This window comes from Eucalyptus grandis, chromosome 5 (genome assembly GCF_016545825.1).
Source record: "Eucalyptus grandis isolate ANBG69807.140 chromosome 5, ASM1654582v1, whole genome shotgun sequence".
Lineage (NCBI taxonomy): Eukaryota > Viridiplantae > Streptophyta > Magnoliopsida > Myrtales > Myrtaceae > Eucalyptus > Eucalyptus grandis.
In genome coordinates this window covers 40,252,398-40,324,486 of record NC_052616.1, presented here as the reverse complement: position 1 = coordinate 40,324,486, position 72,089 = coordinate 40,252,398, and the positions used below count along the sequence as shown (strand labels likewise).

The window sequence follows — 72,089 nt, the reverse complement described above, 5'->3', positions numbered from 1 at the left end:
GGAAGGAACATGAGGCATTGTCTGAATGGACCATCTTGGATGAACAAAGGATGCCGGATCTTATCACTACCACCATAGCTCAAATCCACCAATTTAGTTAGGTTTGAGAGATCTGGTACCCACTGCAGCAAACTTGCTCCAAAGCTTAGGCTTATCAAACTAGTGGGAAGCTCAGGCAATACTACAAGTTCTCTGCAACGCCATAAACTCAATTTCTCTAGGCGAGGAGGTAGTTTGATAGTCACCAGAACATTTCTAATACAGGTCACTTGCAAGTTAAGGACTCTCAAAAGTGACAATTTCCCAATGTCTTCGGGAATTTCCCATTCCAGAAATGGGCAATCATTGCCATGTAGCTCTTCCAACTCTTTTAGAGCGAGAATACTCCTCGGTAGCTCACTTATCGAAGAATTTGAAATGTTGAGGACTTTTAATCTACTCAGGTCTCCAATAGATTCGGGTAACTGCAGACATCGTGTTCCCGAGACATCCAACTCAAGTAGCGATTTCAAGTTCCCAATGGAGATGGGAAGTTCCACTATCCTAGTATACGATAGTAAGAGAGACTTAAGATCCTTTAGATTCCCAATAGAACTAGGAAGCTCATCAATTTCTGTATATCGCAATTTAAGTACTGACAAGCACTTTTGGTTGCCAATGGAGTCAGGTAATCTTGTGATGGCTGTACACGAGAGATCCAACTCTACCAGTGATGCCACTCTCACAAATGATTCAGGCAGCTTCCTCAACCTTTTGCAATTGCCTAAATACAAGTACTTGAGATTCTCTAACCCTCCGATTCCTTCGGACAACTCTGTAAGACTTGTACACCCATCCGCATTAAAGTAAATCAGGCACTTAAGCTTTTCGAGGGAACCATCAACTTCAATCAGTCTTTTGCAATTTTTAAGGACCAATCGCTCTAAACTCAAATAATCAGAGAAGTTTGGACTCCTGGTCATGCTGTTGCAATTTGTGAGATTCAAGACTTTCAGCTTCTTGCTAACCTGTTACCATAGCTAAAAGAGTGTAAAGGGAACGTAATATGTGAATTTAGAGGCAGTAAAAAACTGTGTTGGAACTGAGTTGTAATTGTAGTGGCTCCTTTTCCCAACTAACCCAAGCAGACCCATTCATTTTAGTACTAAGACCTATCCAACCTGTACCGCATATCTCCACCTACATATCAGTACAACTTCTTCCTCGTCATATGGTAATTAATACAATCTAACTGTCAATTGTTTAGTTACAAGACCAGGTCAGTTTTACTTGTGGAAAAACTCGATCACTCATGACCCATTTTATTTAAGTGTTATTGCCTATATAATAACGGTATAGTCAATAGGAGTTAAACAATTTAACTAAGATAGAGATAAAGAAACAGCAAAGGATTGCACCTTAATTTGACTCCATCCGGTCCAGTTCTCTGTGATAGAACTAAAAGACAGGTCAAGAACTACAAGATTGCTTGGATGGAAGTTGATGGCGAAGAGCTCTAGAGGACACCTATGCCAGGACATGTATCTCAACTCTGAAAGCTGATTCTTGAAGTCTCCATCAAACTGTCCCCAACGCACTTTGAGGAACCTTATGTTTTGAAGCCTTGAAAACTCCTTGCTTGTATATATTCCTGGTGCATTTCCTTCTAAGCAGATTGCTTCAATGGCATCCTTTCTCTATCATTCAATGGTAATATAACATTAGAGTAAATGAAAAATGTCTTCATTCTCTCTCTCTCTCTCTCTCTCTCTCTCTCTCTCTCTCTCTCTCTCTCTCTCTAGATTAAAAAAGGGCTCCAAATTAATAAATGAACTACTGGGAATAGTACAGAATTCGAGAGTCGATTGTATTGTTTTACCTCTTCTGTTCTTATGATATTCACGGCCATCTCAGGATTCCACAACCTGCTCTGCTTTCTTGGATCTATCGGCCTCGTATCTCCACAAACAATTTTCCTTCCAAGATCTCTCAGTTGATCATGCATCCAGAATTTGTTGTCATCAGTTATGTTTATCAAAGACAAGTTCACAAGGACTGGAATCGAATAATCTGGCCTAAACCCACAATCTTTCCACATGTAGAATGCGTTCGTCTTGTCTTCATCTACAAAGAGACACGCAATGTCGAGAAAGATCTGTTGTTGTCGATGGTTGAGGGCATTGAAGCTAATCTTCAGCTTGTCCTGGACCTTCTCATGAGGTATTTCCCTCAGATCCTCCAGAACATCCATCCAAAAAGCTTTGTTTTGGTGACAAAGTAATGAGCCTATGACTTCAAGAGCCAAGGGAAGTCCTGCGGTTGTATAAACCACTTCTCTCGAAAGACTGACATAATCGTCTGGAGGAGCAATTCTTCCGAAAGAATGTCTACTGAAAAGCTTGAGCGATTGAACGTGATCCAACGGATTCACTTGGTACTCAAAAGTGTAATCGGCTTCTAAGATGCTTCGGTTCCTAGTTGTCATAATGATTCTGCTTCCTGAGCCAAAGGAAACGTGCTTGATAGCTAGTTTCTCAAGTTGTTCCTCATCATTCACGTCGTCGAGCACCATGAAGACTTTCCTGTTGGAAAGTCGCTGTGCAATCAGTTTGACCCCATCACCATCATCGATTCCATTGTGAAAGCCCGAACCAAACATGTTAGATAATATTTGTTTCTGTAAGGCTACAAAGCCAAAGCTGCTCGAAGATTCCTGGACATTTTCCAGGAAGCAGCAATGACTGAAGAGGGAATTTAGTTTGTTGAATACAACCTTAGCGAGAGTCGTTTTACCGATTCCGCCCATTCCATGGAGTAGTACAAAGCGCACGCCTTCTGAGTCCACATCCAACAACTTCACAACGGCTTCCACTCGCTCATCCATTCCTACTAAATGCTTAGTGACATGTTTGTCTTTTATCTTCAGCTTCGTCAAAATCTCTCGAACCACTGATTCAATAAAGTTCCAGTACCTGCCACGGTAGTGAGTCATCTCAGTCGAAATTGTAAATGATAACCTTGGGACACTCAGTAAGTGGCATTTTAAATTTAAATAACTTTCTAACCCTACAGTTAAGCTTACTGAATCAACAGTGCACCCCAAAGGAAGAGACATTTTAGGTGTTTTTAGAACCCGACTTCCTACAATTCTAGCAGATAATCATATGCTGAATATTATGAACCCTTTTTATGTACTTGCCCTGGAAATGGTAACACTTCCAACAGGCGATTGGGAAACTTGCTCCAGTGCCATCTAAGAATCTTTTAAAAGGAGAGAAGGTAACTTTTAAGGAGGTAATCCATAATTGACGAACACGATGACATATAAAATTAGATCTGTCAATGAAAGAATTAGAGGAAAAACACAAAAATTCAAAAGAAATACCCCTTGTCTTTATTAACCCATCTTCCCCGCTAAACTTACCAGAAGACAAATAGAAGTTTGACTGAATACATATCCGGCTCCTGCTCTATTTGGTTTGGGTGAAATCAAATGGTTGATTTTAGTTCTCAAAAAATGGTATTCATTCCATTTCAAACCCCTAAACGAGATCTCACACAAACTCGTACACAATGAATTCCAAAACAAAAGTTACGGAGTGATTTAGGACGCTACATACCCTTGCTTTTTCAATTCCCATCCTTTGATTTGGGCTACACTTTTCAGTGCTTCCTCCCACTGTCGCCTCTTCTGGCAGCCAAACCTTTCCTCATGCTCCTCCAAAGCGCCAACATACAATTGAGACTTAAGCTTAACATCGTGAGGCTCCACGTCATAGAAAATCGGCATAATCTCCTTTTCGGATGGTTTGGATTTCATGCACTCCACCATGTGCGCCAGCTCACGAAGGCACCATGCACTCGAAGCATAACCTTTAGAGAAGACGGGTACGTAGATCTTCGACTTTTCGATGGCCGTTGGCAATTCATCACCTATTCTTTTACCGACATGGAGCTCTTCCTCATCGAGGAAGACATGGATGTTTGCTTCTAGCATCATGCGATAAAGACAATCTATGAATCCCTGGCGAGTGTCCGGCCCTCTGAAACTCAAGAAGACCTTGTAATCAATTGCCGATGGCTCACCGTCACTCGTTCCAGCCTCCAAGCTCTTTCCCAAGTCCACTGTGCAGAGTATTTTTGCCTCGGAGTTTCCCCTCTCGAAGTCTGAAAGCCCCCGTCTCGTCGCCGACGACTCACCGCCACTCGTTCCAGCCTCTGAGCTCTTTTCCATGTCCATCATCCGGAGTCTTACTGCCTCAGAGTAGTTCCTCGTCAGTGAACGTCTCCGTTCCTCAAGTCTCTGTGGCTCCAGCCCAGTGAAATTCGATAAGACCTCGTAATCATTTGCCGACGACTCACCGTCATTCATTCCAGCCTCGCAGCTCTGTCCTGAGTCTATTAACCCGAACTCCGGGAAAAAAAACTCCCATCCCATCCCTGATGACTCACCGTCACTCGTTCCAGCCCCCGAGCTCTTTCCCGAGTCCATTGTCCCGACTAAGTCCGGTATCAATGCAAGCCCCCGTCTCCGATCTGGGGGTGGGTCTGCAAGTGCGAAGGTAGAAAGAATTGTTGAAGAAGGCGATGGAGGATGGAGGCGAGGGCGGCGAGGGACTGTGAATAGCCGATGAGGCGATCGAGAGAGAGCAGAGATCGAGAGGAAGAGGACCGTGCGACAAGGAGGAGGAGGAGGACGCGGCTAGGGGTTTCGGGTGTTCAAGTCTTGAGGCAAGCCTTACTCCACACTGAGTTTTATGGAAAGGTTTCTTTAGCCGGCCCTTTTTCTCTGAAAGGGTCTTTTTTGTTTTTTTCGGTTTTTTGGAAAGGACAAACGAGTTCGACAAGATCTGTTTGACCAAAAGTAGCTGTTTGAAAAGTTGGAAGTAGGATATGTTTTAGTACTTTTTTGTTAATATGTTACTCTTGTATTTAAGATCAAGAGATGGCATTTGTTTTTAGTTTGAAAGTGATTTAGATTGACGCGTTTGGTAACATTTCTATTTAAAAATTGTTTAAAACATAAACAAAAAAAATGTTTTTGTTTCGAACAATTTTTCAAAAAAACGTGTTTGGTAAATTTGTTCCGAGAATAAAAAATGAACATAAACACATTTGGTAAATCTGTATAATTTTTATTTCTTTTATTTTTATTTTATTTTTTTCTATTTTCTTTCTTATTTGTCTTATTTTCTTTTTCTTTTTCCTTTTTTTCATTTTTTTTTTCTTTCTTTTGGCCGGTCGCCGGCCTCGGCCATGGCCGACGACCGGCCGACGAGGGCTAGCGGCCTCACCCAAATCCGACGAGGTCGAGCTCACCCAACGGCCGGCGAGGCGGCGACGCTCCGGCGAGGTCGCCGGCCCTCGACGACCGGTTGCCTAAGCCCTGGGCCGAGGCCGGTGATCGGCCAAAGAAAAAAGAAAGAAAAAAAAAAAGAGAGAAGAAAAAGAAGAAGAAAAGAAAGTGTTTCTAAATTTTGTTCCAAAAATAAGAAACAACTTTTTTTTTGTTTATTATTTCTGTTCTAGATGTGTTTCTGGAAATAAAAAAATAATTTTGGAACAAAACGCACACAAACGCGTTTATGTTCCTTTTTGTTCCCAGGAACATAAAAACAAAAAGTTGTTTAAAAACAGAAAAAAGAAATGAAAATAAACGCAGCCGGTGTGGCAATGATGCTGTTAAGAGGACAAGCATTTTGGGCAAGAGTATTTTTTGTTTTTGATAGTACGCTCGATATATGAAAAGAAATGTTGTTGGCCTTATTTTTGTCTAATCCGTTGCTGTTAAAGAGTACATTCAATACTAGGTTACATGCGATTATTTATCTATAAAATTTTGTTATGTTTGATCACTACTTCAGTAAAATAGGTCTCAATGGAGGTTTACCGAAAAGAGGCCTAAATAAAGGCAATTTCGATCTACATCCCCATTCTTTGATAGGCATGTTCATGTCATTTGCATATCTCCCAATTTGTCTTTCTTTCGACTTTTATCGATATATTTATGATCATTAAGATAAGGCTTTGTCAACAATAACAAGCCAAGTTTCTTCAAAGGCATACATGAATATTCTTTCCTAACAACTTCGATAAAATTCCATTGTAAGAACGTCACTTTTCATTGCAAATACGAGCCATGAATGAATTTAACATTATCGTTCCTAAAAACGATTTTCTATTTCAACAAATCACAATCACTAGCCCTATTGTTGATGTCTCCTCCTCACAACACATCTGTTGTTTTCATCTCTGATCATGTGAGCTCGATCGATGTTAGACTGGAAGGAAAATGTGGTAGAGCAAACCATAGAGGAGAAGTTATTGGAGGGAAGAATTGTGGATTGAATTTAGAAATCATCTGCTTTTGCTCCTTAACACTAGAATGGTCAAAGCCTCCTTAACATTGGAATTGCTCAGTGCCAGATCACTACATAGATGTCCAACCCATGCCACTTTTTCCATAGGGTTTAGCTTTAGGTGTCAAATTGAGTCTTCATCTCGATTCCTTTCTCGCTTTCTTTCTTGGATTGCTTTATGACTTCTTGCTTTTATGGTTCTAGAATTTTGCTCAAGGGAGGATCTAGTGAATATGTCAAAAGTGAAGATAGCCAATTTATCTACTTCTAGGAAGCAAATCTTTCAATAGTCAAATTATGAGCAATATTCTAGTGGTCAATTCCTATGTCATCCATCTGGCTTTCAAGCTACACCAAACACAAGCTCTTTAGAGTTTTCAATTTCAATTCTCACATGATTTTTCACTTCCTCCCCTCTTTCTGATTTCTAATTGAGCGGATTCGACGTTTTCACATGCACAAGCAGTGGTGCACCTGCCAAGACCCCAAGATCCAAATCGTTGTTGGCATCAACCTCAACCCAACCATCTTTGCTCCAATATCAATCCAAGCATTATGAGAAGTCTAATGTTAAGAAAAAAAGTTGTTTGAAGCCCTAATTTGTTTTTCATTTTAGAGCACACGCTGACTACTAATTTTAGTAATCCAATTCAACTCCACTTTATCATTTAATGCTTCACATCATCGCTTAATGGTTCAAATGAAAGGACTAGGTTGAATATTTATCAATAATTCAGGAACTATATTGGAACAAATTGAAAATTAAAAAATAAGGCCTATATACTATGTCAAAGTTCATAAACCATTTATGTTATTTTCCTTTTGTATTCACCAAATTTACTTTGGATTTTATTATCGTCAGTCATAATAATCATCTCCATGAAGAAAATTTTTAAATGAAATCATACTGATTTGTCATGGAAAGTGACTTATTTCACGAGGAATTGGATATTAGATCAAGTTGCAAATAGAAAGACCAAAAACATTGAAAAGACAGCACTGACAAATGCTTTGAGAATGTCTAGCACCTCCAATTTTCACAATTTTGATGGAGTACTTTTATCGAACAGTTTGATGGGAATCTTGAGAGGACCATCTTTAGGAGCCAAAGCATGACCGGTGAAAATACACGAGCTCTATAGGAAAGACACATTAGAAACTTCAAGCCAAGTTTCGGACAAAATTGAACACACCCAAATGAAAAGCAAGTGGACGGAGAGGCTGAGGAGGAGGAGGAAGAGGAACTCTTGGAGACGGAGAGAGATGAAAGTAAGAAGGCGCGGAAGAGGAAGGTGAAGGAGGCTTTTGTGGAAGTGCACAAGAGGAGAAGTTGAACGTTTGAGAGAGATGAGAAGAAAATGATCTCTTTTTTAAAAAGAGGAAATCATTTTTCCCTATTTGACTATGCTTTTCTTATTGACTAAAGCTATCTTCCTTGACTAATTTATATTTGTGCATCAAACACTGAAAAATCTGAAAGAAAATAAAAATTGGAAGGTTAATTTCTTTTGCGAAATAAACAAAACCTTAAACTGTTTTTTATTATAAAATTAGGAGTTACTCAAAATCAACTTGATTCTTCTCCAGCTCAACTAATTGACACACTTCAAGTTTAAAAATATTCAAATCGAGTAACTCAAAACCTAACAAACTACTTGAACTTTCATATATCGTAATTACATATAGGCATTGTTAAATGCTATGAACAGTTAAAGAGTACTGTTTTTAGATTTCATCTTATGTAAGATTTTGGGTTCAAGCTTGAGCATAGATTGATCTCGTACAATATTCACCAAGTAGAAGAGTCAAGCCAAACTGAGCTTGAACATAGCGTATATGTTTTCAGTTCGAACCTGTAGCATCATCTTTTCGAAAGTTCATCATAGCAAGAGCAGGAGCTAATCAACTCCAGAACTAGAAGTTCAATTGCTGAAGATGATGCTGACCAAGATATCCATAATGACATATGTCGGAGTCAACTAAATAACATATACCCTATGGTCAAACGAAATTCTAGTAACTTTATTGCGTGCTACCACGCATCCAATACGATCAAGAGATCTCGTCCACACTCCGCTAGGTCCTAAAGCAACCCACTCGTTACGAAGCACGTGTAAGACATAAATCTTCATCACAACATGAGAAGTTGCAGGAGCAAATCTCACCTGAAGTAGGCAGGATTGTGCTTGGCCTCTTTCCTAGTGGGCACCGAGCCTCTCCAAAATTCCAAGAAGCCGTACAAAGTGCAAATGCAACAAAAGGGATTGGAGCGACGGGACCAAGAAATCTAAACATAAATAAAAGCACATTAACTCGAAAAAGATCTACAAAAGCCAAACCACTTGGTTGTGTCTCGACTTTTCTCTCCAAGTGAGAGCGGTGTAGCTGTAAAGATAAAACAAAAACTGCAAGTGAGATTATAGGGACACCCCCACTATAGCGAAATGAGTTCATTTTAAAGAAGGAAAAAGGCTTGACCAATCACTGGGAAAAAGAAAAGGAGGGATTTATTGACTAGGATATATTAGAAGAGATTCAAAGGGAAATTCCCAATCCTGTGTCTTTCCTCCACTAAAACAAACCGGACAACATGAGCTGAAAATCGCCCCTCCAATTCCCTTCCTTCTTCTACGAATCTCTCCAACCAAAGGGCTGTGTACTTGATGACATGATTGAAGATTGCTACCCCAGAATCTTGACACATCGGACCAAAGAAGAACCTTGATCATGAACTCATTCTTCGGCCGATCATGCTTCAGCGTTCTGCATTTTCTAACTATGTGCTGCAGAAATGTGATATTGCAACACAAATTCTAGAGGAAACTACGAGACTCTATGCAACATGCATCACACATGACCCACAATGCACATCCGCACACACCCGCCCACCTGAGTGTTTCCAATTTTAAACCAAAAATCAAACCAAACTGAAAATGCACTAAAACTCGGTTCGATTTTTTGGTTTGGTTCTGACACCCTCACCCGAGTGTTCCCAATTCCGCAGCTCTTGGGGTGTGCATGCAAACGTTTCTGTTTCTCTTGGTTTTGTTCTTTTGTTCCCGGAACAAAAAAAGAACAGAAACCTGTTTCTAACGCCACATTGTTTTTTTGTTCCCAGGAATAAAAACTTAGCCGGGAATGGTTTGGGAACGAAAAAGAAGCAAAAAAGTTGCTTCTTGTTCCCGAACAATTGCTAGAAACAAGCTAATTTTCTTTTTTAATTTTCTTTTCTTGCCGCGACCACCATGAACCGCACGGAGCCACCGCCCGCCGCCGCCGCCGCCCGCGCCGCCGGTCGCCGCCGCCGGTCGCCGGACGCCTCCGCCGCCGGTCGCCGCCGCCCGGTCGCCGGACGCCTCCGCCGCGGTCGCCGGTCGCCGCCGGTCGCCGGACGCCTCCGCCGCCGGCCGCGGACGCCTCCGCCGCCGGACGCCTCCGCCGCCGGCCGCCGGACGCCTCCGCCGCCGGCCGCGGACGCCTCCGCCCGCCGCCGGACGCCTCCCGCCGCCGCGGCCGCCCGGTCGCCTCCGGGCGCCGCGCCGCCGTCGCCGCTGGGCGCTCGCCGGGCGCTGGCGCCGCCCGATCGCCTGGTTCTTGCCGGCGCGGCCGTCTCCGGCCTCCGTCGCCGCCCCGGCCGCCCGATCTCCGACCTCCGGTCGCCGCTGCCGCCCGCCGTCGCCGCCGCTCCGTCCGCCGGTCGCCGTCGCCGGCCCGCCGACCACCGCTGCCCCGCACGACCGCCGGCGGTGACGGCCCGGCGGTCGGCGGTCGTGCGGCGGCGGTGGCTGGCAGGCCGGCGACGGCGACCGGCGGCGGAGGCGGCGGCATTCCGTCGGCAAGATTAAAAATGAATAAATACAAAAAGAAATTGTTGCGTTATCAAACGCATTTCTATTCTTTTTCTATTCCCGAGTAGAAATTTTGTGTCGTTATCAAACGGGTTCTTTTACTCAGAAATTGTTCCCCGGAGCGAAATAGAAAGAACCATTTACGAAAAAAAAAACTCTTCCCCGGAACAGAAACGTTTGCATGCGCTACCTTGGTAGCCACCAAATGTGGACCAGGAAAATATAGATCGTCGGTATCATGTGCACACTAGTTAGAGCACCGCTATTACTTTTTGTGGTGAAATTGTCTGCATACTATATGCGCCCCTTGGTATCATTTCTCATTGAGCATGCGGTAGCACAGAAGGAGAGTGGTGGGTTCTATTTGCAGTTCTTTAAACAAGTAAAAGCTGATCAAGCAATCCTCTTCTTTTGAGTGATTTTGCAACCTCATCTCCGGAAGCCTTCCTTCTCATAACAGTTGGGCGAGTCTCCCTCTTGAACCATTTTGGTAGTGAGGCCTGATTGACATCTCTCCGCTGGTTCGACCGATGGAGCACTTATATCAGTACTGATATTAATAATTTGCCCGATTTCAAGGGGGTTTTGATGATCACATTCTCTGCGAGGAGGAAGCAGAAAATCGTCATTCTCGGACAGTTGCATAGATACACTTGAGAAGCATGAATTAATTCGGCACTGGAACTAAGGAAGATTGTACCATAACGGGATAAGCTAGAGGGACAGAAGTTCGATTATGACAGCTTCTAATGACAACACCGTTATAATCTTCCCAGTAGCCCCTAATTTTTAACTTATCATCATCTTGTTAAATATTGAATACACTGACCTTTTGTTGGCATGTTAGATCATATGTCAACACCGCATGCTTTAACTGTCAAATGAAATGATACGTCTTCTTGTGTCTTTTACCAAGTGATGTGGGAGCATCATAAAAAAAATATTTATGCATATGGTTAATTCACATCATTAGACGAATGACTTTCTTTCCTACATCCTTTGTTCAATTAATAAATCAAGGGAGCGTTCAGTTATGCAGGGCCACTACCATTTTGCCAATACCACATTATCAGCATTAGCCAACTGCATAATGGAGAAAATGTGATAAATTTGAAGTTAGATTTGTCTTTTACCTTGAGCTTCATCAAAATCTCTTGCGTCACCAAATGAATGAATTTCCAGTGCCTGTCACATTAGTGAATCATCTAAGTTGAAATTGCAAAAGATAACCTCAACACAATTGACAAGAGATCACAATCAACATGGCCAGTACCATAAATGGCGTGGTTGATGCTGTCACCAAAAATAGTTTTCAAAACACACTTAGCCTCTGTTCGTTTCGCGGAAAATAATTTTCGAGAAAATGTTTTCCGAATTTTCCGGCATTCGTTTCATGGAAAATGAATTACTTGGGGAAAATATTTTCCATGAAAGGAAAAAAGTCTTCTAAATTAAGGGAAAATGTTTTCCACTTTTCAAAAATGAAAAACATTTTCCTCACTTGATCTCTCTTATCTACACCTCTACAAATCCTAACTTCCTCTCCCCTTTCTTTTTCTTCTTTTCTTTTTTTGTTCGAATTATTTTTAATTTCCTTTTATTTTCTATTTCTTTCCTTTTTCTTTTTTTTTTCTTTTTTTCTTTGTTTCCTATTTTCTTCTTTCTTGGCTAGCCGTCGACCATTGCCAGGCAAACTCGAGCTTGTCAATCTCAAGCTCACGCTCTGCACTCTTGCTTATCATTTTCTATTTATTTATTCTACCATGAGTTGTACATTACTCAAGTAAAGGGCTCTATATGCTTTGCTTATTTTTTCTTGTTTATTAGAACACAAAAGACGTAGGGGGAGAATAGGCCACTCAACTGGAAGATTCTCATGAGAGCTACACATGCTTTGCTTCTTTTCTCTTTTGCTTCTTTTTAAAATACACATGAGCATTTTTTTAGAGTAGATGAGCATTTAGCGACAAGGAGGGAATAAAGATATGAATTAAGTTTGCCTATATTTAAATGCAAGTTCATATTTGATGGATTTATAGGTCAATAAGTAATGCATGCCTATGTGGTGAAGTCTTAGAAAATATTTTCCAAAACATTTTAAGGTTTTAATTGAATATCGAAAAATATTTTCCGAAACATTTTCAGGTTTTAGCCGAACACCAGAAAATATTGTCATTTTCCTAGAAAATGACTTATGGGAAAATATTTCCCGAAAATGGCCAATTTTACGCGAAACGAACGGACCCTTATTCAATCAATTTCAAACGACCTAAACGAGATCTTATCCAAGTTAAAACAAAAGTTAATCGAGTGATTTAGGAAACCAACATCCCCTTCCTTCTTCAACTCCCATCCTTTAATTTGGGCAACAAATCTAAAGGCATCCTTCCACTCTCTTGTTGTTTGCTGGCCAAACTTCTCCTCATGCTTCGCCATAGCCTCAACATACAGTTGAGACTCAAGCTTAACATCACAAGGCTTCACATCATAGAAAATCAGCAAAATCTCCTCGGATAATTTTGATTTCTTGCACTTCACCATGTGTGCAAGTTCACCAAGACACCACTAACTCATAGCATAACCTTTAGAAATTTGGGTACAAAGATCTTTGATTTTTCGATAGCAATCTGCAGCTCATCTTCTATTTTTTTACCGACAGGGAGTTCTATCTCGTCGAAGAAAACACAAATGTTCTCATCTCGCAAATCATGGCAAAATCAATTTGTAAATCCTTGACGAGTGTCCTTCCCCCCTAAAATTTAAAAGGATTTCATAGTCATTCCCCGACGACACGCCACCCCTCTTTCCAGCCCTCAAGCTCCTTCCCATTCCTAGCGCCACGGAGTCTTTTCGCCTGAGGCAGTAATTTTGTTTAGCCATTTTACGGATTCCACTCATTCCCTGGATTTGCACAAAAAGTGCTGGGACGTGCTGGTCCGACAACATACATCGCAATCGCCCGAGAGTTTCCTCTCCCAAAGCACCTGACCAATGAAATGCACGTTCGTGAAAATGAACGACATTCCCCGACCATAAAAACGATCGACTCCTCCGGCTCTTAGATTCTCAGAGCATCTTGCATGTCACCATTGTAACGGACTCTTCCTTCTCTCGAGTGGTTCGTCGTAGCAGGCGGACTACTCGAAATTTTCAAATTCCGGTGACGATTATCAAGGGACCCTAAGCACATCCCATATGCTCAAGACGTCCAATAAGGTTGGGCCCAATGAACAGGGAAACATGCAAATCGATAGGCCCAATAGGCCTTTTGTTGCTTTTATATCGTTCTCGTGAGAAGGTTAGGCAGTACTTCGAGTTTGCTGCGACGCCTTGAACGCAGATTTCTCTAGGCGAGGATGTAAATGCAATCTTAAGTTCAATGAAAGTACCGTCCCATGGTAAAGTTTGTACGAAATTAGAATTTAAAACTGACAATAGACGGATCCGTTCCGAGGGGAAGGTACAAGGTTATTAACGAGCCGCCATTAGTCCTCTCAGAAGTCACATGATTCAGCTCTGTTCGGCCACCCCCCACCACCAGTTGCCCATTACCAAATTAATTTAAAACAACGTGGAAGTCATTTTCTCTATTTGACTACGCTTTTCCTTATTGATTGAAAGTATTTTCCTTGACTAATTTAATTTTTGTGCACCAAACACTAAAATATCTGGAAAAATAAAGTAAAATTGGGAGGTTTATTTCTTCCTTGAAACAAACGGAGCCGTAAGTTATTTTTTAATATAAAATCAGAGGTTACTCGAAATTAACTTGATCCTTCTCAAGTTCAACTAATTAACATGCTTCAAGTTTAAAAATATTCTAATGGAGTAGCTCGAAAACCTAACAAATTAATTGAACTTTTACATATCGAATTACTTATAGGCATCATTGAACGCTATGAACAATTAAAGAGTACTGTTTTTAGATTTGATTTTATGTAAGATTTGGGGCTCGAGCTCAGATTGATCTCATAGGAAAATTCACCCAGTAGAAGAGTCGAGCCAAACCAAGCTTAACAATAGCATATATGTTTTCAATTCGAATCTGTAGCACCATCTTTTCCAAAGTTCATACCAAGGGCAGGAGCTAATCAACTCCAGAACTAAAAGTTCAATTGCTGAAGATGATGCTGAGCAAGATATCCATAATGACATAAGGCAGAGTCAGCTAAATAATATATCCTATGGTCGAGCAAAATTCGAGTAACTTTGTCGCGTGCTACCACACACGCAATACGATCAGGAATCTCGGCCTTACTCCACTAGGTCCTAAAGCAACCCACTCGTCACGAAGCTCGTACGAGGCATAAATCTTCATCACAACGTGAGAAGTTGCAGGAGCAGATCTCACCTGAAGTAGGCAGGATTGTGTTTGGCCTCTTTCCTAGTGGGCACCGAGCCTCTCCGAAATTCCAAGAGACCGCACAAAGTGCAAATGCAACAAAAGGGATGGGAGGGATGGGACCGAGAAGTCAGAACGTAAACAAAAGCGCATTAATGCCAAAACGAAATGCAAAAGTCAAACCACTTGGTTGTGTCTCAACTTTCCCACCAAGTGAGAGCGGTGTAGCTGTAAAGATGAAACAAAAACTGCAAGCGAGATGATAGGGACACCACCACTGTAGCTGGATGCGTTCATTTGAAAGAAGGAAAAGAAATTGATCAATCACTGGGAAAAGAAAAGGATGGATTAACAGTATTGACTAGGACATATCAGAAGGGATTCAGAGGGAAATTTCCAATCCTTTCTCTTTCCTCCACTAAAACAAACCAGACAACATGAGCTGAAAATCACCCCCTCCAATTCCCTTACTTTTTCTCCGAATCTCTCCAACCAAAGGGTTGTGTACTTGATGACATGATTGAAGACTGCCACCCAGAATCTTGACACATCGGAGCTGACAAGAACCAAAATCATGCAATCGTTCTCCGCAGTGGTCTGCATTTTCTAACTACGTGCTGCAGAAATGTAATGAAAAAGAAACACATTCTAAAGGAAACTTCAAGACCATTCTCTATGCAAGCATAGGTGCACATGCATCAGTCATGATCCACACTGCACATCCGCACATCCGCACCCACCCACGCACAGAGAGAGAGAGAGAGAGAGAAAGTTTTCCCCTGAGCACTGATAACACGATCATGATCCTAAATTTCCTGATGAAATACCAGGAATGCATGTCTGCATTTGAGCATTAGACTAATCACATATTGGCATAAAATCTAACCAAGGCCAGTAACCAAAAGGAGAAAGAAAATGGAGCGAGAAGGTTCCTTCTAATTCTCACTCTTCTCTAATGTCCAATTCCCTGTTTAGCTATTTTTGGGCAGGACAAAGACCATCATATTGGATAGGCAAACATAATCTCTCAGCTTATAGCGACGAATCCAGCTGAGTAATGATAACAGGCAGCAATAAAACCACAGGTGTGTGTGTGATCTGCAGAGCCCTTGACACAATCTACGACTGCAAGAGTATTTGCCTTCTACTTAAGATTCATATGCAAAGTAAGCACCTGCATATGAGAGGGGGGGGGGGGGAGAACATTATTTCAAGTAAAGCAAACAAACAAGAAATCATCAGTAACTCCTCAAAAGATGCATGATGACAGTCAGTACCATTGTCATGTAACACTGTATGGGATATCACAACCATCATATAACTATGTTAACTGGAACAATACAAAATGCTACAAAACTCAATGGACAAGAATCAAAGAGATCTCATCAATGTTATTGCAGTAAGCTAGCCACCCTAAGCATGTATTACCTATTTATTTCAAGACCCACCGTCCCATACCTATTATATTACAATGCCCTGGCCGAGCCATCAAAATACCCAAAAACAATCGACCAACTTCAAGTGCTTTCTGCTGGGGTAAGATGCCCCAATTGTCCTCTTAGGTTATTTACGGTCTTTGCATTCCACCAAAACCTGCTGTGATCAGCGGGTTTGCTCTCATTCCTTCTACCATCAGTATCCTTTCTTTCTGACTGAACTTCCTGAACATCGGAGGAACCAGGATTCTCCGTCAAGAATTGCTCCCAGAAGACATCGTTAACCCCTGCTGGCACATTAGGAGCTGTGGCTACAGCTTGTTCTTTAGAGGAAACTGGCTCAGAAGCAACGGTCAAAGCTGGCTCGGAAGCAATGGTCAAAGCTGGCTCGGAAGTAGTAACCACGGCAGGCTCAAAAACAGTAGCAGCAGTGGGCTCAGAATTCATGTCAATTGTGGGTGATCTAGGCCGTGCATCAATATTAAACTGAATGCAGGATATAGCAGGGCTATCAGCACAACTAGTAGTCTCATCGAAGTCTAGGGTTGAGTTGCGCTGACCAAAGTTTTCACAATCATGCGCAATGTATTCCCAGATTGTGAGCGATGATTCCAATTGTTCATATAAATCCAATATCGATGGTAAGGATGAAGCTCCATCAATGTTTTCTCTTGTCAAAGTTTGGGGAGTCCCAGCATGATTGTCTTCACCATGTCCCTCATCATGGTAGTAACCAATTCGAGGCAATCTCCTCTTCTTATCATTAAACTCCGACTCAATCAACATATTAAGGGCAAGACCAGGTTTCTGCAGAACATTACCCAAGTTAGACACCATATTCTTCTGTCGATCTTCCATTTTCAAAAGCCGTGCCTTCAAATTCTGCATCTGCACTTCAAAGCCTTTCCTCTCTTCTTCATGCACCTGTAGCTCCAACTGAAGAGATTCCTTGTCGCCTTTAAGCCTTTCTACCTCTTCCTTCAGTCCTTGTCTCTCTGCATCAGTTAAAGGAGAAGAACTTCCCTGATTTTGGAGATTCTGAAGGGAATGGCTGTGGACTGGTTTCCGCCGATGGATGTTCTTCAGAAGCTGCGGCTGACCTCTTACGAAATCGTCGTTCGCAAATTCCCATCGTTCTGGGTCAATTTTCCTAAAACCCTGTCCAAAAGTGAAATGTACATTTATCGCAAGTTATACGTTTGCATGATCACTTCCTAGAAAGCCAAATCACATCAGAAGACAGAGAGCAAGCAGAAGCGCAAGTAGAAAGGTCTCAGCTCACATATGTGTTTAGCTGTCTAATAAAGCTGGAAAAATTGTTGTGCTTGAAGTATTTCGGCAGCAAATCCCGTGCAAACTCTGGTGGATTCCACACAACAAAGCTCTTGCTGCTTTGACTCCACGAAACCACCGGGTCGGTGGAGGCAGCATCGACCATCTCGTACGTCTTCAACAGGAAAGGCGGCAGAGAATTCGAGCCACTCGGCGATTCGTCCATCTCAAAATTCGCCAACACTCTCTCGAAATCAGAACTACCCAACAATCAAAGCTTCCAAACAAAACCCCCACCTTCTGCTCTTCCACCCAAACTCTCAATCAATCACACTATCATGCACAAGAACACAAACCCGACAACGAATCCGCACCTGGGAATCTCTAATTTAACTTTCAATCGGAAAACCCCCAGATAAACGCCACTCCAAGGGACCACATCGCCGTCAAGCAAAACAAAATGAAATGCTCAAATTCCCAAACAACCAAAACCCCACAACAAATCAGCTTGAAGGAGCCCCAAACATTGCCCCCTTCTCCTAAAATACCAGCACCGCCACCAATCGCAAACGAATGGAGCCGACGATGCCACGCGCAAAGCGAAACCCCAGATTCAATGCGAGCGAGACCCTTTCTCGAAGCACACGCAATTACGTCAAAGATTGGATCAGGGTCTTCCAAGAAAACTCAGAAACACCCCCCTCCCGTCCGAAGCTCCTGGAAAGAACACCCCTTTCGCGAAACCCACAAGAAATTGCAGCCACAGAAACTCCCAACAGTACCCCTGTATTCACGTACACACACACACACCCTGTTTAACGATACATCGAAGGAATACACGCGGAAGAAACAGTTCTTTTTCTGTTATCGGTTGAAAAATCAAACCCTTTCGACATGGGTCGATGAAGTCACGGCGAGGTGCCCACAATTCAACCGAAAAAAAAAGAAAAGATTTTGACAAGAACCCATTTCTTTAAAAGCGAAAAGGAAAACGACGGGGCAAAAGACTTGCCGCAAAAGCAAAGAGAAAAACCATCATCAGCTCCAAGAAATCGAAATTCTTGAACAGGGCAAAGGGGACCTTTCACATCCGCAGATGTTTCTTCACGCCCACGGACGGAGAAACAACGGCGAAGCTGCGGAGAGACGATGTGGGGAGGAGAGAGAAGATGGTGGAGAATCGACTGAGTGCGCGTCCGCTCGTTTTTTTTTTTTTTTTTAAATTAATTAATTTATTTATTTATTTATTTCTTCTTTGGACGTTTTCCCCCTTTTTTAAAAATTTGATAATCTTGGGATTCTGTTTTATTTATGGAACAAACCGGGCGTAGATTTCTTCTACCTTTTCTGGGGTTTCTTTTCAAGGAGAGCAATCAATTTGTAGACGATTTTGGGTGAGCGTACTTAGGGAGGCTTTGGTGTACACCTCAACGGCATAGTAATTAATAACAAAGGAAATTTTTTAGAGAGTGCCGTACTTTAAATATATTTAGATAAAAAAAATTTGTGTAGCTTTGTGAATTGCTAATTAGGCATACTTAAGAAAAGATTGTGTAGGAAATTGCCAAAAAACCGCTCATTTACAAATTTTATTTTACACTCGATTGCTTACGGTATTTGTTTTTTCTCACTCAAGATGTGAATCTAAAATTATCACCTTTACGCATGTTCTCATGATAATGTTCTTTTTAGTTTACTAGAAGGCACACTTCAAGGATTTAAATAGAGGTGAGTGTTAAATCTCCAAACCGGCATGGACCGATTGGTTCAAGGTCGGTTTTAGGGGAAGCTTGTTCGGTTCCCCACTTCACGAACCTAGATTCAACCTTGGACCAATTTTGATTCTTGCTTTCAAGGTTGGAATTGCATGGTTCTACCTAGGAATCGCTTCAACTTGTCCCATTTTCATGTTAAACCAATTTTGAATCTTCTTATAGAAAAAATAAAAATAAAAAACCTTTCCATTAATCAAGAAATAAACAAGGGTAATAAATAATGACATAATCACTTGGCCAAGAAATACTTTGTGGAAATGGTGCAATTTTTTATGTTTTATTATAAGAATTTTTTTCCCAAAATATAAGATAGAACCGTTTTCGAGTAAAATTGGCTTAGTTTGTTTTCTGATTTTGATATTTTGAAATTGAGCATCACATGATTAGTTTTCGGTTCTAAGCAAGGAATCAATCCACCTTAAAACCAATGACCTTAAGTAAGATAATAAGCATGTGCAGATGGAAGCAAAACCGGATGGAAATTAGTGAAGTGCTTTAAGGATTGCAAGTATGGCATAATTACCGCAATAGAGAATTACCAACTTCTTAAGGTCAAAACTGAGGGAGGTCAATTTATTTATTTTTTAACTTATGACACATCATTGAAAAAGCCAACTAGCGATTGACAATGGAGTCGCCATATATTTATCGAACGTGAATTGATCATCTGTACTCGATCTCAAGCCACAACCTTAAAGTAATCGACAAAATCTCATCAGATGGAGATCAAGATAAAAACAAAGAGGCATTGACTAATCTGCCTTGCTTCGTCACGTCGGCCAATATAAATTATTGAGGGGTATGATTTTGTTGTGTATATCCTGTTTTGATTGTGATGTTTAGGTGGGATTGAAGCAGACAGAGCCATCCTATTTACATTATTATGTTCCTCTCCTTGTCAAAGCGATAAAAAGAAAAAAGAAAAAAGAAAAAAGTTCATAAAAAGGAAATCGGTTTTCTATGGTTCACGTAATTATAAAATTTCTAAATATTGATTTTGCATTATTCATCACCATCACCATCACCATCATGATGATCTATACCATTAGATAAAAATGAACAGATTTTTTTTTTTTTTTTACTTTTCAAGAAAGATTAATATCGCAAAAAAATTTAAATTATGCTCACTATGATGTTACAAATCTTAAACCTTCCCATTGTAAAGCAAGTATCCCAAACTTTTTTTTTTGTGTTATAAAAAATCTAAAAGATATATATTAGTGTGGCAAATATACTTTGAATGTAATTGAAACATAAGATATGTATGGATTTTTTGTGACATCAAAAAAATTTCGGGTAAAATTAGAGGTATTTATTTCACAATTGATATAATTTGAGATTTTTGTGATATTTATCCTTTCAAGAGTGTAAATTATATTTCTCTATATTGGGTCAATAATTTATTTTTATTCTTTACCAAAAAAAATTAAATTTTTATTAGTTAATAATTGAATGGACATAGTGATGGTGGAACGCTCACCGAAAGGTGTTAGCCGTGGTTAACATCTGTACGATAATAATCACGACTAATTGAATAAAAAAGAGGATGGAGATAGAACATAAAGATGTTCGTCCGACATGAGGATTCTTAAGAGTACTTTACCCTCTAGGGGAGTGTGACGTATGCGCTTATGTGTCGCGGAGTTTTGGCGCTAGTGCGCTTGATTTTTGACCAAGAAAGATGACAGCAATCATAATAATAATAATAATAATAAGTGAACGTATTTTTTCAACATGCTCTCTACACGTGGAGTGGAAGAAGCTGCTGCTCTGCTTTTGTTCATGGCAAGGCTCCGAAAACCTCTCGAGAAATGCTTTTCAGAGGGGAATTATTCTATGTTTAGTCCTCCCATGAGGCTGCTCAAGGCTTGCTGTTCCATGCTTATTCTGTTGCTTGGTAGGTCCTCTTGATGAAGGCGAATCATGGTGCATAATGAGATTGCTTTGAACGCTGCTGGCAGGTGCAGACCTCTTCCTAAGACCAAGCATGGTGTTTGGCAATGCGGTTTTCCACCTGAGATAACTTCTTCACCTTTCTGGAGATCGGCCTGTTCATTTTTTTTTTTTGGTAACCAAGGACTTCACCACGGACCCCCTGTGCCTTGGGTTTCGATATTTGTGAGCTCCTAAGGGCTGGGCCCCTTTTATCTTAGAGGAAGCCAAGAACTCCGCTAGGGCCTTCCTTCAATCAGGTGCGGGTTCCAGCTGCGAAACTGCGATAAGGGAGGACTTTCAACCAACTAATTCACCCTGGAATGGATTCGGAGTATGTTCATTGGTTGCCTGTGAAATAGATAAAATAGTGGTTTTCTTATTCCACATAAGAAAGTTGGAAGTATATGAACCACTATATAAATATAGATGTTTGTGAGCTAAATCCCATAATACCCGCATGTGAGTGCACGAGTACTTGGCATGCTCGCAAATGATAATTAGCACTAATTCTCATTTGTTATTATTTTTGTTTCGTGCGGTTTTTGCTAATCTTTATTAGTCATGTCATAATATTTAATACAACCTTTCCAATTGTTTTATACGAGAGTTCCTAAAAAATGTATTAGAATTGTTATTTTGGTATTCTTAATCGATATTTTTTGTGGGGGCAAATAATCTCTTAAAAAGACTGTCATTACCCCTCAAAATCTGATTACATTTCTTTTCAATCTGAAGCAATTCTTCCCAAAACTACCTTGCTGCTATAACTGCCTGAAATGCTCCAGTAATTTTGCCATGGCTGAGGGCATGGGTCCAAGCAGATACCCATTAGGATCAGGATGGCTATCTGAAAGGGTCTGCTGATCATAATTTACCCAGCTGAGACTCGTTATCTAAATGATTGCAGCAAATTAGTGGAAGGGTTCCAACATGTGAAGGCGGTGGATGTTGATACCAAGGTTGTCCCCTTAACATTGAGGGAGAGAGGGAGGGGAGGGAGGGAGAGAGGGGGAGAGCGGTTGTCATTGTCAACATAGAGAGCAGCAACTGCAAAGAGGAATGGCAACGGCTTCCGATCTCTCTCCAGGTCACATCAATTCAACAGAGAGAGCAGCAACTGCCAAGAGTAATGGCAACAGCTTTCGATCTCTCTCAGATCACATCAATGACTATATTTAGGAGTGTCGACAATCAAACCGGATTGAAAATTTCGAATTTTTCAATCTGATTCTTATTCAGTTTTTTCTTTCATTAAAAATCGAAACTTTTTTATCCGGTTCAATTAACCAAATCAAATTAATAAAATCTTTTAAAAAATTTCATTTTATTTATTCTTTTATTCTTTTATTTTCAATTTACGTATTTTTCTTCTTCATTGCCGTCGCCGAGGCTACGGTGGCGCCCAATGATCGGCTTGGAAAAGGCCGAGCTCGTTCGACGCCGACGAGCACGAGCCTCACTAGATCCGCCCACTTGGGGGTGGGGGTGGGGCTCAAGCCTCACTGGAGGTTGCTAGATGTCAATGAGGCTCTAGTGACCTCGCGTCGACATCTGGTGACCTTTGGCGAGGCTCAAGCCTTGCCTAGCTCAGCAAATCTAGCGAGACTTGAGTTCGTTGGCACCAAGCGAGCTTAACCTCCTTAGTAGGCTAAGGTTAGCGAGGCTTGACCTCGCCGAAAATGAGAGGTCGAGCCTCACGGAGTATCATCGGCATGTGGCGAGGATTTAGCTTTGCTCGACCGGTCGATGACTGCCACCATGGCTAGTGATTGGACAATGAAGAAGAAAAAGAAATAAAAGGAAAAATAAAGAAAAATGATAAAAATAATTTAAAATTTGATTTTTAAAAAAAATAAAAAAATTTATTGAGACAAATGCATGTAGGAAAAAAAAAAGAAAGAAAAGTAAAAATCGAACTGAACTAAAATGAGATTTCAGTTCAAATTGAATTTCGATTCGGTTTGATTTTTTCTTTTGAAAAATCAAATCGAACTGAATCATTTACACCCTTAGCTATATCACCATAATTAAAATGTATTACCGACTAAACGACTCGGGTGCACAAATTGAAAAGTTTAATCATTCACGCCCACCTAAAATTAGTCGAACGAAGCGACCTCCTTCTGACACATGAACAGTACATAAGGAGAAAGGACCGTCACGGGAGTTGTACGATTATCTGTCGGCACGCAATGAACAATAGATCCAAGAGAAATTATGAACAGAAAAGTGGCTTGACCCATTTAGAAAATATTTTGGACTCGATACAAGATGGAATTTTCATAGGAGGATCTTGCATATGCAAATCATTGATAGGACTCACATCGAAAATAATGTAATAACTAGGAAGAGGACCCGACTGTTGGAGCAAACGATGAAGAAATATTAGCAAAAATAAATATATATTATATGTATATTTACAGAAGTTAATGAATTATTATTCTAGTCTAAAGTCTTGTGTCATCTTTGCTTTCTAATTTTAGAATTGTCATAGTATTGTGTACCTGTTATGCTAATATTCTTTTATGGGTTGAGAAAATACCATGTGCATAAAGAATTAAACATATTACGGCCATGGTATTTTATTTGGTGAGATACTGGGGGCAAAAAGGCATTATTTAATGTGACAGTGTACATACATTATTAAGTTAAAGTATCATTTTGTCTCATTTTTTTCAAGTTAATAACCGAAATTAGGGACGCTATTGTCATCTTAAGCGTTGAACCTATACTTTTAACGGTCGGTAACCTTCTTTATATACCTACATACAACTGTCTATTGGTAAACCTCTCTATATATTTTGAAGATGACAAGATATTTTATGTAATTAATATGTGTATTTGAGTGTGCAAACAAAATATCCTCTAAATACACAAATTCATATGTAGATGATGTCAAAAATAGGAATTCTATGCTTGTGAAGAGCTTTCTGGTGAATAAGCGAGTAGGATTGTTAAGATACTAGAATGGACAAAATGGACAGAGAATAATTTGGATACTATAAATACGCCAGTGATATGCTTGGAATGACTTTTATGTGGCAGGTGACTAAATTGGGATTTTGCAAAATCGCCAAGTCTAAATGTTCCGCCTAATCAAAGAAGTTCATGTTACTAATGAGAGGGACCATATTTCACATACCTGGAATGAAATCGTTTAGATTTTAATTCAATTTTTTAATATAGTATTAATTGTCCTAAAGGGAAAGATGAGAGATTTATGCAATACACTATAATTATTTCATTTTTTTTTTTTAATTTGGAAGGTATATTATTCATTTATAACTTGTCAATCAGCTTAATTATAGTAAATTAGGATTATTTTTTTATCCATAGTTATACACGCGATCAATGGATTTACTCTAATTTATGTATGTGTTTTTTTTATTTCCTTTTATTTATTTATTTATTTATTTATTTGTAAAAGTTTGAAGTTGAAGTCAAAAGTCATGATCATGTTTAACATGAGTGTGGGCATCCCTTCAGATTTTCATACGAGCTACTCTTACCACATTTGTAAAAACCACGATCATTTCTATCATAATGTCTTTATAATATAAAATTTACTATTCTGAGGAGAGCTCTTACTTAAAACCTTTGCTTTAATGAGCTTGGGATGTCGAATCATTTTTAACCATGGCTTTTAATTATCTCGGAAAATGGGATCCATAAGCATTTTATATTTAATTGGGCATTAAAAGACTATGCACCATAAAAAAGTGCCCTGCCTATCATTCCTCTCCATGCTATTCTTTTGCATCGCAATATACTTATAATAGTGCTTAAATCATATCAATTGTCAATATCATTGAAGTAATCAAATTAAAGGACATGACATTGATTTATGTTTTTTTCTTTTTTCCTGTTTTGGTCGCAATATTGCTTTATGTTAGAATGCGGCTTCCTTGATAAAAAATGATTAATATCCTGAAAAATCTCAAATTAGTACATATATGATACATTTACCCAAAACTAATTTTTTGATTATGAAAAACCCTAAACTGGTACATTTATGACAAATTTATCCCAAATTACCACAAAAAACTCCCAAACTAGTATCCTTGTGACAAATTTACTAAAAACTAATTTGTTTGATTCCCAAAAACCCAAAACTAGTACATTTGTGATAAATATACCTTTCGTTAAATTGGATTAATTCCAACAAAAAGTACAAAACTTGTATAACCGTGATAAACGGAGGATAAAATTTCAAATCGGTACACTAATAAACCATCACGTGTCATCCAACTTAGTAATTTGATAATAAAATTTAATAGAAATTAATATAAGGTAAATTTGTTATAAGTGTACCGGTTTGAGGTAAATTTGTTAAATGGTTAACACTCTAAAAAACCCAAAACTGGTAGACATGTGACAAATTTACCAAAAACTATTTTTTTTACCACAAAAAACCCCAAGCGGTATATCTTTGACAAATTTACCCCAAACTGGTAAACTTGTGACAAATTTACCCTTTATTAGTTTTTGTTAAATTTTACTGTAAAATTATTAAGTTAAATGACGCGTGACAATTGGTAGTATATCAATTTGAGATTTTACGCTCCATTTGTCATCATTACAATTTTGTGATTTTTTGGTGGTATTAATCTAATTTAGCAGACGATATATTAGTTACAAATTTACCGATTCGAGTTTTTGTGGTTGAATAAATTAGTTTATGGTAAATTTGTCATAAATGTACTAGTTTAGGGTTTTTTTTATAGTCAGTCGGGGTAAATTTGTCACATGATACCGGGCCAGTTTGGGGTTTCTCATGGTTAAAAAAATAGTTTGAGATAAATTTGTCACAAGTGTACCAGTTTGGGGTTTTTCAAGATATTAACCATTTGATAAAGGTATACCAGCTTGGGGTTTTTGGTGGTCAAAAAGTTCATTTGGAGTAAATTTGTTACAAGTATACCAGTTTGAGCTTTTTGAGGGTATTAACCCTAATGAAAATAAATTAATTCAGTAGCCCAAACATTTCCAACCTATGATGACTTTGAGAGGAATATGAAGTCACACACAAATTCAATTTTGAAGAGCTGTTAAGTAAGTTATATTGTACATTCGATCTATTGTTAAGTAAGAATTCTATTGTAAATTGAACTTAAATCAATTGCCCAGTTTCCTTTGTTATAGGAAAATTTAATGGACAAAATAATGAACCACGTTGAATGCTCAAGAAAATTGCACGAATCGCATGCTAAAATAGATATAAAAATAATTCTACTTTATTGTTTACGGACTATACCTTAATGGAAAATTTTAATCGGTATCACAACTTTACGTGCTAAACATAACATAGTCATCTTGGTTTTCATAGACATTGCAATATTAATCGGTATCTAAATCATGGTTAAGATAATTATATCCACAACGATAAATAACCTTACTATTGTTTTAGCCATCTTACAGAAGATGACAGCTGGAAAAGATTATCCCACAACTGCTCATACTGAATTTGACACTCACATCCAAGTATAAGTTCATGCATTTCTCTCTATTATCTCTACACTAACCGATATCACAACTTCACTTGTTTGCTATTGTCTTAGATTACTTTCTCTTTGATTATGGCAGTAAGACAGACAAGAGGGCATCAAAGAAGTGAGATGAAACAAATTGAAAATGAGAATCGGAGATCTATTGCATTTTCAAAGCGTAGATCTAGTATCTACAAAAAGCAAGCGAGCTTGTGACCCTCTATGGGGCGGAGGAGGGATTTGTAGTATTCTCTCCTTCCGGAAAACCCTTTTCTTTTGCTAATCCATCCATCGATATAGTCGCCAATAAATTCCTCAGCAAAACCCTCCGCCCGATGATAGGTCTCGTGCTTTGGTGGAGTCCTATCGTCAAGTCCAGTTTAATGAGCTCAACCAGCCGCATGAGGAGCTCATTAATCAAATCGAAGCTGAGAAGGCAGAAGGGAAAGTGTGGAAGCGACTGACCGAAGCAAAAGGTGACGTGGCATGGTGGAAAGCTTGAAGAGCTCAACCGGGAAGAGCTTTACCAAATGAAGGTGAGAATGGAGGACCTTCAACGGAGCTTGTGCAGGTCGATTAATCAACAGAATCAAGGAGAGGCATCCGCATCCTTTCAAGGATAGAAGTAAGAGAAATAGCCCCTTTGGTGACAATTGCATTATAGGATGGACTAGCTTGAGTGATGACGTAAATTTGTTTCGTATGTGCTTATTTATGATTCTAATTGGTATCTTTCATAGACAGAAAATTATGGATGGCGTTTCATGTCTTCAACCCATTTTCATATGCTAATATTAATGAGACGAACAAAGAATGTGGCAAAGTTTAAGCATTATTGAGAGCAGTTCGATAAATTTGTCTTAAAGTAGTTCGAAGCAATCATATCTTCGAACACTTTCGGACACTAATTTAGACTTTTATCAATTATAAGTCATCTCAATGTGAAACCCCTTTGATTGAGGTATATTATCACGTTCCTCATGTGAGTTTGTTTTGGAAAATGACAGAAAAAAGGAAATGAAAGTTCCATTTTGTTTGATTTTACTACTAATGGCTCTACCACAAATGCCCTTGTTTATATTTGTTGCCTTCTTCTAGATCGAGAGCATGGGCCTTCTATGATTTACGATGGACCATTTACCAGGGGAAGATTGTACCTACGTATCTTATTTCTATAAAAAGTGCCTCAGCGGATAAACAATTAATTCAGACCATGTTTGTAAACAAAACCTCTATTTTCTTCATGTATTATTACTGCCTAAAAGACGCTTATACTATTGGTTTGGTTGTATATCATATTTATTTATTTATTTGGATAATTAACTCATCCTTCTTCAAATAGGTAAACTATCAAATTTTACAGTACATGGACAAATGGGTAAATTTACATTGACCCGTATTTACATCCTCAATATGAAAACAATATTGTTTATTGTAGAGAAATCAATGTGAAGTTTGTACAAAGCATGGGGACAACAACATTTGTCGTATATATTTTGTAAAATCACCGTCACGATTGACATCTCAAAATGATCATTTATTACTCAATTTTGTCGCTTGTTTCATAAATGCCTCAACTACTAACTATAGCAATACATTATTCGTAGTTAAAGAGTAGAAGCAAGATCATGATAGTTGTTATTTTATCCTATCATGTCTTTTCATCATGGCAGATAAAAATGATCACATTTAAACTTAGTAAGCTTGCTTGTGAATATGCCAATCATACCATTTATAGTGTTTAAATTTTGTATTAAAAGATGTTGCATCATAGAAAAGCGCACTGCTAATCTTTCCTCTTTACATTTGCTCTTTTGTACGGTATTTACATTTTTTTAGTGCTTAAATCAACTGTTAGATATCGATGGAGAAATCCAATAAGACATTATAATTTGTTAGAATATGATTTGTTCTCTGACGAAATTAGGTACCTAGTGTAACTTCACTGAAATATTTTCAATCTATGATGATCCAATTATCTTTGACTTTGAGAGCAATACGAAGTTGCACAAATATTCATTTTCGTATCTAACAATCTATTACCATACTATATCAGGTTAATAGCATGGTCTTAAAGAGTAATTTGTAATATTTTGCCCAGTCTACGAATGGGATTAGCTTTCATGCTCATGCCAACGACGGGCAATTGTTTTATGCGAAAGCATTGTTTCTCATTTATTGTTGTAACTTTGTACGGAAAAAATTAAAAAGGACATGCAATTATGTAACGTAAAGTTAGTGGAGTTGTAGTGACAAGTGCAAACACTTGTAATTGGGAATAATTGTCCAAAAAAAAAAATCATAAATCTAGTACATGGTGGCAATTCAGTCATAAAGTTTTCAATTTAACAATATAATCCTACATTTTCGAAGATTTGGCAATATAGCCATATCAGTCAATTGTGGTGTGAAAATCATTGTTGTCACAATCTAATTAGTGTTGGTCATCCTATATAGCATGGCGATGCAAACGAGAACGATTTTAGCAAAATTTTAAACATTTTCAAAGTTTTTTACCTTTCTTTTCTTTTTATCTTTTTTTTTTTTTTTTTGCTTCTTTCGATTGATCACTGACTTCCATCTCAATGATTGCCAGCCAATATTGACTATAAGGACTATATTGATAAATCATCCAAAGGTTTAAGATTAATCAATCAAATTAAAAAAAAAAATAGTATTGAATTAGCCGTCAACAAAGCTAATTTTTCCAAAAGTAAAATCTAAAAATGAAAAAGAAAATATACTGCCCTATAAATAAAAATGGAATACCCACAAATTATAGGAAAAATACAAAAAAAGTCATACACATTTCTATTGGACCAAAGTTTAGTCTAAATAGTTTGCTTTTGTGCTAATTAAATCTATCCAATCAATTTTAATTAGAAACCGCTAATATGGACACTGTAGCCATCTTACATGGAGTGAACGAAGCTGACATAAATTTTTAATTTTTTTTTTCTAAGTTATTTTATTTTGTTTTAGTTTTTCTTTTATTTCATTTTTTTTTTCCAAGTGTGGCCCGATGAGGGCCAATGACCCTGCCTGGTCTAGGCAAAGGCCACAAGCTATGCTTGTGGTAGTGCAGGGCTTGTGGCACCTTCACATGCCCCTCACCTAGATCTTGGCGAGGGCCATGATGCCTTCACCCCAACCAAGCGGGGCCAAGTCGTGTAGATCTTTGCTGGCCAATAGGTGAGGGTGTCAATCATCACCTAGATTTGGGTGAGGGCACCATGCCCTTGCTTATGGCAAGTGATTTGTTGGCAACCTCACTGGGCCATAGTTGGAAAAAAAAAGAAAAAAGAATAAGAATAAGAAAAGAAAAAGGAAAAAAAATAAAAGACTCTGTAAAATTTAAAAATTGTCTACATCAACGCTAATAATACTACTTCTAACCATAGTAATGTGTGATCATATGGTATTCTCTAACATATACATGTATTTTTGGAACTATTTCTTATACAAATTTGATGTTGAAGTGACCATCGAAAAAGTTGCTAAATTAATGGCATGGGTAGAACGATCATGTTTAACTCAAGTGAGGGTGGGCACGTCATTAGATTTTTCTACGAGCTACTCTTCCCATATTTTGTGAAAGTTGCAATCATGTTGATCGTAATGTCTTCATAATAAATTTTGCTAAACCATCTAAGCATAGCTCTCATTGAAAATCTAGTTATTAGAAAGCAAAATGAAAGGAGAAAGCCACAAAGATCGAATGAAAGAAGAAAAAGAGAGGCCGACAATTTATTGACGCTTGGCACAATTATGTGAAGTGAAAGCCTGTTTAATGAGTTGTGGATGTCGAATCTTATTTCCAACCATGGCTTTTAATTATCTCGGAAAATGGGATCCATAAGCATTTATATGTAAGTTTGAAAAGATAGAAAAGTGCACTACCAATTTTTCTCTCCATATTTATCTTTTGCATTGCTATATCCTTATTATAGTACTTAAATCAATCGTCAAACACCATTCAAGAATGCGACTTTCTTACAAAAATAAATTTATTTGATAACTGAAACATCTCCAACATATGATAATCCAATTATCTTTGACTTTGAGAGGTATACGAAGTTGCACAAATATTCATTTTGGCATTTCTTATAGATTGAACTTAAATCAATTGCATAATCTCCTTTGCTCTGAACCTTATGAAAATTAATGGACGAAATAATGAACAACATTGAATGCCCGAGAAAATTACTTGGAAAGAAGGCTAATATAGAAAAAAAAAATCTACATTCTTGTTTTTGGCAACATACCTTTATGCATACATAATGTACTTGTCTCAATTTTCATTGACGTACTAGTAATTAGTATGTAAATCATGATCAAGACACTCATATCCACAATGATAAATAACCTTACTATTATGTTATCCATCTTATAGAAGGGTGATAACCCAAAAGAGATTGTCCCCCAATTACTCATACTAAATTTGACATTCATATTCATGTATAAATACATGCATTTTCTCTCTAGTATCTGCGTGTTAACCAATATCACAACTTTACTCGTTTGCTCCTTGTTTTAGATAACTTTCTTTGACTATGGCAGGAAGACAGACAAGGGGAGTCCAAGAACTGAGATGAAACAAATTGCAAATGAGAATAGCAGGCTTATTGCATTTTCAAAAACGTAAATCTAGTATCAACAAAAAGGCCATTGACCTTGTGACCCTCTGTGAGGTGGAGGTGTTATTTGTAGCATTCTCTCCTTCCGGAACTCCCTTTTCTTTTGCTCATCCATCCATTGATATAGTCGCCAATCGGTTCCTCAACCAAAACCCGTGGCCCAATAATAGATCTCATGCTTTGGTTGAGTCCTTACGTTAGGTCCAGCAATGAGCTCAACCAACGGCATGATGGGCTCTACAATCAAGTCAAAGCACAGAAAGCACAAAGCAAAGCGTTGAAGCGACTGACCGAAGGAAAAAAGCGATGGGGCATGGTGGGAAGTTCCCATCGATGAGCTCAACCGAGAAGAACTATCCCAAATGAAGGGGCGAATGGAGGATCTTCAGCGGAGCTTGCAGAGAGGTCGATCGATCAACAGATTCGAGGAGAGGCATCCGGATACTTTCAGGGACAGAAGTAAGAGAAATAATTTTTGGCGACAAACTTGCATTATAGGACTACTTCAAATTTTCATCCTCCCCGAGATATAAAAATAAGGATGGACTAGTTTGAGAGATCATGTTAATTTTTTTTTTTATATGTGCATAACGATGATGATTGGTAACTTTCATAGACAAGAGATTATGGATGGTGTTTCATGTCTTAAACCCATTTTCATCGCTATTTTCTTTTTCATACGCTATTGCTTAACGTTAATTAGACTAATAAAGCACGTGACAAATTTAACGTATAGCGAGAGCAACTTAATAAATTTATTGGAACAATCGTATATAGGAACACTTGAGGACAATAATTTGACTTTTGTTGATTAAAAGTGATCCCAATTGAAACCCCTCAGATTGCTTGGCACTTACATGAGGTATATTATGCATCCCTCATGTGAGTTTGTTTTTAAAATGACATAAAAACAAAAAGTTGGAATTTTTTTTTTTTTTTTTTTGGTTTTATAACAAATGTCTTTATTGGAAATACTCTCATTTATAGTTGTCGCCTTCTTCTATATTGAGAGCGTAGGCCTTCTATGAATTCTTGATAGACCATTGTTGATACCTGAACTTTTGTCAATAAGCTAACTACCTATTTTCATAAGAAAATAAAATATATATATAGGCTATTATTGTAAACTAGATCGGGTTTGTCTCACACAACCCAAGACCATTAGGTTCAGCCCTAAGCATAATTCCTCGAGGCTCGCTAGTCGTCTCGGAGGAGTACAGAAATGGCGAAACTGTGGTCAAGACTCACTTGCTAGCTGTGATTCCAATCATTGGAGATAAGCCAAGCTCCCATCATCGATCTAATTGCCAGTTGTAGCTCAGTTTTGGTCATTGACTAGGGAACGCTGATGCCCTGTCCTACTCTATTTTGATGAAGGGAGAAACTGAGATGTCATCAACATCTCCGTTAGAATCGGAATTGATTTACTCAAGCGCACCTTCTTGATTCTAAATGTCTTTATCATGTTCATATGAGTCCAATCTAGAAATTGAACACACTTGATGACTCATTTCATTACCGAACAAATGCACATAATATGTTCGATGATATGTATCTCGGACATGATTTTGAAAAAAGCTTTTGATACTGTTCAAATTTGAAGATGTATTGACAAAGATTACATGCTTGTTTTGCTAAATATTAGACATGATTTCTAGTACATTCTGTAGATGTCCACCATTATCACCAAGTCTCCGTTTTCTCTGTTCTATGTTTATTGTTTCACGCTGGCAGGATAAAGCATGTGTACACTTTTGGAATTGTTCAAGCCTATTCATCAACCGTGCTTCATTTTATCCATTGGATGGTTTGCGGTCAGTGATTGACGGCCGGTTGTTGACCTAAAGTATACAACTGTGAAATACATTGTTCATGGACTGAGGTTTAAATATGTTAAGGTGTCATTAAAGTTTTAAGTTCTGGTTTTAATGGGGAAATTGAGTTCTCAATGTGGAAGAAGGAAGACAATGGGATGAAGACAATGGAAGTAAAAGAATTGGAAAATAAAAATAAATAAATAATAGAAATAAGGAAAAAAAGAAAGAAAGAAAGAAAGAAAGAATAGGGGCTTGAGTTTGGATTTTTTTCAGATGGGCTGGGATTTAATTAAGTTTCATTGGTTTTGGGCTTCCTTAGTTTCGTTTGAAAGGGCTTTAGATAAGAGCCCAATTGTGTCCTGGGCCCAGACCGCTTCTCCTCAAGCATAAGGTCCAAAATTTGTTGGATACAAAATGATATCATTCCGCAACACGCAGCTCAACATCCACCAAAATCAGTTGGCCAAAGGTGTTGATCCTATCATTGAGTAAACTGGATACTCAACTTCTCATCCCTTGGATCATGGGTATTATTAATTATTTGCACGCTCCTCCGTAGACGTACTTAATTCTTTTTAAGATCTGATTCTTAGGATTTTGTTGCTTTATATGATTTTGTTTTCCAAACAATATTGCTTGTTTCTTCCCATTCAATAAAATGAAATTCATGAAAATTTCCATGTTTTGAGGGCATGTTAATATACAGCAAACCAGTTTGGTCACGAAATCCTACCATTAAAGAAAAAAAAAACGAGTTAAGGAAACAATTCTGAAAACTGGGCTTCTTCATGTTCCCTAACAAAATTATGTAAAAACAACTTTCAAAATAGCATGCATAGTATCTTACATATTTCAAATGAAACTTGTTGCAGTTTGAAAAAAATATATGGGTGGATAACACGCTCCAATGATCTAACAAATGAATTAAACCTTAAACCTTATAGATGCACTGGAAAAAAAATTTCTATGCAACTTGAGTCGCAACTTCATCTTTTTTTGCATAACATTCGTGCATTACATTATATCCATTCATGTTGGTTTTTGCATACAACATGAGAAAAGTTGAGCCATACTAGCAATAATTCTTGTTTTTCCTAATTTCGTCTTTGTAAGGCTATATAGGAATAGTTTTTCCTTGAAAAATCGAACTTGATAAAGGGATATAAGAACACACCATTAAAGGAAGACAAAGTTAGCAAATTGTCAAAATGTTTTAACTAAATTAGCACAATTGAAAAATTTATGATCGAATTGAAAAATGGTTAAAATGTTTATAAATAAATTGATCAAATTGAAAAGTTTATAACTAAATTGGTATAAGTGCAATAAGCTTATAACTTTTTTCCTCTTTTTTTTTTTTTTTGGTAATTTTCTCCTTCACCTTTACATGGCTAAATCCACTCCTCTTTTACTAGATAAACAAAATCAGCCTTAATGGTTTGGAAATGAGTGCAAAGCGGTGCCTTTATTTCACAAAGAGGATGTAATGTCAGTTACAAGTGTTAAAGATGAAAATTGGGAGATTAACTTGACCGGTTAAAAAAGATTTAAGATGAATATCTAGTTGATATTGATTCACGAGTTTTGGTGGATATTGTTCCACTAAACAAAAGATTCAAGTAAACTCAAAATAAACTCAAAATTTTCAAATGGAACTTTTAAATAATGGATATTATTCTTTAGTGAAAGAAAAGATTGGGGGGGTAATTGTTCCCAAGATAAAGATGTTTAATAACTCAAAAAGAAACTTTATATGGAATTCCTTCAAAAATCTTCGTTTTATAAATTTTAGCTTTTGACTCATGCAATCCTACAATTGATTTTGTAATGTTTTAGCTCCCTACATATCTCCATCTACGAGATTCGAATCAACAAGATAATTTTTTTGTCAACTAATTAGGACTTTTTAATGTAGTTTATCTATTTTTATGCATGATCAATATCAGTATTCTTTTATTTATTTATTTTTATTTTTAGATCACCGGAGAGTACTTATAGCGCAATTTGCTTTGAGTGAAAGGAACAATAGGCCATTTTAAGTATTTTCTTATCTTTAATAATAGATGATATTAATGATTTTTTTTTAATTAGCGATTATATGCTGTGATTATCTATATTGGTACTTAATTTGTTTTTTCATCATGCACATTCAAAAAATTTCATTTACTGGGAATTGTGAGAGTTGTTTACCTTTCAAATTAGTGCTTCTTGGGCCTTTTTAAATCCTCTGATCTAATCCTAATTTAAGCCAAGAAAATAGGAAGCTATGGGAAGTAAAACAAAAATTGAAACCGGTGGATCCAATCTCACAACTTCCTTCATGAAAAAGTGTGGCTAACATTTGACTGTTCCTACCGTCACAAAAAGTCCCCGGTTAGGCTAGCGGGCTCATAATAGTTTTCATGTCTGCATTCTCCTTTGACTTAGTTTCCTTTTATGGATTCCCCTCAAATTTAAGATTAATGAAATTTATAAAATAAAAATAATTTTTTCATCATCATTGCTCTTATAGCAGATTATCTAACTAACATAGCAAGTCTTTGTATTTACTATAAAATGAATTTATATTCTTTTTCTTGCTTTTGGCGACACATTTTTACACATAGAATGTAAGACACGAAAGTAGTATATGGAGATACACTAAAAATTTTAATGTGGAAAAGTTATGCTTAATGAGGCATCTTGATATTTTTCTTAAATACCACATGAATGATATTAAGCTTTGTCAATCCAGAATGACTGAAAATTCACTAGCAGTAAAAAAAAAAAAAAAAATCATATTTTATGCAATGTTTTAATTTTATTAAATTTCTCCATTTCAAGTTTCATGTTAGGAATGTAGCTATTATTTTGTTAGGAAAATCTTTAAAGAAGGTCTTTTCCTTTAGTGTCATCCAATCGTCCCATTATATGTATACATACAATATATATATATATATATATATATATATAATTATATCTATAATCACTAACAAGAAAGAGTTTGATGATGATATATACAAAAATAAAATAAAAGATTATAAACATGTGATTATGTTAAAATGTTGTTTATGTTAAAACTCTTTTCTAAATTCTACTTTGTAGTTAATCCTTTAATTTGCTCAACCACGTAGGAAAAAACTAGGTTTATGGGAAAGTTCTTTTTTTTTTTACAAAGTTAATTTCTTTAAAGTAAAATCTAAAAATGAAAAGGAAAATAATTGCCTTGAATATAAAGGGATACCTACACTAAACAAAAAACAAAACATATGATACTCTCAGTAATGGCAACGAGATCTTTATAGAAATAGAAAAGCAAAAAAGAAAAAAAAAAAGAAAAAGAAAAGGAAAGCAGCACATGCATTTGGAGCCCCCTTTGGTTTAATACATGAATTTAATTGCAATTGAATGATTGGGGCTTGTTTTATCTCTTTAGTGAAAATGGGATGAATTTAGTCATATGTGGGTTGGAGACAGCACCTCCCTTTAGTTTAATACATAATAGAGATCTAGATGCTGATATCACTAGATACGGCTTCTTTAGCTTCGTCCTTCCCTTTTAGCTAAATTTGTTTGTGATTGATATCCATACAATAGGTATATAACTACTAAAAGACATCTCTTAGTGTTTTACTTTTAAAAAGAATGAATATGAACTTTTAGTATAAGGTAGGATATGTTACGTATCAATTTACTTTGGTTGCGCTGAAAATTTATCTCGTATGATTGTCAATTCCCTAAATTCTATCTATGCGCATATCCATCATTTGATATCGCCCGATGATCAATGTTTGGGTCACCTCAATGATCACACTCCAGTGTAATTTGATATCGAGAATTAACCAATTCAATGACGCATCTGTTAATCTTATATGAATTATCTAGGCGAATGGATTTGCTAGTGTCCTTAACATGAATATCACTTTAATACAACAAAAAGGGTGTCCATTAATTCTTATTCTAACTACTCTCTGGCTGCTGAAAACTTAAATGTGAAATTAAATTGAGAGTTAGTCCAAGCTTTTCGCCTTTTTCTGATCTTTGAACAAATTTTGGTAGCTCTCAACGACCGAGTCCCAAAGTTAGGGGTTGGTTTTCTTTCTCTCATCATTTCGAGGAGCATTTTTTTCCCCCTCCTCTTTTTGCCTCCTTTGGGATTTGATGATTGCTAGAAATTTGTATTATTGTTGACCATATAAAAAAGTAGAGGAAATTTTTAAAGAAAGGGGTGGAAATTGTTATTTTGTTCTAAAAGGCTAATTATCATTATCTGATTGAACAGAAATGAATGGGATGGTGGAGAACAATCCCAGTGATACGATCTCACACGTAAGGAATCCGATTGTGGACACAAACCTAATTGACGATGAGTCACGAGGCCCTCGATTTAAACCATTTTTATTATATCTTTATTTCTAATCAATCACGTGTCAAATTCTACTTCCTAATCTTGTCTTTCTTTTCACCCCTTGCTTAAATCGTACTCATATTACTCACTAAATTAATGAAATTCTCAAAAAAAAAATTTGATAGGTGGCCGAGTGTCGGTTGACAAGAGATTTCGACTTCAAATAACTCTAAATTAAACCAACGTGCGAGGTAGATTTATAATAATCCGAACTTTTGGGGGCATTTTGTGGGGATGAGTGACATTGCTATAATTGCAATTATGACCCTGAAATTTTGCCAACTAATAAATAAATATGTATATGAAAGTTAGCTCCAGCCACCAAACAAGCAGGCTGCTCTCATGGTGCCAACGTTTACCGACTCAATGGAGCCGTAATCAAGAAAGGAGAAAAATGACAAAAAATAATAATAAAAATAAAAAAAAAATAATAAGAAAATAAAAACGCAGTCAAAAGAAGAAATGAGAAAATTATAAAAACATATAAGTGAGTCAATTTCATTGTGGGAAGCATCTTTTGAAATTGCTAGAAGGCCCTAGGTCATTAAATTTTAAAGCGATTCCACGTCTATATTCTCCTGACACCATAATATCAATGTGATGAATCATTATTTTTAGAAGAATGAGAAGAATAATAATGATAATAATATTTTATAAAATATTAACAGCGTTCAACAAATAAATAAAAAGGAAAGAGAAATAAGAAAAGATATGGTAATGACCGAATTGAGACGAAGGCGTCACAAGATTCCAGAGATTAGACGATGACGTTCGCTACGTGTCGCTAACGGTAAGCTTGTTTCCTTGCAATCATAATTAAGTTTAAAAAAAATTATATTATTTTAATTTTACTTCAAAATACTATATAAATTTCATCAGGCTATAAAAATTTATGCGAATTTTCTTATTAACATTTATGTATTGTCAAAGTTTAAAGATGCTTTTGGCTTAAAGAATGTCAAAGTGCATATATATCCCAAAAATTTGGATTAAACAAACAATAAAATAAAAATAAAAATCAATACAGGCATCTTAAAAAAACTTCGACAAAAATGGAGAAATAACGGGCTCTTAAGACATGAGTTGACCTCATTAACTATATAAAAGTGTGCATGAAAATTCGAGCACGCACTTCAATAGGACCACCTACATTTGACGATGTGTGGAATCGAGCTTAAATGGTTCGTCCAATCACAGCATAGTTCTATTTAAATTACTAAATTAACGTCTAATCATCTTAAAAACTCGATGAAAATGGAGAAATAACGGGCTCTTAAGACATGAGTTGACCTCATTAACTATATAAAGTGTGCATGAAAATTCAAGCGCGCACTTCAATAGGACCACCTACATTTGACGATGTGTGGAATCGAACTTAAATGGTTCGTCCAATCACAGCATAGTTCCGTTTCGAAAGTACTAAATTAACGTCTAATCATCACTTCTAACTGAAATACAAAAAATTTAATCGTCACTTATTTATTTAGATAATACCCTAATTGTCTCCACCTAAATGCATTTCTTTTGTTCAATATCAAAGGATACTTGAGACTTTAGATTTAATAAATGTGTTGTGAAAATTTAATTTTCCAACGCAAAGATCATTACTGGATTCCAACACAATATATAAAACGATTTTCTGCACCATCAAAAGCGCGATTTAAAGATCAAATATATCTTGCTTTTAACCTTCATATGTACAATTTGAGCGTTATTTATCGAATTGATTTTTTCTTTCTTTGGAGAAAAAGAAGACTCTATGACTTTCTGTTAGTTTGGAAAATGTGAGCGTTTTTGAAAATATTTTCAAGAAATCATTCTTCAAAAAAAAATTATTATTTTCAGTGTTCGGATGAAACTTGAAAATAAAGTGGAAAAATCATTTGTTGTTCGGTAAAGAAAATTTCTTCCTCCATATACTCTTTTTAATTTATTTTAGGGTTATACCCTAAAAAAGCCCAAGCCCCAGTACACTTGTGACAAATTTACCCCAAACTATTTTTTTGATCATGAAAAACCTCCAGAATTGGTACACCTTTGACAAATTTACCCGATTGACTGTTAAAAATCATAAACTAGTATATTTATGACAAATTTACCCCAAGCTAATTTATTCGACAATAAAAAATCACAAGGCGGTAAATTTATGACAAATATACCCTCTCCTAAATTGGATTAATACCGCAAAAAAATTACAAAAAATTGTAAAAAACTGTGACAAACGGAGCTTAAAATTCTAAATTGGTATATTAATTAACTGTCACGTGTCATTTAACTTAATAATTTGATAGTAAAATTTAACGAAAATTAACAGTGGGTGAATTTGTCACAAGTGTACCGAGTTTGGGGTAAATTTATCTCCTTGAGATGTACCCAGGTTTGGGGTTTTCATGATCAAAAAATAGTTTGGGGTAAATTTGTCACAAGTGTATCGGTTTTATGATTTTTAGGGTATTAACCCTTTATTTTATTTTAAAATGGATTTTTCATATATTTTAAAAATCGATTTTAATTATTTATAATTTTAAAATCTATTATCATCATTATTATTTTTCTTTTTATTTCTTTTCTTTTTCTTTGTTTTCCATTTCCTTCTTTCTTGTGATTCTTGTTATGCCGATGCACGCGGCGGCCATCAGTAGGCCTTGAGCTTGCCGACGAGGCACGAGGCTTGCTACTCATCCCAGATTGGCAAGCATGGCATCCAAGCTCGAGGTTTGCCAGATCCAGCAGTGCGAGTTTGAGATCGATGAGCTCGGGTTCGGCAGATCGGTCGAGCGAGAAAGAAGAAGATGGGAAACAAAGAAGAAAAGAAAATGAAAAAAAAAAAACGGAAAGTAAAAATAATTCAAATTAAAAAGAAAAAAAAAATCGAAAAAAAATGAAAAAAAAAGAAGAAGAAAGGGGAGGAGGAAGTGAGGATTTGTAGAGATGTGAGATAAAAGAATCGAGTAAGATTAATATTTTCCACTTTTTGAAAATTAGAAAATATTTTCTCTAATTTAAACTTTTTTTATGGAAAACATTTTCGATGAATTAATTTTAAAGCCAAAGCGAGCGTAAGAAAATTGAAAAATGTTTTTCGCGGAAATTATTTTTAAACGAACAGGCTTATAAGCTTGACTGGATGGATCGAAAGCTTTAAAATTGAATGGCACACATTTATCGCATATCTTCCATTAAAATAAATATTTTCTTTCCTTCATGGAAAATTCTCTTACCCGCGCCCCACATTTCTGAAGAGGGTCACCCACGTGCCGGGTCACATGTCGGCTCCGGTCAAAATGGCGGTGCCAGTACACTACACGTGTAAGCCTATTATTCCAAAAGGGACAGATACAAAAAAAATAGTGAAGTTTGAATCGCTGACCATCCTCTCTCTCTCTCTCTCTCAACATCGCTCACCAAAAAGACATCCTCCCTCTTTCTCTCTCTTCCTTTTAGTTTTTCCCTTCAATATTGAAGCTGCAATCAGTGGTCTTCGCTGACTTCTCTCACACCGCCCCACATGGAAATGGCAATTCTCCACTTTCCCACCTTAATGTTTTGTAAGTTGGGTAATCTGACATTGATAATTATATGTATTCTGTAGAGAGGAGGAGAACTAGCAGATATGAGATAGACATGTCTTTTAATACGATCGAGAGATCGATATTGATATATTAAAGGGTCGGTTAATATTAAAGAATTTTCAAACGTGTAGATTCGATATCCAAACATGCAGTGGGTTCCACATGTTCGAGGAGATTAGTCGACTTTCATAAAAGATCTCGATATTTCTCATTAGAGTAAGATTATAGTTTGTATAGAGTGCCGGATTATCATTTCAATCAACTATCTTCTATATGTGTGTTTATATATAGGTTGTGATAGAGGAAAGGGATATCTATATATATTATATATGGTGTGTATTGTGCAATTAGAGTGGATTAGCTAGGGGCCACTAAAGTGGGAAAAGTGGTCAAGGGAAAAGAAATCTTGGACAAAGTCCAAGTTAAACAGATGGGAGGGTTTTGTATGGAATGGAGATGTTTCCACATTAGAAACCACTTTTGGGAAGGTGTTTTGTCAACCTTCTCCGTAAAAAGTGACAATGTGGAGTCACATTCAAAGCTCGAAAACCCTCCTTCCTCTCTCAATATAAATCACCACCACACGAAAGAGAAGAAACCTAGTAAAAGTCATACACCCCAAACCAAAGATCTACAGAGACTTCAAGGAACCTCTTTCAAGTTCTCCTCCTCCTCCTCCTCCTCTTATTTTTCTTCCTCTCTTTTGCTCCTTCCACATGTCTGATGAGCATAGAAACCCTAGCTATTACTATGACCCTTTCCAGAGCTCCCATTTCTCCTCTGCTTACGGTGATCATCCATACGTGAGCTTCACTGATTACTTGCAAGGCTCTGGTGATTACAACTCGTTACCCGGCAATAGGCACCCCGACTGTCGCCGTCGACCTCTGAGTTTCTTTCGTCGGCCGAGTATGGCCAGAAGCAGGAGATAGGAGGGGGTAGCGAGTACCAATCACAACCGGCAACGCCAACCTCTTCCGATCTCTTCTTCTTCTACTGAAGCCGGGGCGAGGAGGATTCGAGCAGAGGAAGGAGATCGGAGGCCCAGTTGAAGGGTGAAGATGGAGGAGAAGAGCTCTAAAGAAACAGTAAGAAGTCTCCTCTTTTATCTTCCTGCTCATGCATGTGAAATAAGATGGAGTCAATCTCTGAGTGGAATCTCGAACAACATATGTCCCGATGTAACTATACTTGCATAATTGCCTGCGAATCCTTAACAACAAACTCGTTCAAAACCTTAGTATAGATGGTCTTGTCTACTTATTTTTATTGGGAATGATCTTATTTATGTAAAGAATCAGTAAGTAGGCTTTCCTTGGTCCATGCATACTCGATTGAAGCTGGGGTCATTTACTGGGCCGTGACTCAGAAAACTATGTACTTTTTTTGGCTTGATTTAAAGTTGAATTATTTGTCATGTGTAGAGGTAATTACATCCAATCACGCAAGTGTTTTGTTTGCAATAACATGTTATATGCTTTGAGAAAAAACAGGAGCAAATCAAAGAAGAAGGAGAGAAAAAAAGAGAGAGCCACGCTTTGCATTTCATGACCAAGGTGAAGTTGATCATCTTGAAGATGGTTACAGATGGAGAAAATATGGTCAAAAGGCTGTCAAAAATAGCCCTTACCCAAGGTATGTTTGCTCTCTCCCTCTCTCTCTCCCTCTCTCTCTCCCTCTCCCCCTTTGCTTTCTGCTCATTTTTTAGTCCACAACAAGATAACAAATTGGACATGAATACAGACACATTTGGTAGAAGGCAACAACAATTCAACTTTGTCCTTTCAAAGATTTTGTCCTAAACTATGTTCCACTTTTTCTCCCTCAAAGTTCACATTTCACCAACTTAAATTTGACCTCAAGTTGGGACATCAAAGTCAATCATAACCCTCAAATAATTCCAAGAAATCAATCTAACTTCCTAAAAATAATTCTGAAACCTGCATTTTCTTTTTGCGCTTTGGTTTGTCTCCATTTACAGGAGCTACTACAGGTGCACCACACAGAAATGCACTGTGAAAGAAGTGGAGAGGTCATTCCAAGACCCTTCCATAGTGATCACCACCTCCCGAGGGCCAACACAACCACCCGATCCCGGCGACGCTCCGGGAAGTGGGGCTGGGATGTTTGCTACATCCATGTTCGCGGCGCCCACTGCAGCAGTCCCGGCTACAACAACCCTCAAGAGATGATGTTTCAAATGCCTCACATGATGACAACAAACCAAGGTGGTGCAATTTTGCTTATAACCCTCAAGCTTTGACTTCAACACATCATCACCATCATCATCAGCAATATAACCAAGGCCCACCAAAGACTATGGACTCCTGCAAGACATTGTTCCCTTCCATGTTCTTCAAACAAGAGCCATGATTATATTCCAATTAAGTATCTTCAAAATCCTTCTAGTATATTGTATATATACATTAGTATAGCTACAGCCTATAGCCAGTAATCAATTACTGCTACCTTTTTTTTTTTTATTTCTGACTGGTAACCCTATTTCATTAACTTCATCCTCAATCATATGATCTCACTTTTTTGGGGTACTTTCACAAGGAAGATCAAGATCACTTAGATTAAGCTATTGGGGTCATTGGTCAGCCTTATGTTTTCTCTCTCAGTAAGGAAATTTTGCACCAGCTGCTGGATAAGAGAGATGGAGATTAGGTTGGTTAGATTCACATGCAGGGTCTTTTTAAATGTTTTGTCTTGTATTAAGGTTTTATATTTCTATTAGCTTTAAGAAGAGATTATCGATGATGATTGTATTGTGACTCATGGAGTCACTCAATATATCTTTGTACTCTCTCTTTCTGGGCAACCATTTGCACCGATTTTTATGGCTATTGGATTATGCGAGTTTAGTTTTTTATTTTTCTTGCTATAAATATCTAGCGCATTTTGCTAAGAAAAGTAAAAAAATTCAAAAGGTGAGCAATGGCATAACAATTAATCATCTAGAGCTTTGTTGAAAATGTAGAGTAGTCACTGTCGTTTTGATGTTTTGGTTCATTTTCCGCTTGAAAGTTTTGAACTTCATCAATAAGTCACTGTTTGAAATTTTCAACTGAAGTAGATGAGCTATCTGCTTTTGTCAAAAAGGTGCTACACTAAAGCTTGCATTGGCCTATACATGAATTATATATAATATATATACATATATATACGTATATATATATATATATATATATATATATCATATTAAAGGATGGTGACACAAACTTTGCCATAGAGTCAATCATTTAATCTAGTTGAGATTAGAGAAAACATATTTCAGTTGAGAATGATCACATCACACAAGATTGTAGAAATGAGATTAAACCAAAGTCGTGGCTATTGAAAAACTAATACTTTTATTCGTATAGACACATTTCAACCCGCCTCAGGCTGCACTGGCTATTGAAAAACTAATTACATAGACAAAAGTTCTTAGAATATTACTGTTTTATTTGGATAACACATCGATGGAACATCTGAACATTTAGTATGACTTATATAATGGATGAATGTAAAGTGCTCTTACATGCGCATAAAAGTAAGACTCTATCTATACGGGCAGTTAATTTCCAAATTATCAAAGGAATTCAAAGGAATTAACATACTAACCCCCCTTAAAAAACTCTCGTTTTGTCGAGCTCTCTCTACCTTTAATGGCAGTTCTCTTTAAAACCCTCACCTAAATTTCGCTCGGCAAACCCATCGGTATCCTACGGTACTTTCAACCCATACGGTACTCTTGTTTTCTTCGACTTGGCATCTTCCACGGAGTCTCCCCATGTCTGTTTTGCATGCGTTCTTCTCCTTGGTGCCGGACTTAGCTTGAAGGCGTCTTCTTTCTGCATTCGGCTTCATCCCTCGTCTCCGGTTGGACTTAGAATCATGTTGCCTCAGCCGATTTTGATGCCGATTATTTACGGGTTAGCTTCTGCATGTCTTCTTTACTTGGCGATGGTCTTGCATGGGATTGCATTGTTGTTCTTCTCCATCCCTTTGTACTCGTCGCGGCCTATGTCGCTGTTTTCTACTTAATTCAATGAGATTATCAAGTAGATGGATTCCGCTACATCTTCACGTCTAACGGCTCTCTGTTCTAGTCTTAGTCATCTCACTACAGAAAAAATTATCGAAGGTGGGATGATACACACCACTTGTTGATACGGTCGAGGCATGCCGTTTAACTTTAGTTGCAAAAATTTTGTCGATCCATCTATTAATCTCCCAGCACTTCAAACTACGCTCTTGGAAAGCTTGGCGTATAGATTAACGAGGAAATATCCACGAGTGAGACAGGTTTCTATTTTATAAAGTTTAAGACCCATGAAGATATGCAAAAAGTACTTGATGGTGGACATTGGCTTTTTCGGCCACTTGGTTAATGTTAAACAATGGCTTCCGAATACTCCTCTTCCGCATGACTTCTCAGCTTCAGTGATTTTGGTACAAGTCATTGGCCTACCTCTTGAATGGTCCTCCGAATGTATGCTTAGAAAAGCTGTCCAACACCTTGGTGCGATTAAAGAGGTGAAGATGGATTCAAAGGAAGGATATCACACAAAAACGGCGAGTTCGCGTTCAACTCAACGTGAGCACCTCTTATCACGGGGAAACTTATAGGTCGGGCGTACCTTTTTGGCTGGATTTTCGTACGAAAGACTATCCCATTTCTGTTTTTCCTGTGGTAGACTTGGACATTACGCTATGTATTTAAAGATATTCCCTACTACGAAGATAAACATGAGGAAGAGAAATGATGGCCTATGGACCATGGCTCCGCTGAAGTTAAGCTGCATAGTCCTTCTTTTGGAAACTTTTTATGAATCACCAACCGCGAGCGAGACGGAAAGGAAGTTATTCACGAAACTCCCCCTACAAGAATTCCTAACAGCTCAGTTAATGCCTCCTCCATCTATGACTTAGATGTTACTTTACAAAAAGTCCGAAGATTCACCGCAACAAGTCTACGGTTCCTGCCCGGTTTCAACTCCTCAACCATTGGTCATGCATAGCAGAGTCCTTGTTGCTGCGTCAAAAGCTAAAAGGTGTACAATCCTCACCTATGGATAGCAAAACATCCGAAACTAATTAATCCTCGCTCGAAACCCCTTCTTGGATCAACTAAAAAACAAAGAAGATACAATCCATATGAATCTAAGCATATTATCATGGAGGAACCTTCTAACCTGAATTTCTTGGATGCACCTGTTTTCCTAGCGGAAGGCTGAGATCGGGCTATGGTGGGCGGCCGTGCATTGACCAGTTCACAAATGAAGCTCATCTGTTGGGCTTTGTCAAGGTTTGGGCAATCTCTGACGGTTCGAGCCCTACGGCCAACTGACAACCGTAGAAAAGCCCGACGTAATACTACTTATGGAGATTAAAAATTCTGCGGTAAAAGGCGAAGCGGGTGCAACACATCCTAACCTTTTTCTCATTCCTATTTTGTTGATCCAGTGGGTGCAGGCGGGCGCTTAGCGGCATTGGAATGATCCCATCTCTTTAAGGGTAATCACTACACAATATTGGTTAGACATGAATTGTGATTTAGGCCAGCATCGACGGACAATTCGTCTTACCTTTCTTCATGCTCAGCGATTTCCAACAACACCGGGTGGTATGGGATGATCTTCGGCACATTTATTCCCACAATACTTTGCCTTGGCTGTGTGGGGGACTTCAACGATGTACTTTACCCTTGGGAAGATTGGTAAACGACTTTTTGCATTGCAACATCGAATGCAATCATTCCGCACTATTTAGATGATTGTGCTTTCTTTGAATTAGAAGGTAAGGTTGTAAATTTACACAGTTGAACAATCGAGATGGCGAGGAGGCTGGTCAAAGCAAAGTTGGATCGGATGGTATGTTCGATGGGCGGCGATTTATGTTTCCTGTAGCTGAAGTTCTTGCTCTGCGCCGCCAGTGGGTTCGACCATTGCCTGGTGCTTGACACATCACCAAGTCGCCCCCAAAGTGAGTAGGTCCTTTGTTTTAGGCCTTACGGGTGATGACCCTGAATGTAGCAAACTTATTTGAAGTATGGAAATTATTTGAATCACAATATACTGATTTTACACAGGAATGTCGGTAATGTGACAGTTGCACTTCAAAGATGGAGCCGTCGGAAATTCTCCAATGGGCACCAACATCTACTTACCTGCGGGACAAATTAAAACATCTCATTAATCGGACTTCTCATTTGATAAAATAGGTCTTGCTTTTAAAAGATGAAATACGACAAGTCTGGCAAAGGGAGGAACAATATTGGGCCTTACGCTCTCGAATTAAATGGCTCAAATGGGGAGATAAGAATACTCGTTTCTTTCATGCGTCAACTATACGAGCGCCGCCAAAGGAACCGTATAACCATTTTACAAGACGAAAATCAGCGGTGGATACGAGACTTGCAGGACTTCGGTGATGACTCTCTCCTAATTTTCCGGGCTCTATACCCGGAGGATCTCGAGACTATCTCCGCTCCTCGACCAATGCGGGGCGGTTGTAACACGAAGATGAATCATAAGCTAACAGCTGATCTCACCTTTGAGGAGGTTCGCCGGGCTACCTTCCAAATGGCAGCCACCAAAGCTCCGGGCCCGGATGGATTAACGGAGTGCAGTTTTTATCGGGAGCATTGGGAAACAGGTTAAATATAGCATGTTTGAATTAGTCAAAAGTTCATGCTATTTAGCAGAAATGCCTCCAGTCTCAATCAAACTATCCTTACCCTCATTCCCAAAATTTCCCGGCTGAAACATTGGATCAATACCATCCCATAAGTTTATGCAACTTTGCATACAAAGTTATATCCAAAGTGCTTGCTAATCGCCTCAAACCTTTATTGCCTACTCTAATTTCTAAAGAACAATCAGCGTTTGTCCAAGACCGCCAGATCCAAGATAATATCATAATTGTACAAGAAGTCCTTCATCATTTCCGTCACGCACCACACTACCAAGACTTTTAGTGCTATTTTGAAAACGGACATGAAAAAAAAGCCTACGACGAATTGAATGGGATTTCTTACGAGATTACCTCCTTAAGCTTGGTTTCCATCCAAGATGGGTAGATTGGATTATGTTATGTGTTACTACCTCCTCACTCGGTGTGAAATTCAATGGTGAAATCCTACCTATTTCTCTCCAACTCGAGGTCTGACAAGGTGATCCCATTTCCCCTTATCTATTTATCCTTGTAGCGGACTGTTTATCGCATTAATTACTCAAGCTATCGGTTTTGGGCACCTTAAAGGCTTGCGGTTGAATCGATGGTGTCCTACATTATCGCACTTATTTTTGCGACGACGCCATATTCTTTTTAGCTGGTACTACTTGAGAATGCCACAATTTAGCAAACATTTTAAACCTTTATTGTGTAGCTCTTGGTCGGTTAATTAATCGTAACAAGTCGGCCTTATCTTTTCCAAGAAGCGCCCTATTACTTTACAGCAAAATATGGCTGAAGAGCTTCGGGTTCCTATTCTACAAAGGGTAGGAAAGTATCTAGGCCCTACCGTCGGACAGGCGGGAGGTCAAGGAAAGAAATGTTCTCATGGATTATTGCCCGAGTTAATGCTAAGCTTGAGGATGAAAGGAGAAGTTCATTTCTAAGGGGGAAGGAAATCCTAATCAAATCGATTATTCGGGCTATTCCTCGGTATGCGATGATGATTTTTTCGATTGCCTATTTCTATTTGTTCATCTATTGAGAAGTGCATAGCGAGATTACGGTGGCGTACTAATGTCGGCCCGAAGGGAGGGTATATTGGAAAGCGGGTGGGATGTTTTGGCTTCGGGAAACTTCAAGGGAATGGGATTCCGTGATCTTCTCTCTTTGAACAAGGCACTTTGGAAAACGGGCTGGCGAATGTGCACTACGATTCACTATGGGGATCTTTATTTAAAAGCCTTGTATTTTCGATCTCGATTTTTGTCTTTGTCAGAAATAGGCTGTCTGGGGATGGCGGAGCATCCTACATGGAAGGGAATCTATTCTACCTAATCTACGCTAGTCGGTTGGGAATGGGGCTTCTATTCGTATTCGGGGAGATCGCTGGTTACCTATGGGCCCTATCTACGGACCTATAGCTCAATCAGAACCAGTAAGAGTGGCAGATATCATAGATCGGGATACCCCAACACAGCGGAGATACCACTATTCGGGAATTTTGATGCAAGTGGTTCAAATCTTTGCTCAATACCTATCAGACCACTATTTTAGAAGATAGACTTATATGGTCGGCTACAACGTAGGCACATACTCGAGTTAAAAGCAACTATTATGCAATGGTAAAATCGAACTGGCCAATTACATGCATCACGGGGTTCAACTTCTTGCCCCACCAGAATAATCGGACTCTCAGCGGAAACTATGGTCGATGAAGACTCTTCCAAGTCAAGCTTCCTGCAGTGCATGCACTTGAGGAATGCCCTTGCAACCCGAGCTAATCTTTTCAGCTGTCCCGAATTGTTCAAGACCCCTTGTCCAATTTGCTGCACCTCATTCTGAAACAATTGAACATTTACTTCTTCGGTGTTCATGGACGAATTCCATTTGGTCCCACTCACAGCTAGCTTTATCCTCTACGGCGTCCGTTCCCAATGTGGTTCGGTGGCTAATTAACAATGTCGTTTGATTCCTCTCCCGACCTTGCGGTAGTTGCCACCATCTTTTGGCGGTCTGGAAGAAAGGAACCATTTTATTTTTGGAATCAACGTCTGAATCCCTCCATGGTAGTGGAATCGGCTCTGGCTCAACTCTCAGCATATCAGTCTTCCACTGCAGGTACCCATCGATCGAGCATCAGATCTGGCCTTGACTCTGTTCCACTCGATCAGCTTTGGCAACCTCCGTCAAAGGGCGTCCTCAGATGTAATATCGACGGGAGTTATCAACAAAACAAGTTAGAAGGATCTATGGCGGTATTTGTCGTGATGATCGGGGAAAACTTCGACATTTACTCAAGATGTTTTCAGCAACTTCACCTTTTGAATCGGAGCTTCGGGCGTTGAATTTGTCTCTCAACATCTCTATCATCGCGGATTCCACAACATCCCCATCGATCTTCATACGGGTTTGCCTTCAACTAGTTGAGATCGTGAAGAGATCGTCTGCCGCCATGGGAGCGAGGCGAGTCATTGACGAAACCCTATTTTGGCTTTCCCAATTTCCTCTCCTCTCTTTGCAACATTGCCGTCCTCTGCTAACCTAGTGGCTGGCTTGGGCGCCAAAGCCAGTTAGCTCATCGACAAAACTTCAATCTTTCTCTTCCGCCGGACCCTCTTTGGATTTGTTATTTTCGGATGCTTGGTTCTTGAGGATGTAATTTTCATCTCTAATCAATATATAAAGCGTGTTTCTGTCAAAAAAAAAAATCTATATGGGCAGTTGGCATGCCTCCTAATATTACTTTAGGCTGAAGATGTTTTGATTCGTATATAGGATCTACCACATAAATATCGGGCACTTGATATTGAAATTTATAGAAACTCGACACGAACGTGCTCTTTATACATGTAGATAATGAAATTTGTAAAGATTCTGCCACACATGTTTTGGCCAGAATGTAAGAAAACGATTTCGGGTTAAGGTAATCAAATGAGAACGAGAATCGAGTAGGTATTGTTATCATTTTTGTACTAAATTTACACAGTGAAGTCTTGAAAGAAGCGATATTGGCTTTTCATTCAAATTTGAATTTGTATCTTCCATATGAATACTCATTTTACAAGTACAAATGTGCATATTCTAAGCCCGTTTGTGCCAATTCTCTATTAGTATATGTAGTGAGAAATCCCATGTAGTAGGTTAAGACTTCTGTACATTAGGGTTTGTATGTGTCTATAAATAAATATTGGGAGAGTAATTTCTCAGACCAGTACATATCATGGTCACATGCATTTAATGTAAATTTATATAAACTATTGTAACTTGCAATAATATAAGGAACAATTTATTGAGAGGCTGCGAATTGAATAAGGTTATATGTATGTGTTTGAGGGAAATTGTCTATAAAGTCCCTAAACCTGTTGTATAATAGCCAATTCAGTCATAAACTTTTTAATTTGATCAAATTTAATTTTAAACCTTTCAATTGCTTTAAATGTAGTCCTTCCAGCCATTGTTGGTCGGAAATTGCTGACTTGGCCACTAACTGTCCAACATAGCACGAACAATGCTAACATGAATGATTTTTACATTTTTTTTTTAATGATTAATTTGATTCATTTCTTTACTTATCTTTCATTTTCATTGTTTATCTTCCCGGAAAGGCTAGTTGGGGTTTCAGGGCCTCGGCGGAGCCATAACCCGCTGCCCCCACTACCAGCCATTGCCGAAGCCACAGCGTCCCTATCGGCCCTTTTGAGGAGATGAGCAGTGAAAAGAAAAGAAATTTATACAAAAAAAATTCCAGAAAAATTTTAAAAATAAGTATGTCGATGATTTCTAGCAATTTTTTCCACAGAAAAACTACGTTGGCAAATTGTCAAGAATTTAGGAATAAATTGGTCAAACTGAAAAGTTTTAGGACTGAATTAATTAATGTATAATAGTTTTAGAACTATTTGGACAATTATGCCATAGAATGCTCCATATTAGCGTAGAGAGGGGGGGGGAATTGATCTTGTTAACTAATTACATTGATGATCCATTATACAAATTAACTATACCACATCGTATGCGTGACTTCTGAGGTAATGAATGATCTATGTGAGACTCATGCATAGCTCATCATTCTCATATTTTCTGATCAAGTCAAGAGGACAAGGTCAGCGTGAATACATTTATTGTACTATTGACCAAAGTAGGTACCTAGGAAACATCACGAAATTAAAAATGAATATGACCTCCTCTCGTTACGGAATTTAAGGTTTGTTAATCTTGTATTAAGTCAAGATGACTAGACATAAGCCAAGTCGTTGCCATAGTTATGCAAATTTTTCTTATCTACTTCTGTGAAATCTCAATTTTGCCCCCCAAGAAAAGTAACTCAACCTGGAAAGAATTAACATGATCCAACTTTCAAAGTTGGCATGAATATTGTTGGAAGTATGGCTTGAGTTTGAGCTCGTAAAGGAAATCCAATCCGGATAGGTTTCTTAGTTCGAGTAGGTTTATCTAAAATGATTTTTTTACTTTGATTGTAAGATTTTATGGAACAACAACCAACTGTTATGAAAACAAAAGTTATGTATTTTAATACTCTTACTTACATTTAGGCTAGACATTGGCGTGGTACTAAACATGAAATGAGGAGGCAAATAAAGGGATTTGAAAAGATTTGAACTTAAGACCTTTTACTTTAGTAGGATGTGAAATTTGGTGGGACCAAATCTTTTTATATAAGAAATGGCCTAATATTTAAAAGCTTAAATTTTTAGATGAATATGAAATTTAATATAAGTCTTGCTTTTCTGCTTCTTCCTTGGCTAATACACACAGGACATCACAATGTTTTGATCATATTGTCCCTCGTAGGACCCATTTTTAGCAGATTATACCCCGACCATCATTCAAGTTAAATGGGGCTCATTTTGACCTCATTCTCTCTCTTTCTTATGTGTCATCCTCTTCTTCCTCGTTGCCTTCTCTGCCTACGTCCTTCATTTGCACTCCTGACCTTGAAGTTTCTATAGCTTGCTCTGCCGCCTCACCGACCCCTGTGGCCTCGACCTGCAATGTCATTCACTTCTAGATCTTGAAACTTTCATCCTTACTTGGTGCCAATTTCCGCATTAGCTCTAGTCACACTAATCACGAGATCTCGGACGCGTGAGGATGCTTGACAAGAGCTTGGGAGTAGGGGTAGCAAATGGGTGGGTCGGGTCGGATATGGGTTGGGTTGAAAATGGGTCGACCCATATTTGACTCATTTAACCCGTTTTGACCCATATTCTTGTAGTGTAAACCTAATGACCCATATCGCCGAGCCCATATCCGACCGACCCATTATTATTTAAATATTTTTATGCTATACAAATTTAATGGAAAATTTTAATAATTTTTTTTTTTAAAATATTTTAAAAAAATCGAATTTTTAATTTTTAAATATATTTTTAAAAAATATTTTAAAATAATTTTATTTTAAAAATATAATAAAAATTTATTTTAAAAATTTTATTTTAATTATTTTTATTTTACAAATATAATTTTTAATTTTATTTTAAAAAATATAATTTTTTATTTTTAAAATATCATTTTCAATTTTTAATAATAATAATTATTATTATTTTATTTTTTTCTTCTTCTTCGGCCGGCCGCCGGCCATGACGACGACCGACAACCGGCCATAGGCGAGATCAAGCTAGCTAACATCAGCGGGGCTCGATCTCACCGATTCGGCGAGGCCAAGGCCCCGCCCAACGATGGTGAGCTCGAGCCTCGCCAAATCTAGCGAGTCTTGAGCCTCGCCGGTCGTCGCGAGTCGAGCCATGCCGGATCTGGCGAGGCCGAGCCATGCCGGATTTGGCGAGGCTCGAGCTCGCCCGACATCGGGTGGGGCTCGATCTCGCCGATCTAGCGAGCTCGAGCCTCGCCCGGTCGTCGGCGGGGCCGAGCCATGCCAAATTTGGCGAGACTCGAGCTCGCTGGTGTCGAGGCGGAGGCAGATCTCGCCAAATCTGGTGAGGTCGAGCCGCCGGCCGCCGGTGAGCTCGAGCCTCGCTAGTCGTCGGCGAGGTCAAGCCTCGCCGGTGTCGAGCGAGGCCTCGGCCTCGCGAGATCTTAAAATGAACTTAAAATGGGTCGAATGTGGGTTATGGCTCATTACAACTTCATAACCCACATTCAACCCATTTGCCACCTCTACTTGGGAGTTTGCCGAAGCTACCAGATCTGGCTGGAGGTGTGGCATGAGTGACCCTCCTATGATCGTCATCATCCTTTGCCCGGAACCGCTAGTGCAGGCAAGTTTGGCATGTCGGAGCAGGACTTTAACGACCAACCGCGACCACTTTTACTCATGGAAGCACATGGAGCCCCATCTCATCCTCCCAAGGAGGTCCTCATCGAGTGCGCTTTGTTGTTGGCTCCGTCCGAGTCTATTCAGTCACGTCAAATAGCTACAAGACATTCGATATATGGAAGATCCTTGTCAAGGAAAGCAAAGACGAGAAACGGGACCTAAGCAAAGCTAAACAGTCTCAGCCCGAGGATATCCGAGTAGGACGAGTAGAGAGTTGAGTGGCTGAGGAACACCTAAATTATTCCAACATCATCAGGCCTAATAAGCGTTAGTGTTTTGCTCGTCATAGGTTCATCTGTAAAGTTGTGTGAGGAACCCCACAATGATCAATGTTTGTTAAAATTGATTAAGAATAAGATGGATTAATGTAGGTTGCATGTATTGAGATATTTCACAATAGGGCACTCTTAGATGCGAAGAGTGCTATGTTTCGGGCTAAATTGCCCTTGATTAGGAAACCATTGTGGTCACATCAGGAGATTGAGTTCTTGTGGTGGATGGACGGTGATGCTATGTTCACTGCTATGGCGTTTGAGGTTCCGTGGGAGAGTTATAGAACTCTAACATTGCCATGCATGGTTAGAATGAGAAAGGTGTATGGTTAGAAGAACTGAATTGGGTTGAATATTGTTAGCTTCTTGTTTAGAAATTGTCAGTGGTCACTAGACATTCTTACTTCTTGTTGCTCTCCTCGATGAAGTTCTGAGCCATCCCCACCAAGCAAACCGAGCTCGGCTCGAACTCAACCACTCCACCCCGCCTCTTCCATCCTTGCCATATTAAGGAGGATTTTCACCGCCAGTTGCCTTATCCAATAGTGAAATTTTCGAGATGCCTAGCAACTGTCGATGAAACAAGCGAAAAAAAAGAGAATAGAGAGATAAGAAGAAAAAAAGAAAGAATCAAATAAAAAGTGGGCCACAAATTGGGCTCCACATTTAGTGGAATCATAGCCTGAAGGAGGATCCTTGGGTGACAATACAGTCAAAACACCATAAAAAGAGAGTATTAGCTTGAGAATGAGTAAGAAAAGCGTGACCCTAATTTTATTGGTCCGTGCTCAAAAAGTATGATTTCTTTTTCGTAACAGTAAAATTCAATAAGTGAAATAGAATGACAAAAATTACTAATATCTTTAATTGAAAATTGCTAAAAAAGAATTTAAGTTCGAACCTATCAACATATCTAATTGACATGACATGATTTCCAAACTTAATTTTCTCAGTCAAAATGATCTTTCCTTTGAATGTTCCACCAAGGTCAATTTCTTCAGTACATCCTCTTCTTCCGGTTCTGTAGAGGGCGGATGCTTCCACATCATCATCAGTTGACTCCCATTTCGATACGCTCGAAGTTTGTTCTTTCAGACTTCTTCTTTCTTTTTGAGCTCGTGTTTGTTCTACAAGTAGCAACTTCTTGAGGGCATATTTTCAATTAAAGAAAAAAGCAGGAGAACATACTGAAGGGAAAAAAAATGAAACATCAAGCAGGCTCGGCAAAAGTATAGACGTAGCTAGCTGTTGATACTAAATTCATTTTCACAAACTCATGTTTTTACACACCCAAGAATCCGTACAGTCTGCCGGCGGTAAATCTAGGGAGACACGTAGCGAGAGAGGCCATCCCCGCGTCACTTAAGGCCCAAACAATGGCGGATATTCTAAATTGTTGATATCCGGAATATATATAATTTTCGTTTTTCCCCATTTTTAGGCCTATAAAGAAGTAATAATCTTTGAAACGACAAAACCACGATTTGTATAAGCCCGCTGCCTGCAGGGTTGGGAATCGGCTGAGCCCAACAAGCCTCTTACTAGGCCTTGCGTTACTGGTATGGGCCAGTTCGTTCTGGCTGAGCCTGAGATGAAATTCAACTTTTTGGCCCGCAAATTAATGCAATTCCAATTTGCTGACCCTTAAAATGTCCAAAAACATGTTTTGGAGCCCCAAATATCATTGCTAATCAGATGAGTACGGCAACTTGATCCTCATCGTCAATTCTATTTCTCACGGCGATTAGAGTTGCAAAAAGCCGCCGCGACACGGTGCTACTAGAGGGAGAGAGGCAACGACTGTCCCGGCCAAGGGTGCCTTCGCCACCAGCATGCCATACCGGAGACAGTGATGCTAAAATTACAATTGTTGTCCGACATGAAAGGAGACATGTCGAGGTCAAGTATCTCTCATTTGATCTCTCTCTCGTTCTCTCAATTTAACATGCGAATTGCTACGCGACAGTTGGAAAGTGGTGACGGTAACCTCTTTGTCTTAACGTGCTGATTGCTACGCTAATGGTTGAAAAATGTTAATGGCAGTTGATGACGAAGGACTTTTGCGCAATAAAAAAGAGTTGGTGGCATAAGAAAGTCGGGGGACCAAATTATATGGAAGGGAATTGTGAGTACAAACCATGAATGCAAACCTGTTTATGTTATTGTAACATCAAAAATGACTGTTAAGTGCATTTTGTACAATGATGATAAGACAAGACCCTGAAACATGCAGAAACGTACATTTCCCCATTTTTCTTCCTTCGCTTGTCGCATCTGTAGATTTCAATATATATATATATATATATAGTCGCAAAAATTAAAGAACAAAAGAAATGCAGCTTCCTAAAAACTTTTGCGGAGACACGTACAATGTTAATTTTGTCATACCAATCCTCAAGTTAGCCTAGTTAATTGGGGTATTAAGGGTGTGCATGACAAAATTTCTGGAACAAAAAATTGATTTTGGTCGAAATTGATTTTCAATTTCTAAAAAGTTAAAAATTTTAGTTTTTGATTTTTTTTTTTTCAAATCAATTTATGGAATATAAATCTGTTCTAGAAATAGAAAAATCAAATTGCGTTACCAAAGCAGTTTATTTGTTCCAAACTTTGTTAGAATATAGAAACAAAGAAATAAAAAGTAGAAATTTTATCATGTACGGCCAGAGTTAAGAAAGAAGGTCACTCATTATAATTACGATAGCTGCGTGCAAACTTCAGCAAGTTAGAGTCATTTACACGGGCCAAAGACTGAGACTTAATTGGTTAATAAGGATTATAGAGTGTTTCTCGGACCTCAAGGTAGTCAAGTCTCTACGTTCGTGTCCCTGAATTATCCTTGATTGAGCTTGATAAAACTTAATTGAAATTCTTTTAGGATAGAGGTTGGTCTATGTCAGAGATGCTTGATGATCTCCAAATTACATATTTTAATGTTTTTCAAATAAAAAATTTGGATTCCCCAATAAGTGCATAGTACCATGGTAAAAAATTGGGGAAAAAATATCTAATGGAGTCATAAACATATTGTACGAATGTCAATTCGGTTTCTAAATTTTTCAAATTTGCCAATTTAGTGAAAAATATTTGTGTGAAATTTCAATGTACTCATTTCCGTTGATTCTCACTTGAAAATCGCTAACATGGTGATGTGTGCCACGTAGGAGGACCAATATATTTAAGACTAATCGGTTAATTTTCTCTAATATTTGCTATTATTCACTATCAATGCACAGCTGAAGGGGACACATAAAGAAATAGTGGTCACACTATCGATTCTAAAGTCCACACAAGTCATTTTACATTAATTATCGTTCACGTTACATGAGCTGTTCATAAGATCTCTTTAATGGCAATTTAACAGGATGGTTTCTTCAGTAGCACTTCATCTCGTGATTAGGTGGGAGGGAACCGGAATTGAGTGTGATGTACTAAACTTTTGCTTATTGTACCAAGCAAGGTTTCTTTGACTAATGGACTTGACCTTTGTATCTTTCTTGACGACCAATTCAAATTCAAGGCTCAATTTATTTTTCACACCACTCGACATGCCAATGACTGCATTTTAGAGCGGTTGGGCTACATTCATTTCTCATATTTGTGGTTAGGGGCTCCTTATCACATCAAATTCCGAGCTAAGGTTGTCATCGATCCTAAAACTATTTTATTTGGGTGCAAACATGACTAATTATCAGAATAGGGATTACGGTGCGTATTCAATATGTTATGAAGTTGGGAGATTCTGGCCCCGCTAGCCCTTTCGATTTTTATAATGTGGTCTCTAGATGATTTTTATTTATTTATTTAGTCAAGTTAGTCATCTGTTAAAGGTACAAAAATGCTGATGTGAATCGTCACATCAGTGCCACGATTAGCTGTGGCTGGACAAACAGGTGATGACATGGATTCTTTTTATGCTTAGTGGACCAAATTATTAAAAACTTGAAAAATATCCTCAAACCATAGTGAGAGATAGACAACTTGGAAGCCAACCTCTAAGACCCAATTGCCTCAGCCAAGGATGATAGGGCTTGCCAATCTTTAAGGTCATGCGACCCCGGTGACCCTATCTAATCGTTACCACAACACCATGGCTGCCATAGCAATCGAAAGTTTTCTTCTTTGTTAATTTTCCTTTCTCAATACTTTATGTATTTATTTTATTTATTAAATTTTCAAAATATGTTAGTTTGTTTTTTTTTTTTTCTTTTAGCTTTTGAAAGACATGTCGGATAAGACGTCAACAAATAACAACTTGACAACATTTCCATTAGTTTTTTTAATGGTGACCTATTTTAATGAGAAATTATATAGTTTAGAGATCACATTGGCAAAAACAAAAGGATGATATAAAACAAACTGAAAGCCATAGGGATTAGTAGTGCCAATACTCAAATTATTGGAAAAAAATGTGTCATGAAATTAACCTTAATACACCGACATGAAGGGCTAATCAAAAAGGGAAAATGCTTCAAGAAGTTTTGTATATAGTCAAGATATTCTACCAATGGTATATATCTCAATTAAATTACCTTTAAATTCTAGATAGAGATAGATTTTGGCATTTGAGGTAGAAAGATGGGTCACTGACATTGGTCAAATATTTGACTTTTGAACGAGTTCACTTCTCATGTTTATGAAGGATTTTCTTGGCCAATGTTGATGTAGGATGTGACCATAGATGTCTGTGGCCCGTCAAGCATCTAACATTGAAGACAACGCTATTAATTGCTGGTTGGAGCATCATATCATGATGGTTTGAAAACAACTCATGATATTTAATACTTCATGATTCTGCATCATCAGTGATTTTTTTTTTGGGTATTTGTACTTGAGAGAGCGATGTTCTAGAACTCAAAAATCACAACTTTTATCGATTTGAGTTCTAATACTAACTCTCTTGGATTGACGGGATTAGTTGGCAGTCAGGAGATATTCAGATTAGGATATGGAGGTAAATCTTGCCTGATGTCTGTAAGTTGTTCTGGATTATGGCCACTTGTATAGGTCAAAATGATTTGATCATTTCATGAGGCTCGTGAGTTATTTTACAGGCTACACTGGTGCCTGCTGGACTATAGAAAAACAAGAGTTTGTTGATATTTGACCTGTGATATTCCAAATTGCATTGCTTAGTTGCTTTTAGTACCATCTATGTCGTACACTATTTTTAAAGAGCAATCTTTTCACATGAACCAATATCATAACCTTGAAAAAAAGAGAATTGTTAAAAAGAAGAGCATTGCTTAGTTCCTGATATTATATATTTAAAAAGTTCAGGCTTAGGTAAAATGTACTATTCAATAACAAGAATAAGAAGAATTGTTAAACTATGAGCAGATGAACTATCGTCTTCACAACCAACTTTGTTAGAAATTCAACTCAAAAAATTCATATGACATTTGGTTTGGTTTTAAAAAGATAGTAAATGCGCATGCATGTTGTGTGTACATAAGATATTGACATTGGAAAAGAAATATTTCATTAAATACTAAAGGTGAGAATGGATGTCGCACGTAAATTGTCAACCGGACTGAACCAATCCTAAAATTGGTCCAATTCTCAATTCAAGACTTATCAATATAGTTTCCGATTTTAATTTTTTTTTTAAATCGGTACTATGCATCCACTTTCAGAGTAGGAATCAAACCGAACTAGGAATCGTAATCAAATAACCAGATTGGGAGCTAGAGAATCGAACTAGGAATCGGAGTACCAAATCCAACCGGATTGACATAACCCCTAAAACTACTAGTATTTATGGATCATTGCAGCAATTTTCATACTTTCATAGTATCAAACTTTTAGAATTAGGAATGTCACATCATTACTATTCTTATTCAATGTGTTCTTCCATAACTATAATTAGTTTTTAACTTACTCTAATGCAGGTGGAAGAAATATATCTATTAGAATCCATTTACAACGTATATGTTTATTCATTGCAGGAGAAATCCAATATAAAAACCTCAAATTAACTCATCACTACTCTTTTACTCATGTTTCTAGTTTACTCTTGAATCAATCCCTTCAGTTTACTTTACATGATAACGTAATACGATTTCTGTTGCTAGTTATGATAGATTACTTTAATTATAAATGGTTTTTGGGATGGGAGTCTTATTGATGAAATTCTATAAATATGAAAGGAAATTTTGTTGTTGCTTGACTAAAAAGTGAACCAAAAAATCAAACACAAAAGTAATTGGTCAGTTCCGGAATGGACCTTGGAATTGCATGTTTGGTTTTAAGGTTAGTTTTAGAGTATACATGGTAATTCCCATGTTCCAAAATTGGGAGGCGGTCTCAATAGAGTATATTCCAAATGTCGGGTGGAATTTGTATCTATTTTGAAATAATTCATTCTTACTAAATACATATTTAGATAGAGAGAGGAATATTGCGATGAAGTTGTGTATATAGATTTGGAAAGATAGAACGATTTTCAAGATTTGCATCTTCTTACGAAAATTGTTGTAGACAGGAAAAGATTGAACCATAGGAGAGACAAATCATTACTATTAACTAACTTGGATTTGCCCATGGATCCAATATTAATGAAATGAATAGTTACAGATATAGAGGAAGGAGAAAATAATAGTTTAAATCTCTTAGAAGGAGGAGGTCCTAGTTTCCTTTTATAATAGCACACATATCATGTGTTTTTAAGAATGAAAAAAAATTTGCATTATTTTGGTAATTATAAAGAACCGTTAATTTGGCAAAGGAAAGCTAAGCTAACCCTATTTTTCAGTCAAAAGATTTCATCAGTTTCCCCATAAATGAACGAACACTCGATATAATTGAATTTGGAAGCATCGCCATAGAAGGTAGATGCACCTACGCTAATTTAATTACGCGAACGCCAACGTACGAAAGATTCTCTTAGCAAGTGTCAAACATGTAAATGAATGAATTCATCATGTCCTTTTCGGTATGTACACATACAAAAATCAATATCTATTCAATCATTATAACACGAATAAAAGGTCAATTTGCACGAAATTTTCAATCGCGTAAGCGATCCGGCCACCTCTTAAAAAATAGATCCACGAGGGAATAAAAAATTTCCATATTAATTACTAATTAATAACAATCATAGCGTCCTTCAAAATAAATAAGAGAAAACGGGACAATGTGATCCTTAAATTTTTAATTTGTTCAATGTAGTTTATGAACTTTAATTCAATGAGTAACGTTGTCTCTAAACTTTTAAATTGTTTAATATGATCAATAAACTTTTGGGATGTGTTTGATTTAGTCGTTCAATATTGTCTTGAACTTGACTCAATAGAAAGATAATATTGGACATTTTCATATAGTTATTTCAAGGGTCACATTGTATATTAAATCGAGTTTGGCTTAATGTGCAATGTGATCCTTGAAGCTAATTTATTTAATATTGTCCATACATTTTGAATTGTTTAATGTGATTCATAGATTTTGAATTATTGATGTAATCATGAACTGATCTGTATTCGATATGGTCTCCCAGATTATATAAAAATGTTGATATTGTATTTGAACTTATTTCTAGAAGGCGCATCAGGCGTTTCATAATTGGCCCAAATCGAACATACCCTGAAAGTTCAACAAGCCACATGGGGCCAAAATACATGGACTAGGGCCAAAATACATGGACCATTTACGTCCTTATTCCGATTAATAAAACCAATACCTAATCGGGTAATAAGAAATATGATTAATACGTTTGGTAGTTTCACCGGCTCCCCATATATATATCTATATATATATATATATATATAATTTTATTTTATTTTGATTTTTTTCTGGTTAAATGAAAAGAGCAGTGCAACGACGGAGAAGGCCCCCAACCACTCCCCACGCACCACGACCACCGCTACCCCCACCCCATCATCCATCACTCCCGCACACGTCCGAACCGACGGTGAGCGGCCGACAGTGACGTCTCCCCGCAAACCTTCATCATTCCTTCCAAGCAATCTCCCCATTCCCCCCTCTTCCTTCCCCCGATTCGTTGGAATCTCGCCATCCCTGCCCCGCACCGTCCCCTCGTATATAAATCATCTGCTGACCATCTCCATCCTCTCGGATCTGCGATTCGCCGTGCTCTACTGCCCTTTGGCCGCGTCAGTAGGAGCAGGAGCAGGACCACCGGTCGATCCTGCCGGCGGTGGTGCCGATTCGATCCGGTCGGGAAGGATGGTGGTCTCAGGCCGATCACGGCTGGACAGGTAGCGGTTTCTTTTCGCGCTTCGATTCGGGCGACAATGCCGGCCGTTTTCTTGTCGGCGGGAGCTGAGTGTGGAGTGAATCCTTGCGGAACGCGAGTGTCGCGGCCGATTTCCCCTAGTCCTCGATCTGTGCGGGATTTCGCGGGGGCTTCTTTTGTTGTGATCTGTTGATGCGGTGGGGTTCGTTTGCTGGCGGCGTTTGAACGGATCGGTGCCGCGCACGTGATCCGCGCGGAGCTTGGACGCTGATGCTGCGTCGATAGGCTTTCTGGTTTTCTTGTTTCCCTCCTGGATCGCGGGAATGGCGTGTGATTCACCGAGCATCGCCAATCCGTAGCATGCCCCGCTCGAAATGATCACACGTCCCCAAGTTTTTTCTTTTTTAAATTGGGCAGGATAGCGTGTTGCTGTTATCGTCACAGAAACACGCACCGCATCAGCCCGATGAAAAGTGGCGTGATCGCAGAGTGTCTCTCGCGCAGATGGAGCTTTTGCTATAATTCACTGTTGTTTTCCATGTGTTGGGAGGAATATGAGGCTTCTTCTTTGAAATTGTGTGTGATTTATTTAAGTTAGGAGCAGTTTTGCGCTGTTTCTGATCTGGAAGTGTCTCGATACCATTTCTAGTGTATTCTAGTGCGGTGCTGCCACGGAGTGTATACTTTATTACATATGCTTAAGGATGATATGTGCGAGTTTCTCCTCCTCTTGTCTTGGGGCTCTGCCAGTTGTTTTGTATTGAGATTTAACCTTTTTTTCATTCACTTTGTTCGTTTATGTTTGCTACGTTCCTCTAATTTTTCCAGCATCATGAGACATTCATATATCTACTACCAAGTATTGGTTTCCATTCCTAGTGCCGGATTCATCTATAGCACATTGTTAGCAGATTTCGGAGCTGCTTAGTGTAGACATGGATGTAGTTTAACAGGTTTGCCTTCATAAGAATTTACATTATAGGTTTTGTCAATTACTTGAGGACCCAGTGAGGATTCTGCTTGCATGAACGAGGACTATTTATTCAAACTTCTTTTCGATGAAATATCTAGCCAGCATTTGTACATGCATGGCATATATATGCATTTATAGTTAATAGTTTAGTGCATTGCAGAAAAACACCTGTTTCACTGATGAAAGCAATTGTTATCATGCTGCAGGTGTCCTTTTTACTTGGCATCATCCCAGTATTTATCGCCTGGATATATTCGGAAGTGCTGGAGTTCAGGAAGTCCGCTTCGGTTTCTAAAGTGTAAGTTTTTCAATATCATCATGACAACTCTTTCTTAAGGTTGATTGGATATGACTAACGATTGGGTTGTCTTCCAAATTTTAAGCTGACATGTTTCATTTCATTAACTTTCCTCCCTGCCCTGGTTTTTCTTGAAAAAGAAGTCTTCAATGAGACCTTCACCAGTTTTGGTAAAACAAAGAGGAAGAGACTTTCACCTGTGAGCATTCAAAAGTAAATCGTTGTGACTTCAAATAGTTTGCTCGTATTTTACCAGAAAAGTTGTTGAGATGGGAGAGAGGTGATATTGGAAAGGGGTTAAGAAGATTCTTTGAATCTTGACAGTTGGAAAGTCAATTACAATGGTAGGATCCTTCTGGGGTATGAAAGGCAGTGTGTTTGGTTATTAGCTCAGAGACAAGGCTCCAATCTTTATTATGTATAGTATACTGGATAGTCGTCATGATCACCAACTATATTGTTTTACAGTTTTAATGTTAGTTGAAATATTAATGTAAGATGTCCAAATCCTAAAACCAGCAAGTTGTCCTTTCAATAGTTTCACTTTTTCCCCTTAAGAGTAGGCCCAAATCTCCATTATTCTTAGAACCCTGAAAAGATTAATTAATGCAGAATAAGCTTTTCCCCTTTCTTGTCTTTTACCAGTAAAAGCAATTCACAAAAGAAGCAGGGAATGGCAACTCAGTTACAAAACAATTTTCTTGATAGTTGATTTTGGTAAATATAGTTTAAATTTAAGATATATTTAGAGAAAGAGGAATAGGAATGGCTATTCAAATAGCCATCTACCTAAAGAACAGGGAAGTTAGAATAGCATGTTAACACTCGGTTACTGCAAGGACACAGGGGCACATAATATTGAGACTCATTTTCTTCCAAAGTTCCCTTTGGATTTGCTAGGGTGACTGTTTCTGACCAAGCTGTTATATCTCAAGATTTAATAGTAGGAGTTGCACACATCTCATGGGTCAATGTAGATTTTGTGACAATTTTGGATGTGCATGCACATAACAGGTGATTTCTCTAGAACTGCTATGGGGATATGTCTGAAATATCTCTGATACTACTATGAGGAGATGCGTGTGGGCACATGCTCATGCCTTTGTGCAGTTCTGATGGAAACAGGAAGCGGGATATAGTTCTAGCAAATGATACTGATATGAGCTGATATTGAAATTTTATTAAATTCATTCAATGAACTATTGAATTGCTTTTGGTGTTGAACAATTCGCTTCTTGGCTATAGCCACTCAGACAATAATTTGGTGGAATTGGGAAATGGTACTGCCAAGGAAGATGATCGAGCTGTTCTTTTGGAAGGAGGCCTTGCCAAGTCAGCCTCTGCAAAGTTTCATAGTTCATCCATTAAAACGAATTTGATCAGGTGCTTATTTTATTATGCTGTGTTCTCATGGAGTCCCCCATTTATTAGGTCTTTTACTTACCATATAGCTTCTGAACCTTTTTTAGGTTTTTGACAATGGATGACTCTTTCTTGCTAGAGAACCGAGCAACTCTTAGAGCAATGTAAGTGAAATATTGTTTTTGATCTGGGAACAATTACTTTCTTGGCATCTTCTTATGAGTACACACATTGTATGGGTCTGAGTTTGGAACAGTATCGCCCTAATTATTTATCTGTGATCTAATGATTACATTGATTTGGGAGCAATTACTCTCTTGGCATCTTCTTACAAGTGTGCACATTGTATAGGTCTGAGTTTGGAGCAGTATTAATCTACTTCTACATCTGTGATCGAACAAATATATTGGGAGATTCTACTAAGGTAGTGATTTTTCTGCCTTCTATTGCTATATTATTATCTTTAGAGCTAATAGTGGATTTTGCTACCTTTTGAAGTTGTACTTCTGTCCAGCAACTGTGATTTTAGAAAGAGTTGCATAATTTGTTTTATATTTCTTGAGGAGTCGAATGAAACATTCCTCATGTATTTTGGTAGCATTCAGTTGACATTTTTATTAACTAGCAAAATTAGGGCACTGCTGGATGACTTTTTGCCCTGAAAATATCCAATGGGAGTCGTATTGTTGTCTCTTATTTTTTGAACTGTTACTTGTAGAATGGTGTCATGTACTTGCTCAGCTGATATTGTTATTTTCCTTGGACAGAATTACAATAGGGACCTTTTCATCTTTCTCTATGCTCTTCTCATCATAGTAGCACTGATGGCCTCCCTGAAGAAGCATAGTGACAAGTCGGCATTTTCTGGAAAATCCATTCTTTACCTTAATAGGCATCAGACTGAGGAATGGAAAGGATGGATGCAGGCAAGTTTTCTTGCAGGTTTATTATCTCTGAGTCAGAGTTAGATGAAGCATAGTTTTCGGTACTAAATAAATAGAAACAGTACAATCTGGAACTTGTATAAATAAATAAAGATGGTACAGTCCTAACTATGCTATCGTTACTTTTGCTGAATTATTTGCCGAGTGGAGGTAAGCTTGCACTGGAAAAGGTCGCGATTTGTGATAAGTAAGTATGTCATCTAGTAATTCTTAGCTCAAAATATGCTCTTTCATTCTTGATATCTGTTAATGGACTTTCATGCACTTCAGATCTGGGTTGGCTTTGTAAACCAGGCCAATGTTCGGGTTTTATGCATAGTTCGTCAGTCAACCTATATGCGCCTTTGTTTTTTGGCATTGTTGAGGGCACTCGATTTTCTCTTTTCTTTGTTTTTTTTTTTTTGTCACCTGAAGGAAGCCGGGGCATTATTTTAATGCTGCATGCCTGTTTTGTTTGTGTTTTGCAGGTTCTCTTTTTGATTTATCACTACTTTGCAGCAGCAGAAATTTACAACGCGATCCGTGTATTTATTGCTGCATATGTTTGGATGACGGGATTTGGCAATTTTTCCTATTATTACATTAGGAAGGATTTCAGTCTTGCTCGTTTCGCTCAGGTCATCATTGCTTAGCTTTAATCTTCGTACTGCCTTGACTTGCTTAACTGCTTTTAGTCTACTGAACTCTGACATGTTTGTGAATTATTATCAATTTCGTGCAGATGATGTGGCGACTAAACTTCTTCGTGATATTTTGCTGCATTGTTCTCAACAATGACTACATGCTGTACTACATCTGCCCTATGCACACACTTTTCACTCTTATGGTTTATGGAGCCTTGGGTATTCTAAACCAGTATAATGAGATAAGATCGGTGATGATTGCGAAGATATTTGCTTGCTTTCTGGTGGTTATATTGATGTGGGAGATTCCAGGGGTTTTCGAAATTCTCTGGGGCCCATTGGCATTTCTATTAGGTTGGTACCAAAGACTTCTATTGACTTCTTTTTTGCCTCTGTCGGGAATATTGTTGAGATAACACACTTCAGAGTTCTCTAGCTGGAAATGCTAACATTTGGACAGTGACAGATGTTCTCTTAATCTTCGTGTTGGAAATGAAGTAATATTACTAGGGACTGAATTAGGTTTTATTATAATTGGTGCAAACCTTTTTACCTTCTTTACCAGTATGCTTGCTGTAGGTTCTCATTGTTATTAGTGGAGGGACTTTTTAATATATGGATTACATCAAAGGATCTTTAAAGAACCATAGGCTGCCCTGAAAATGGTTATCCAAAAAGTCTTATGACAGAATGTTCTTTTTCTAGACTTAATACAATTATCTTTATGCATTCGCATTACTCTGGCTTTCGTCATGCATTTCTTACATCTTGAGCAGAGTCTGTCTGAGTTATTGAATGTTAATCGCCCTTTCCCTCCTTGACTGTTTGATAGCTCCATGCCGTTTCTGTTGTTGCCAGGATATACTGATCCAGCAAAACCGGATCTGCCTCGATTGCATGAGTGGCATTTTAGATCTGGACTTGATCGTTACATTTGGATCATTGGCATGATATATGCCTATTACCATCCAACGGTAATGCCTGTTTACATTTTTAGGTTGCTAGGTCTCATTCTTTTGGAAGTTTCAGACTTGAAGCTCTTTTTAATCAATTTAGGTTGAGAGATGGATGGAGAAACTGGAGGAAATGGAAAACAAGAGAAAGGTCACAATAAAATCGGGCATCGTTGCAGTTGCCTTGTTTGTGAGTTGAATTATCTTATTCACTGCTGCATCCTAGGATCCTAGCTGCTATTTGTTGATATTTCCAAGTTAAAGCTGGATTCATGTTGTGCTGCTCCTTTTTCCCACAGCTTTAGTTTTTGGTCAGTTGACTAATGCAGTTAACTTTTAGGTGGGTTACCTGTGGTATGAGTATATCTACAGACTGGACAAAGTGTCATACAACAAGCTTCACCCTTACACATCCTGGATTCCTATCACGTGGGTGTCGAGTTGCCATTCTTTTACTCTCTCCAGAGTTTACAAGTCTTTCCGTTTATTCTCTATCATGCTCTAATATCTGTTTGCTTTCAGGGTATACATTTGCTTGCGAAATTTCACTCAGCACCTTCGGAATTATTCGTTGACTCTCCTTGCGTATGTTCAACTTATCTCTTAATCTGGACAAACGAAGGATGAAGTCTGTGCACACATGACACTTCTATTGTTCCTTTCTAATTGCATTTTTGTTTTTATAGGTGGCTTGGCAAGGTTACATTGGAGACGTATATTTCCCAGTTCCACATCTGGTTGAGGTGTGTAGTGTCATTTTCTGTCCATTGCCGAGTGCACTCTCTGTATGCTTAGAATTTTCTGGGCATTTGTTTCTGTGGCTTTGATCTTGTAAATGCTTCTATCTTTTCATTGCGTCATAAACTTGAGACAGAATCTATTGTGGTTTATGGAAGCTACTACTGCATGATAAAGTACAGTAAGAATTCAAATACAAAATTGCACAACTAACAAAATTGTCATGGCTGTTTGATGAAAGCAAACTGTGAGTTTACATGAGTAGAAATTTCTAAGTGTCCAAAGATATAACTACCTCTGCACTCTTCCATCATTTTAGGCGCCTTTCTAATTCTTTTGTTTTCTTATGCAGATCGAACACGCCAAATGGACAGCCTAAATGGCTTCTTTGTCTCATCCCAGGCTATCCTATGCTGAACTTTATGCTGACATCTGCGATATATGTTCTTGTAGGGCTTGCCTCCTTTGAATCTCAAACATGAAAAACTTTAGTTGACTGTTCAAATAGATCTAACAATATGAAATTTTCTTTTACTTGACTTGCTTTTGCAGATTTCTCATCGTATCTTTTTATTGACCAATACACTGAAGGGAGTTTTTGTACCGACAAAAGATGATAAGAGGCTGCTGTCCAATTTTCTTGCCGGCATAGGCATTAGTGTAGCTCTGTACTCCATTTCCTTCATTGTTCTTCAGATCCCACATACACCTGTAAGTGCTCTTGCTACGCTTCTCCATTAATATTATTGCACAGAGAGGGAAACAAACAAGATATATTGGGGTCTGATCTTTAGTGAAGGCTGTAGGATTAAACCATTTGATATGTCCAAAGAGTAGTCTCATCTTAGCAATGTAATAGATCTGCCCATGTGAGGCAATCTTATGCAGTTTTCTTATATTTCCAAATTGTGCTCAAGTCTCTCCACACTATACAGGCCTGAACAAACACAAAAACCGATAAAGTTTAGCTGCTGGAGCGACACAACACAATAGAAGAAGCGAATAAGCATGTGGGAAAAAGATGGCGCTAACAATTCTTCAGGCGAATTGCCTGGGATGCTGCTACGGAAATGGAAAATGATAGTGTGAATTCAACCCTGGAAATATGGCATGTCATAGAGGAGAAAAGGTGATTGCTTTAATAGTTTGTGAGGGTGGCCTTATAGAATTACATCCCGAGTCACCCATCATTCGTTAGTTCTACTATCAAGAAAATTGTGGGTCCACGTTGCGTAAGTTTTTTGGCGCCCGCTCATCCGATTAAAGTTTTGTTCCTGATAATTTTTGTTGTTTTCCTGTTCAATTGTGAATTAGTTTCTCTCAAGAAATGTGGAGCTACAGAGATGTATATTTAAAAGAATTCATTTCCTCCGTCCTGAAATCGGTTGATTGAAATCTGTCAATTTATCGCACTCTTGTTTCATCTTGTTTTGGATCACCTCGCCCGACCTTTTTGTCGAGAGGGATGCACTGTTCACCTTGTGAATGCCTCATGATGCGAAACTGGTATAAGAGAAATGATTAACAGGGAAGGGCGGGTGTGTCACCTGAGCAAAGCTCTTTTGCATTCGGTTTGTTTATTGCTGAAGGGTTACAAAAGTCCACGAAATAAAGCTATAATATAGAGAAGAGTTACTAACAAGTAATGGGTTGAAACAAATCACTTTCAATAGTCAGAAGCTGATTTTCACATGGAATTTTTTTACTCTTTAGTCGATTGAATGGCATACATTCTCTTGCTGATCACAAAGTGAAAAATTGCATACTACAATAGCTAATCCACTTGTATGTTCAAGAAATTGGAGTTATTAGCTCGTCGTGGTGTATTTTTACCACAATTAATTTCTGATGGTTTGAATGTTAATTTTTCTCATGGGAAGTGCTAATTACATGGAGAAACTATTGTCTACTAAAAAGTTATTTGCCACAGAATTTGTTAGTGTAGTTACATGATGCATGAATGCTTATTTTCAATGGGAAAAGCGACTGCGTCAGAACAAATATTCACTATGAACAGGTTGAAATTACTTTTCCTCGTGAATATCTACTTCTACAAAAGTTCCCCAAAATAATATACTAAATTCCACAAAATAAAAATTTTCTTCTGATAGAAACTGAAAATATAAATATGGATGCTTCTAAGGATACAAGTGATCATTTTAGGGAAAATATTTTTAAATCAATTATTTTTCGTGAAACAAATAGAACTTACAAAAACATCAGAGAGAATTTGTTTGAGCTTCTCCAAAGGATCGAACTAAAGAGAGAAACGTTGAGGCGTACGTTCATTTGAAAATAAAGGAAGATGGTGGGGAAGAAGCTTTTTGAACTTTTCAACAGGAATAGACTAGAGGGAGAATCGACTCAATCTTGCCTCCACGACCCTTTTACTTTTTTTTTTTATTATTATTATTATTATTATTATTATTATTATTATTATTGTTGTTGTTGTTGTTATGACACCCATTGCAAACAAGATAAAGATATTGCATAGGCAAACATCCAACCTCTTAACGGAGAAAATATCAGGTGAAGCTCTCATTCCAACGTGGTATTGTCAAAGTCCACCCATCGGACGACACATTTCGTCCGATGGCTACGCTGGAACTAGAGCTCCTTTATTTTCTCTTCAAAAAGGTACGCTGCAAAAAATTGTTTCTCTTCCCTCTTGCAAGCGAAGCTATCTTGTCTTATCCCATTTCTTGGTCAATTTAAATTGACCGAACTCATATTTGGTTGGGCCCACCAAATCCTTCACACAATTTCTTCTCTCCTCTCACGACAAATTTGAACGGTAGAAGGAAACTCTCTTTCCCTCTCTCCATTTCTTTCGTTCCAATGTTGCTCGGTTGCCACTTTGCTCTTTGCTCTTCCTTCGACGAACGACAGAGGCCGCCGTCTGATGAACCATGCCGCCTTGAAACTTTGGCCTTTGTACTCGGCTAGTGTGAATGGTGAGTGTAGTCTCGGCCATTCCGAGCTCGGTGGTGAGCCCGTTGAGATCATTGGTGGAGAGGGTGTATGAGGTGGTGCTGAAGCAGGCGGCTTTGGTGAGGGAGCATAGGTGGCTGAAGGCTTTGCATGTGAAGAAGCTGGAGGAAGCGAAGGGGTTGATTGATGCCGACTTGTTGAACGAGGCCTACAAGAGGTGCGGCTTTGGCTTTTGTACGAGTGGTGAGCGTGCGTGATCTCAGCCATTTCGAGCTCGGTGGCGAGCCTATCGAGCTCCTCGATGATGAAGTAGGCGGCTTTGGTATGATTTTCGGAGAAGATGGCGAAACATCAATGGATTTTCAGTGGTTATGATTAAAACCGCAACAGAAGCCTTAGTTGTTGATGTGTTGTGTAGCCTTCGAATTGTGTCAGTATTGCAAGTCACTATGTCTATTGTTTTTACACATCCAAGTGGTGTGGTTATGGTTAGCGCTTTTGATATCTTTAGCTTCTATGCCATGCATGGATATCTTTAAATTGTTTTAATATTTTTTTCAAATATTTTTGGCCACTTTTTCCACATAGAGGGAGTTGCATTTGGAATCCATTCGTCCTCAAGTCTAGGAAATACCGACACTCTTTAAGAACATTCGTGTCATGTCGGACACTTCGACACGTATCCGACACTCTTCGATACTTTTAGACATTCTTTGACACTTGGTCAATACGTATCGAAAAATCCAATATACGGTCAATTTTCTCGACACTCTCCGACACTCAAGTCGAAATTTTGACATGCGAGTTTCCAATTCCGATACGCGAGATCAATTTTAATTTTTTTTAATAAATAATAGATCAAAATGTGCGTGTATATTTATGTGAAAAAATAATAAAAATAATAAATGGGGAAAGAAGAAAAATTTAGTCATCTCTTTTCTTTTGACTCTTACTTCCCATAATACAAAATTCACACCCCAAGTTTTTCTTCT

General features: G+C 38.1%; 3 protein-coding genes across 4 annotated transcripts in view; 1 reads left to right on the top strand and 2 right to left on the bottom strand.

Annotated features, from left to right (window-relative positions):
- Positions 1-4,715, bottom strand: part of LOC104429624 (disease resistance protein RPV1-like) — a 5,610-nt gene extending 895 nt beyond the window's left edge. Inside the window, exons 1-4 of one of the 2 annotated variants that reach the window (XM_039311886.1) lie at positions 3,600-4,715; positions 1,859-2,951; positions 1,398-1,676; positions 1-1,007 (exon numbers count right to left, since the gene is read on the bottom strand). The exon at positions 1-1,007 is cut by the window's left edge and continues 629 nt beyond it. In XM_039311886.1, the coding sequence (XP_039167820.1) occupies positions 1-1,007; positions 1,398-1,676; positions 1,859-2,951; positions 3,600-4,471 (3,251 nt within the window). In that variant the 5' untranslated portion in view covers positions 4,472-4,715. Of the gene's footprint in view, positions 1,020-1,397; positions 1,677-1,858; positions 2,952-3,599 lie in introns of both variants that reach the window. The other variant, XM_039311887.1, reaches the window with a different exon arrangement.
- Positions 4,716-15,906: 11,191 nt separating this feature from the next.
- Positions 15,907-18,442, bottom strand: LOC120293524 (heat stress transcription factor A-4c-like). The gene is made up of 3 exons (XM_039313123.1): positions 18,318-18,442; positions 17,247-18,020; positions 15,907-17,122 (listed from the first exon to the last, which is right to left on the bottom strand). Exons 2-3 carry the CDS (start codon positions 17,460-17,462, stop codon positions 16,046-16,048), a joined length of 1,293 nt encoding a protein of 430 aa, XP_039169057.1. The 5' UTR covers positions 17,463-18,020; positions 18,318-18,442; the 3' UTR covers positions 15,907-16,045.
- Positions 18,443-47,072: 28,630 nt separating this feature from the next.
- On the top strand, positions 47,073-69,578 carry LOC104440819 (protein REDUCED WALL ACETYLATION 3). The gene is made up of 17 exons (XM_039313685.1): positions 47,073-47,490; positions 61,996-62,297; positions 63,455-63,546; positions 64,792-64,929; positions 65,016-65,072; positions 65,260-65,332; positions 65,676-65,834; positions 66,320-66,469; positions 66,574-66,829; positions 67,334-67,449; positions 67,532-67,618; positions 67,769-67,857; positions 67,951-68,013; positions 68,115-68,171; positions 68,519-68,615; positions 68,719-68,877; positions 69,102-69,578. Exons 1-17 carry the CDS (start codon positions 47,073-47,075, stop codon positions 69,105-69,107), a joined length of 2,319 nt encoding a protein of 772 aa, XP_039169619.1. The 3' UTR covers positions 69,108-69,578.
- The last annotated feature ends 2,511 nt before the right edge of the window (positions 69,579-72,089 follow it).

Coding starts and splice junctions, on each gene's coding strand:
- LOC104440819 (XM_039313685.1), top strand. CDS start 47,073: ATGAAATACGACAAGTCTGGCAAAGGGAGGAACAATATTGGGCCTTAC. Junction 65,073..65,259: donor CGAGCAACTCTTAGAGCAAT/GTAAGTGAAATA, acceptor CACATTGTATAG/GTCTGAGTTTGGAGCAGTAT. Junction 67,619..67,768: donor TCGTTGCAGTTGCCTTGTTT/GTGAGTTGAATT, acceptor GTTAACTTTTAG/GTGGGTTACCTGTGGTATGA.
- LOC120293524 (XM_039313123.1), bottom strand. CDS start 17,462: ATGGACGAATCGCCGAGTGGCTCGAATTCTCTGCCGCCTTTCCTGTTG. Junction 17,123..17,246: donor TTAGACAGCTAAACACATAT/GTGAGCTGAGAC, acceptor ACTTTTGGACAG/GGTTTTAGGAAAATTGACCC.